Below are 59,153 nucleotides of genomic sequence, written 5' to 3'. Positions count from 1 at the left end.
TGAACCAGATTGTGGATGGCTCATAACCAAGAGATTATGATTTGTAATCTTTCAATTTATCTATGACGGTGTAATCTCCTATATAAGGAACCTCTATGTTATGAATAAAGATAGACTTTTTCATTACTTTTATAACAAAAACAAACTTAAAACAAGAGACTTTTACTCTGAGTTTGCGTATAAGCGCTCTAGAGACCGATCAAACATACAACATAAATCTAATAAAACGGGCAGTAAAACCTACCTAAGTTCACTAGAGTAACCACCTATGTCAAGAAAACCTATGTGAGTCGCAATTCATTTAGTAAAAGACGAAAATAAAGCCTAAGGTTCCTAATTGCATACACTAAGTTTCTTCCCCCTTTCTTCTCTGGTCTGGCCTTGTTTATATACACCTCCAAAATCGCCTGTATTTTCATTTTCCTGTTAATCCATTTCTTCCATTTTCTCCCATCTTTCTTTATTTGTCGAGATTTAAGTTTCTCTTTCGAAAATCTTTCATTATCATTATCATGTTTTCTTCCTTACTCCTCCCCAAACAAAGTAAACCATTGGTATACCTTGGTTTGTATGAATTTTAATCATGTCATAAGTCTGGTTTCAGCGTATATATTATTGTTTTGGAGTCATTTTAGGGTCTTTGCATGTTCATGTATACTTTGGAGAATTTTGGAGATTCTGGAGTAATTTAAAATGCATAACTGTCCAGATGTGTCAGAGGTTTAGCACCGGATGGAGGTCTTCCCACCATTAGATGAAGCTCATAATTTTACACAAGAATGAGAACTAAGTTAGCTTTTAAATTCCGCCAGTTTAGAGGTCGATCCATTGGTTAGATCAAAATTTATCCGCATATTACTGAAGAGTGTCCGTCTGATGCGCGAGAGAACTCTTAATATTATGGACCCCGGGACGGTCGCACTGCTCGCCCTCATATATGAGCCAGCCCTGTTTATCGTGTATGACTTCCAATCTAAAAGGACATATTTAACATTTGTTTTTATTAAAAGTATATATAAATAAAATTCATAAATTTATACATTTTTAGTTATGATAATTTGAAAGCATAATGTGTAAATCTGGAAACCTTAAAATGATATGCATTTAAACATAATCAGTGAGAAATTTTTCGTGGAACTAAAACCTATTAGAATCAATCATTTCAGAAATTGTTAAGCCTATTAAAAGTATATTTTTTTGAAAATTAGAAGATTGTAATCAAACACACGTAGTATATTTTTAAAGGCTAAAACTGAGTAAAAAGGTTTTTCGAAACTAAAATTTATAAATAGTTATGCATGATCTAACATGTCACACAAAAGGTTAATTTTTTGTTATCAATTGAGAATGCCATGATTAAATATTTGAATATATTAGTTTAGTAAATGAGTTGGTTTGAAAAGTTTTGGGAAATTGTCAACCTAAGCCGAAAATAAACCAAAATATTTGAATATATTAGTTTAGTGAATGAGTTGATTAAACTAAACTAAGCCGAAAATAAAGAGCATGTAAAATGTTTGGCATTTTCGGCTTAGTTTGGCAATTTCCCAAAATGGAAGTTCGGATAGTTCTGTTCAAAACCATTCCTACAGAACTAGATTGAAATTAATGTTCGGTTCGATTTGGTTTGGTTTGAAAGTGAAAAATTAGGTTTGGTTTAGTCTAAGATACTGATACAGCATAGGTGGGACTTCGCAACCATTCGACGTGACCTATGTATGTATGTCTTTTTGAAACTTAATATTCAATCGTGTCTAACAAGTAACCTAGTTTACAAATAAGTCAATGGCTAAAGCGGTTTATTAACCACTGTTAAAATTCTAAAAGAGCAATTTAGTTTACACTCTTACTAGCTAGTTACACAGTACCACAAAGACACAAATGGCGACGTCACTCAGCCCAAACTAGCTTGAATATATTCTTACTAGCAGTTGCAGAAATCACACTGTTGCTCCTGTTTCTCAACATCTCTTCTTGTGCTGACACATTCCCGTCCTTCAAAAACACAGATTGATTGTTTTCTAGTTCAAAATATGTGTTTAAAAAAGATCTCATGCAAGGAAAAAAAAAAAAAAAGAAGAAGAAGAAGAAGCTTACTAGTTGAGAATAGGAAGAAGCAAGAGATACAAGTGTTGGGTACATGTCAAGAACAGCTATGGCTATTTCCTCAGTTACCTGCGGAACCTGCACCAAGAAAAGCTTAAAACCAATCCACAATACTTTACTCAAAAGACTTGAACAATAAAGATACTTATTATCAGCATACCTGCATAAGCTGAATGGCAAACACATCGCTGATCGTCATTTTATCAAGATCTTGACACCTTTTCACAAAACCATCAAAACAAGGATACGACGCCGCTTTGTTCTGGCCATCATCATCATTCACCAGCGACTTGTAGTACTGGTGTATTGATTTAGTGAGATGACCATATTTTCTCAGCGTCTCACCAAGCCCGCTTGTCCTCAACACATCAAACCCCTCCAGAATCTCCGTTGTGAAACAACTACACAAGCATATATATATATACAAGTTTGGTTCCATCTCTCAGAGATTAAATGCATAAACCAATCAAAAAAGAAACTCTTACGCTGTTTTGATGCTTTCTGCTGCATCAGACTGGTTTGGATCCCCTTCCACGACGTATATCAGCTTCTTGAATCCAGATCTCTGATAAGCGCACACACCAATTTTAAAAGAAGAAAATAAGTATCAAGGAAACGTTGAGTAAGTAGAATACTCATCACACACCTGAAGTCTAAGCTTTTGGTCTCTATAGCGATTGTCTCTGATTGAGGAGCGCAAATCATCAATGTTCTTCCTCTCAACAATGAAGTCCAGAACATACTCAGTACCAAGGCACTTGTGCCTGGCGATCCAGATACAGTCCCCTACTGGTAATCTTCTAACCTACAGATTCAACAACCATCATTCCAGTTAGTTTGTGTTAAGTATGATGATATTTGTCCATGAAAAACAAAGGATAACCTCAATCTTGATCTTGAATTCAGAGCATATGTAATCAACTATTTTCCTGGATCGTGATCTGTGAATAAGAACACTTTGATAAGTAATTCATAAGAAAGCTCAAATCAAAAGAAATGAGCAGAGAGGAAAGATTAGATGCTCCACGTACCCCTTAGTGGCAAACTGTTCCCGGTCATCGAGTATCAAGATCACTTGATAAGCTTCCTCAAATGCTTCTCCAAATGTAAGAGGAGGAAGGCATGGGATATTAGTAGCTGAAGGCAGCTTTGTAACCATGAAACATATAAATGCTCATTAATAAATCTACTTACTGCTGATCTCAAGTAATAAAGCTAAAATTGCAAATGGTTACATACAGAAGATGAGCAGGTTTGCGTTGGACCAGATGGTTTTAAGGTGTATCCATCATTGCTAGAGCGGGACTTCTTAGCCTGAGTTCCCTCCAGATCAACTTGACCTGTTCATTTTCAGGTAAGACTTCATAAAAAGGAAACATCCAACCTTCAACAGACACCGCAATAAGGAACATATGATTGCTAAAGACCCTACAATTTTGCGGTCTAGAAGGTCCTGGTGAATATTTCCTTCTGTTTCGAGAGTCCGGACAGGGATTATAAACTTCTGCTTGACGAAGATGGCACATTACAGATAACCAGAGAGTTGATGGATCTTTGTCCTGAGATCCATCTGAAACTTCTCTGAATGCAACAACGACTTGTTCCTTAGAATACCCAAACGGTGTAAACTATACAAGAAAAAGACAAAAAATTAACAAAACTGTATAAGAAAGAAAACTGAAGATTTAAGATACCATTTTGAAGGAGTACCTTTTCAAGAATATCACTAGGAATGGCTGTTTGTTGTTCTCTAATGGTACAAGAGGAGATGAAATTTTCATTAGCTGTTTCATTATCATCATCTGATAAGATGTCAAGTGTAGGTAATCCAGATCGTGTGATACAATCATTTGCTACTTCCCGACCTTCATCTGTCAGCATGTACCTATGAGAAAGAAAAACAATAACACATCCTATGTTACAAGGTAAATGTCAACTTATCTACATATAGTACTAGTCAAAAGCCACAAAGACATAAATAAATATATATATATATATATATATATATATATATATATATATATATAGTTTTAAAAGGTGAGTATTTATTTTACTTTGCAGGGTTGCTAGATTTGACCACTAAACCCTTGTGTATAAGAGTAGTCATGCAGCTCCATCCACTATACCACTCCCTCTTAGAGTTTCCAAGTCCTGCTTTCCCTTTTCCTTTCTCTGGACTAGTGACATGGAAGAATAGATCAGAGAGAAATGATATCTAGTTACAGACTCGAAACAACATATCCAAAAGGTTAGGAAGGAGCCTGATTCATTACCCAACAGGAGCGTGTGAGAGCCCACTTGCTTCAGCAGCATCAATAAGCTCTGCTTTGCGCATGAACTCCTTTCCATTCGCTGTCTCTCTGGTATAACCAAAAGAACAAAACAGTCCTGAAGAAGGGTTTACAGAGAGGGGAAAGCAACAACACATTGAGAGTATCTGAAGTAAGTAACCTGTGCAACGTTATTAGTAATGCATAAGACACAGAGTTTCTTTGCGGAGTGTACCGTTTTTTTGCCTTAGCCTTGTTCCCTGAAACCATAAGTTTAAAACCTTACATTTGATGTCTCATAATGAACAAGTGTGGTGTTTGGATACAGTTAACACCATTTACCAGCACAGTTTTCAGGTAAATCTTCTTGTTCAGAAGTTTCAGCTCCATTATCAAAATATCCTTTCGTCATCTTAAGCATCCACTTGCCAAAGCCCCTACACCAACCAAAACCCAAGAATCAAACTGTGAATTAAAACAAACCCAAAACACTGCAATGCAATTGATTGAGTGATGGGATCATTCAGCGACTAAGAGAGTAATAAGACTCCACATTCAATGTTACTCAAAAACCCTAATCGCTCAAGAAACATACTTTATGTGGGATAAGTCTTTGAGTGTGGTAATGGGATCCTTGGAGTCGCACACATTTCGATACGCCTTGATAAATGTCCTCTCCAGGTTCTCGGACAGACCCTTGGGCTTATCTGCGTACTCTCGCTTCTTCTGCAACACATGATCCGCTAATCCTTGGTTCTCTGGGCAGAGCACCCTTCTCTCCTCATCCATCACTACCCCCACTCCAGAGAAATCTTTATCACACCCTCATCAAACGCGCTCCTTGTATAGCAGCAGAAGATGTTCGTTACAGTGAAAGGGGGAAACTTTTCTCTTAAAGGCTCCAACTTTCGTTTGCCGGAGATGTGGAATTAGCGGTTTTACGATTGAAACCGATCGGTTTAGATATTCCTGATCAAACCGGTTTTCGAATCAACTTTAGTAACTGACTCCGAATCCTCTTTCTGGGAAAGAGGGTTTTAGCCAAAGCCTACAACAGACTGAAAGACGTTTCTACCCCTCCTGGCTCCCTTTATAAAATCAAAACGTCTTCTTCATTTTTCTTGCGACGACGGCTAGTTTTAGGGTTTCGAATTCCTTTCAATCAAATCAGGATTTTCAGCAAGCTGCGAAACAAATATCGATTTTTTTGTAATTTATTCCCGCGAGATGATTATATATCCACTCATCTGCTTACTGAAGTTCTCGAATTTTCAATTTTTGGGTTAGATACGTCTTCTTGATTTCTTCTTCTATTTTTAAATTCGTATTGTCTAATGGAGAAGGGAGAGAAGAAGAAAATGGGAAGAGCTAATGCCATTTTTAGAGAGCCTTCTCTTACATTGAATTTTTTTTTTAAAACTAGGGCACTGTGGAGGCAATCTCTGTTCTCAAGTTCATGAGCAGTCATGTGTCTGTTTACGCTGCTGCCTATAATCAACTTTACTAATTTTAATTTCCTAACCGGTTCTCAACATAGGAAAGCTATTCCGTATCATCAATTAAACCGGTGGGCCATGACATAGCCCATAAAGGACTACTCAAATCGTAAACAGTTGTATGAAAAATCCCTTTAAATTGAAGGGTTTTCTTTTGAATATGCTGTTCTTTTTCCTGTCAATCAATATACTAATATCAATTTTACAACAAAATATAAGATGAAAATTGTAATCTAAACAAAAAAGGGGAAATATAATTAAGAGGCTCTATAATTAAATTATCGAAAATATTTATCTTTTATTCTGAGTAATAATGACGTCAGATTCATTGATAGTTAACAACTTAACATGACAGTATATCACATTTCAAACAACTTTAAACCAACAATGCGCCAATGTTTTGGCATTTCCATCAATCATTGATATACTGATTTACAGTTTTAAACTTTTAATAGATATACGTTGACACTGAAAATATAGGCTCTCACTCACATATAATCTTCAAAAAGATAAAATAATCGAAAAATAGTTTTACACATGTTATAAGCTTTAAATTCGAATGCCAAAAACATAGAAAAATAATAAAAACTGGTGAAACTTTTCTCTTCGATTCTTTATATATTAATTCTTAAAATATATCCTCACAATGCCAATAATTTTTTTTTAATAAGATAATGCCAAATAGATTCATCTTATCAATAGTAACATGCATAATCTCTATCTAGTAACAAATGAAGTTGAAGTTGAGAACATATATTGATTAAAAAATAAATAGAACTAAAACAACTTAATCATAAACATATCAGCAAATCAGAACGTACTTATATACAAATTCAAGAAATGAAGTTGCGAGAATGTTCCATCAACTAAGCAATCACGAGTAGTTCGAAATTAAGCCTACCCCAATGTGTATCCCACCAAAACCCAATAACATCACCCGTCTTGAAAGGTCTTCCCCCGAGAACGGAAGGCAATCCACATAGCTTGAAGTTTCCATGCTCATCTTTCTTCATTGCCACACCTCTTGTAACTTTAGAATGGTGCTCATAGAGATGCACCATCTCGAACGAGTCAGGTTTTAGCAATCCTTTGCAACGTTTGCTACCCCACAGAGGAAAGATCTTGGCTTCTACTAACTCTTTCGGGATCGTTATCGTATTGCTCGAATCTGTGTCTGATGCTGTCAACGTTATAATGATGTTCCACTGGCTGACTGGATTGAAAATCTCGTTATTTTTCCTTTTTGAACTGGCTTTCGACGTCTTGTTATTTTTCCTTTCCATGATTAAACACACAAAGATATATGAGTGTTTTGTGTCAGCGATATATGTAATTTAGGTTTGTATTTTAGGGAACTTGTTTCTGTATTATGGGTATATATAATAACAACAATAAGTTGTGGTGCGTGGGTGATTGTAATTAAGAAATTGACTGTAAAATAGATTCTGTTTTTTCTCATTAATATCGTTACTCATGCGAAATTAAATTGAACATGTTATCATTTAGCTAAAATAACACGAATTTGTTTAATATCTCATCATATTGTGGCTAGAATCACACAATGCTTCAAAGTACGTAACCTTTTGTAGTGTTTCTAAAACCATAAAATGTTGGAAAAATAGATAGAGTTTCTTCGGGATGGTTCGTGTGGTATAAAACCATACACTAAGTTTATAATCCGTTGTATTTCATCCGTAAGATCTTTATTTTATTAGTATACAAATATTTAATAAATTTAACATTATTTACCAGCAGTTCATAAACAAATTTGAGCCGTACTCTAAATTAAACAGAGAAAGCAAAATTGAGCGAACTCTTCGGTTTAATTTTTTTATATAAAAATTTGATTAATTTGGTATAATTGAAGGATATATTTGTTTAGAAAATATTTTTATAAAGAAAATATTGCTTAACCGATCAGTTTACCAGAGAAGCGAAACCAAGTGATTTTGCGTCAACCGGTTCTGACTATTTTGTAGAATTCGTGACATACCTGAGGCCGGTTATAGTTGTGTTTGTTGTTAATTAGGCTGATGCATGAAAACCTCATGATTGTGAGTAGAGAATTACATGGAAAAGTTTTTTCCATTTCCTTATCAGTTTGGTGTGAGTCTGTCGAAACATTGGAGTAATTGCCTGCAGGAGTTGCTGAAGATATGGTTGCTACGCTTCTTGTTAGAAACATATGTTGGCTCTGTGACACTGTTTTATGCCGCAAGGACATGGTATCTGACATGTCTCCATGGGGTTTAAGTCTCGTATCTGGCACACACTTTCTTTATGTTTTGTCGGGCTGAGGATTAGTAGAATTTATATGTTATATAGGTTATTATCTTGCTCAGACAAATAAACATTGAACTTGATTCTTACGTTTAGACACCAAGAAATCAGAAAGGATACTTAAGTTTGCTTAACTGGTATGAGATCATATGATAACAGAAAATAGAATTAGTTCTGAAGATAGTAAAGTCTCATATTCCCCTCAAAACGACGACGCTTTGAGAACCAGCATTCTTCTGAATCTTTGAGATCTTCTTCAGAATATCAGCAAAAGCGTTCTTGTCCTGTAAAGATCCACAAAAAAAGATTGATTCTCTCCATAGTTAAGCTCAGATATCATACTCTTAGAATAGAGTTTTCTAGCAAAAATATTACCTCTCTGGTCTTAAGTCTTGGCTTGAACCCGTTGACAAGGTCCTGTGTAGTGACTTGCTTCTTCTCCATCAGAACAGCGCGGATTTCGTCTTCGGTCACAGGTCCCGTAGCAGAAGCTGGAGTTGGTTCAGCTTTCACGGCTGTTGCGTTGGATCTTGAAACCGAGTTGCTTTTCTCTTCCTTCACATGACAAGACAAAAGTAAATACACTCCAAAACGTAAAAACAGAAGCAAGTGTGACTTACATTTTCAGCCTTCACTTTCTTCTGAGCAGAGCTGCTGCTGGTGCTAGGCTTTTTAGAATCGACATCATTCAGTTTTCTCTTTCCCTTGGATGGTTTTGCAGAAGATGAAGGTTGTGCTGGCTGTTTTGGAGGAGGACTGCTCTCAATATGTACTTCTTTGGTCGCATCCTTCTGTTTCGAAATACTGAAGTTTGTCTCCTCATCGTCGTCTTCATCTTCGTCAGATTCATTCAAACCATTAGACTTACCAAGCAACTTCTTCAACTCTTTACCAGATGTGCTCAACTCTCCCTCCTCTTCTTCATCCTGTAAATAAAAAAAGTTGGGACATCACAGAACCAACAATTCAATTCAAGTGTTTACTAAACCAAAGACAGACCTGCGTTATTTCAGGAGGAGCAGGCATCTCAGGTGCCAGAAGATCTTCACGTTCCTCAGGATCAATATCAACAGCCTCATCATCATCAGTGAAAATATCTTCATGCTCCCAATCATCCCCTAAATAAACCAAACACACATTAGGAAAATTAATTTACAGACAAATTTGAAAAAAATTACAACAGACCTTTCTCAATGTCATCATCATCATCCATGTCAAGATCACCACCCCTTGGACCTTCTTCATCATCATCATTACTCTTTTTATTAAGACCGAGTCTACTCTTCCGTGAAGCCTCTTCCTCCTCGTCTTCCTCTCCTCTGTCAGAGACATTACCTTCTTCTTCTTCCTCGCCTCCTGATGACTTCTTACGACCCCTGCCACTGCTTCCACCCGCCTCTTTGTCACTCTCACCGCCTTTCATCATCCACCTCTGATACCCATCAGCCGTTTTTCTACGGTTATCCATCTTCTCCTCCGCTTCTTCCAGTGTAAGTTGCTTATACTGTGCAACCTTGTTGAAGTTATACCTAACATAATACAAAAATGTCTCAGAATCTACCATTTTAGAGTTTACATAATAACGTTAAGAAACATACCAAGAACCAGCGGGAATAGCGACAAACTCCTTGTTCTGCATCACTAAGAGATAGTAAGTTGCAGACTGGGAGCCTTCAAGTTGCCCCTGGTACTGAAACTGACCAGTCTCATCTTCCAAGATCCAAGGCTTCTTCTTTAACTTCTCCTACAAAATCCCACAAGCATTGTCTTAAAATGATTTGTAACAACAACACGATCATGATGATCCGATTCAGTTACCCGTTGTGCGTCTGTGAACTGACGACCTTGTGGTATGTCTTTACGAAGAGACCATTTATTCTCATCAGAGCCCTTCTTTAAATTGGGAAGACCAGAGGCAAACCTACCAATGAAGTAGTTCTTGTCCGTGGGTGTAGCCGCACGGACGTTATACTCCTACAAAAAAGAAACACCCCCATTTGATTTTTTTTTTGTCTTCATCTCTCTCTCAAAGCGATTATGAAACTGAAAGAATCAAAAACCCGAATCAATCTGGTGAGGACGGTTCCACAGTCGAGACACTTGGCTTTGTTCTCAGCCATGGTTTTGCCACACTTTAGACACAACGTCATGTGCCTGCACGAGCTTCCGTAGAGATCGGACCGTGATCCACAGCCCATGCACGCCGGCTTTAGGATTAAACAGTGCGACATTTTTGATCCGATCCAAGGAGTTGTTTTCTTGCCTTTCTGTACACGTCAATCAATACACAGAAAATCGAATTTATTTAGGGTTTCTTGATTTCAAAATCCAAAAATAACGGAAAGATAACAGAAGGAATCGACGATGATTTCGATGTGTTTAATCGAATCGCGAGGGTTCTCTGTTACCTTCGGGTCCGAGATTGCAATTAGAATTTGTGTTTCAGAGAAAGGAGAAAGATTTTGTCTCTCTGGAGAATACAAGAAGAGGGGATACAACCATCTTATATAGGGATTCAGATCCGTCATGCAAAATGACTTATGTGCCCTCTAACAGATAAACAAATTCTGTATAATTAGATTTCCTTTTTATAATATTTGGTACTACCTTATTTTTCATGATCTAAAGCATTTTATTGGTAGTTTTTTTTCTTCAAAATATACTCACTCACTCACTACAAAATTAAAATAATTACAAAAGAAGAAACAAAACAAAAGCTGTAAAAATGGTTCTCATTTGAAATAAATAAATAAATATGAAACATATCTACACTTGTCTTTATTTTTATTTAGTTAATTAATTAAAGTTTTATAAAAGTATTGAAATACTATATTAATTTCGATTTAACTTTGTTAATGGATCTGATTTAACTTCGATTTTTATTCAGCGTTTAGTTAAATAATTAAATCTAACACTACAAAAAGCAAAATATACCGAGCAGGGAGCATGTCCACGTAGGATGGGAAATTCCAGCCAATCAGGTTCATGTGATTGGACACGTCGGACGGGGCCTCACGGTTTTCTTTCGTCTAAAGTCGACCAATATATCTTGTGGGCTTCGTGATTACGATTTGGGCTTTATGGGATTGCCATTTGGACTTCAGGGCATTTCGTGTTTGCGACACAAAACACTAAGTAGAACCGAACCGTCGAATGATGACGATTCTCCTCACCCTTATCACTTCGTTTTCTCTGATCGAAGAGCAACGAACCCTAGAATCAATCGATCCAATTCTACACAATCAATACTTTCGTTTCGATCAATCAATACCTCTTTAATGATTTCGTTTCACCTCCCTCTTTTCCTCCTCCTTTATATGCTGATCGCTCTTCTTCGTACTAAACAAAACCCTAGAACCACTCAAATCTCAAGCCATGGCGATGAAACGAAATGGGAAGTCTCATGTCTCTTCTGACTCTGACGAAAAAGTTATGTTCTTCAAAGATGTCTCTCTAGGTCCCCATGAAACCCAGTTGCGCTTCCGACTCATCCATTTCTGGGAGGCTCGGAACCCGGTGAAGAAGACCCTTATTGGCCTGTAAATGCTCCTCATCGACGAGCAGGTTCGTCAATTCTCTAAAAATTGTTTCTAGATCGTGAGATCTGTGTTTTCCGATAATTTTTGACGTTTCATTAAACTTTGAAGACGAAGCTATGGTTAATTAGTTATGTTAATAAAACATAAAACTTAGATTTTTGATGTTTTGTTATACGATTGGTTAGTTAGCTAGTAGGGTTTGGTATCGTATTTGTTTAAATTATGAGGTTTAATTCTCATTTCGTGGTTTATTATTCTTTTCCGACGATAGGGAACTGTCATTCAAGGATTCATCCCACCAGGACATATTAAGAAATACTTGCCTGAGATGAAACAAGGATCATTTTACAAACTCATCAACTTCTACGGATCGAAAAACAAACCGATGTATCGGGTTACTGATCATATCGCAACCGTGTCTTTCACATGGAACTCTGAGATGTCGGTTCTTCTCGACATTCCAATCCCTTTTGATGAAGACTGTTTCAGGTTTCATTCATATGAAGATTTTGAGGCTAACTGTGATCTCAAAGGTGACCTCTACGGTAAGCATACTAATTTTACAAATCATAACTCAGTTACATTGCTTTATGTTTTGATGTAGTTTTAGTCTATCTTTCTGTTTGGTAAAGAAATCTAGAATTTTGTTGGGTTAAGTAATCACTACAAGAAAACACATGCTTAACTAGGAAAAACAATCCTCGTAAATTTACGTCGATTTTACGAGAAACTTACGTGGAAAAATAATGTCATCGTTATTTCCTCGTAAAGTAACGACAAAAGCGTTTCGTCGTAAAATCAATGTAATTTGATGTGTCTTTTACGAGGAAATACTATTTCCTCATAAATACGACGTAAACTTCGCGTGTTATTTACGAGGAAATAATTTACGTGTATTTAGCGAGGAAATTTTGAATCCACCAACTTTGTAGGTGTTACACGTTTTTTCTTTTTGCCACCTAATTAATTTTCGTCGTAAATTCATAGGAAAATTACAACTACTAGATTCGAAATTTCCTATAAATATGGATGCTTGAACATTATTTTAAACACACCAACAACAAAAAACGTGAAAGAAAAAAAAATGGCTGGCTCCGGGACTATTTACGAGTTGCGGAAGTGGATGTATATGCATAGAGATGCTAACGGGAGAGTGACGAAAGAATACCTTGCGGGCCTGGAGACATTTATGCATCAAGTAGATTCAACACCACTCGCCCAAGAAAGTGGTAAGATGTTATGTCCTTGTCGGAAATGCAACAATTCGAAACTGGCAAACCGTGAAAATGTTTGGAAGCATTTAATAAATAGAGGTTTCACGCCAAATTACTATATCTGGTTTCAACATGGAGAAGGTTTTAATTATGATCAGAATGAAGCTAGTAGTAGTAATAGCAATTTTCAGGAAAAAGAACCGGTTGATCATCATTTGCATAATGAATATAGTTACCATCAGGAGGAGATGGTAGATTATGATAGGGTTCATGATATGGTAGCTGATGCATTCGTAGCTCATGATGAAGATGAAGAACCTAATATAGATGCAAAAAAGTTTTACGAAATGTTAAACGCGGCGAATCAACCACTTTACAGTTTTATAACGGTCTAATTTGCAAAATAATATATGACTAACAATGTGTTTAATTGTTTTTGAAATATAAAAGGCATTGGAGCATTTTTCAGGGATCTGAGCACACGCACTCTTAAAGAAGAAGTTGTGGAACAACTTCAGGAGAACATTCCCATCTTGTTGTGTAACTTGGAAAAGATATTTCCTCCCGGATTTTTTGACGCCATGGAGCATCTAGTTGTCCACCTCCCATATGAGGCATTGCTTCGTGGACCTGTACATTACGGATGTATGTATCAGTATGAGCGAGCCATGAAATATTTGAAGGGAAAAGCAAAGAACCTCGCCAAAGTTGAAGGTTCTATAATTGCTGGAAGTTTGACGGAAGAAGTTTCTCATTTCACATCGTACTACTTTGCGTCAAAAGGACGTACCCGGAGAAGAGCTCCAAGAAGATATGATGATGGTGGTGTTGCGCCAACATATGCAGTTGCTGGTGTTCCATAGATCTTTAGCCAGATTGGGCGACTCGGTGGGAAGTCTAAAGAGGTTTGGTGGTCGAGTGACCAAGACGCTCATAGTGCACACACCTATATTCTACTCAATTGCGAGGATCCATTGATGCGTTATTTTGAAAGGTAACATATATTGACACTTCGAAACACATATAAGTATAATTAATTATATAATTGCGAGAGATTCATTCCTATAAAATGTGATTTTACAGCCTATTTGTTCCTCAAGTCGAAGAATCATTTCCTGCTATATCCACAAGTGACGTAGACAAAAGGAAAGATCAACACTTCATTAAGTGATTGTTGAATCAAGTATTAACTCAAACTATTTTTTCATACATGATCTGTATTTCAACATTCTCTTTATTTTTGCAGGTTGATTATGACGACGATGCAGATTATCCTAAGTGGTTACACGAAGTAATTCAATCTCCACTTGTAAAGGTCACCACATCACAGATGTATTTCACACGAGGCTATACTTTTAACACATATGAGTATGGTAGACAGCGGACGACCAGTAACTATGGAATATGTGTGAAAGGGGAAATAGATTTATACGGGATCTTGACGGAGATTATTGAAGTCGAATTTCCAGGGATATTGAAGCTGAAATGCGTCCTCTTCAAATGTAAATGGTTCGACCCCGTCGTCAACAGAGGTGTTCGGTCTAACAAATTCGGTGTAGTTGATGTCAACGGTGGACGAAGGTACAACAAATTCGAGCCTTTCATCTTAGCTTCACAAGCAGACCAAGTTAGCTTCCTTCCATACCCTCGGATGAGAGATTCGGGTATAAATTGGTTAGCAGTGATCAAAATTACACCTCGAGGACGAATCATCAGTGGAGAAGAACCACCATTGCAAGAAGAACAGATAAATGAAGTCGAGGAACCTGAATAAGAAATTGATGACATCCTTCTCATTGATCCGCATAATCACGAGTACAAAGATCTTACCGATGATGCCACAGACGAAGCTGTTGAAGATGATGATGTTTCTAGTGATGACGAGAATGTCGATGTATCTGATTGATGTATTTGATTTTGTGTAGGGTGTTTTATGAATAAGATGTGGGAGTTTGTTTTATGAATAAGTTAATGTGGGAGTTTGTTTTATGAATAAGGTAATGTGGGAGTTTGGAATATATGAAGTAGAAAATAAGGAATATGGGGTTTGGGGTTTCGGGTTTCGGATTTTAGGGATTTAAATATAAAACTCATTAATTCCTCGTAAATCGACGTCGAACTTACGACGCAGGCCTCATTAATTCCACGTAAGAGAGAATCGTCGTAAAGGACTAGTAAGAAGACGAGGAAATAACGATGAAATAAAAAATAAAGAAAGCGACCCCCGTTAAATCCACGTAGGACGAAATCGTCGTAAACACCTCGTAAAATAAATAAAGAAAACGGGCCTCGTTAATTCCACGTAGGACGAAATCGTCGTAAATACCTCGTAATGTAAAAACTAGAAAAAAAAAGAAAAAGAAGAAAAATATCAGATTCACATGTGGCAAGACTTCCAGCAATTATAATACGTAAGTCTCGCCCACATGAATTCTAATATCTTCTTCTCTTCCTTTTTTTTTTCAAATATTTATAATTTGAATAGGATTTTGCTGAGGAGTATGATTTGGGAGTTTGTGTGTGGTTTGAGAATGAGAGTTGTGGGTATATTTATAGGAAAGCGCGGCTCGTTAATACCTCGTATATAAAAACGCGGGCCTTTGTAATTCCTCGCTATTTCCTCGTAGAATTGCTCGCTATTTCGTCGTAACGTTACGAGGAATTTGCAACGATAATAAAATCTTCGTTAATACCTCGTATATAAAAACGCGGGCCTTTGTAATTCCTCGCTATTTCCTCGTAGAATTGCTCGCTATTTCGTCGTAACGTTACGAGGAATTTGCAACGATAATAAAATCTTCGTTAATACCTCGTATATAAAAATGCGGGCTTTTGTAATTCCTCGCTATTTCCTCGTAGTATAAAACGCGGGCATTTGTAAGTGCTCGCTATTTCGTCGTAAACTTACGAGGAAATTGCAACGATATGTAATCTTATATATACCCCCGAGCGCTCACTTTTTCTTTCCTCTCTACTTCCTCTCCACTTCCTCTCCATTTCGTGGCAATGGTAAGCCTCTCTAATTCCTCTCTAATTTGGTTAGTTTAGGATAGATTAGGTGGTTAGTATAGGGAATTTAGATAGGTTTACGGATTTTATGTTATTTAGTGTTGATTAGGTGGATAATGTTGGGAAATATACTGTTGATGTTAATTTTAAAAATTAATTTTTTTTCCCAGGTTCGAAATGGCAGACTTACTGCTCATTACAGAGAGATGTTCGGTGAGCCGGGTAGTCGTTTAGACCCGTCTTCTTCAGCTCCCGGTTCTTCAGGTCAAGAGACTGTCCCCGAGATTCAGTACACTCAGAGAGTCTCTGGGTCTACTTCTTCTAGTGCACCATCGGCTCCTCATGTGCCTTCCCCGATGGCTCATCCGACGATGCCTCCTCCTGTGCCTCCTCCGATGGCACCTCCGATGCCCGCCGATATTCATCCCGATTTGATGGTGCCTCCGAGTGCTCCTTACTCGCAGTACACTGTAGAGGACATTCTCCGTCTGCCAGGCAGAGAAGGTTTACCAGTCATCGACCTCGACCGACCGGACGGAACTTTGTGGCATGTTGCATTAATTTTTTTTTTAATTCGTTTAAAATTCTTTTATAACATTAAAAAATAATTTATATTTTAAATTTGTATTTTCCAGGTGGGGGGTTGACGGATGTCTTGCATAGGATGTAACCGAGACGATCAAAAGTTACTTCTCCATGGCACATCCGAACTGGAGCAAGACGCCTCACTACGTCAGAAAGATGTGGTTCAAAATTTACGCTGTAAGTTTCTATTAATTAATTATATATACTTTAATTTTTTCATGATTTATATATATACTTTCTAAAAAAATAATTGTTAATTTATTTTTTCCAACAGCAAAAAATATAATTGGGCCTTGGGGATCACTGGGAGGGTGAGGAAGAAGTTTAACGCGAAGGCGAAAGTTCGCTTGTTGGACACGGTCTCCAACTGGAAGGGTGACTGGATCGTGACGGAGTATGAGCGTGGCAAACCCGCTGAGCTCACCACGGATGTGTGGGATGGCCTCATCCGTTATTGGCGTCTTCCTGATTCCATTAAAATCGCCCAGTCTTGCTCTAACTCCCGTAACACGGTCGATGAGCACGGAAAAGGGCCGATGCTTCACACTACGGGCCAAAAACCCCACGCCGGTGTCCGTTTGGAAATGGTAATTAAATATTTTATTAAATAATTTTTTTAATATATATATTTTTAGTCTAACTTTCTTAAATGTTTTTTAGGCCAAAGAGACGGGACATCTCCCGTCTCTTATGGAACTTTACGAGAGGACCCACAAGAACAAGGCGAACGTATTTGTAGATGGCAAGTTCGAGCAAATCTACAACGACGTGGTTGCTCGGGTTGAAGACCGCCAGACCCAGATGACCCAGCAGTCTACCGACGGATTACCCGTCACCTTATCCACACTTGAAGTGGATAAGATTTACGAGGAGGTAAATTTTCTAAAATTTTAATTTTTTATTATTCATTTAATTTAACTTTAAATTTTTACTAACAATATTTATTTTTTGTTTTTAAGGTTGTCCCTAAAAAAAAGGGACGGGCGTTGGGGATTGGTTCCGTCAACGAAGTTCCGAGAGCGACATCGTCTTATGGTCAGCGACGGGATGATGAAGTCACTGAGCTGCGTAACGAGTTGGCCGCGACAAAATCTGCGTTCACAGCTCGTGTGGGTGGACTCGAGGGCTTCTTGGACTTTATAGCGGCCACAAATCCGGAATGGGAGACCATGTTGAGGAACATGCGACGACAAAATCTCATTCCAGGCGAGGGACCATCCGACGACACACATGCCGAGGAGGATGTAGACAGGAGGAGTGATGAATTCCTCTTGGCGATGCACGACTCTTAGTTCTTTTTTTTTCCGTGGTTGTATTATAAATTCAAAACTTATTTATATATAAAATATTTGCGTATTTATTTATTTTTTAAATTTTAATTTTATTCATAAATTAAATAATTTTAAATATTTTTTAATTATATTTTTAAATTTGTTAAATAATAAAATGAAGTAGATTTGTAGCTAATCTACGACTTATTTACGTTGAACATTTACGAGGAAATCACGAGAAATGTTAAACGAGTATTTTACGAGGAAATACTTTCAAGGTATTTACGTGAAAATTACGAGGAAAACATTTCAAGGTAATTACGTGAATTTTACAAGGAAATACTTTCGAGATATGTACGTGTCGTTTAAGAGGAAATGCTTTCGTGGTATTTACGAGGAATGGTAGCGACATTCTTACGTGGATTGTCTACGTGGTCTTTACGACGATTTGTTTTCTTCGTTTTTACGACGAAATGGTTTCCTCGCTATTTTACGATAAATTAGCGAGGAAATATGCGTTACGACGAACGTATAACGACTAAACCTGTTTCCTCGCTAATTCCTTGTAAACCCTCTTTTACGACGAACTCACGAGAAAAACCGTTGTCGTTAAACTTACGTTTTCTTGTAGTGAATTATTTCAAGTATTTCGTTTCTATAGTTTTACATTAGCCATCTAAATTACACTCTTTATGATAAATGTTATAGATGTTGTTGGCCACATGAAGCTGGTCGATGGACAGACTCTTATCGAGCGTCCCACCCTTGATGAAGTAAAGATCACTACCACTCGGCACATTATGGTTCATGTGCAATCACATGAGTAAGTGTGTTCTTTTATTTTCAATACACCATCTCTCTTTAGTTCCTAAATCCCTAAGAGATTATTTTTGCAAAGGACCTGTCATGAAGCTCTACCTTTGGGACCAGGCTGCAACAGACTTCTGCAAGAAGTTTAAGTCCTATGAAAACACTCCCACAGTACTTTTGGTCACAGCTGTTAACACTAAACGTCTCGGAGGTAATCATTTATCTCTTTAGACTCACGTTTTCACTGATAATTGTGACATGTTTTCCTAAGACGTTTACGTATTTGTCATTGGTTGCTAATTGTTCAATCAATCATTTAACTCTTTGGTCTCACGTTTTCACTAATCATTGTGTCATGTTCTAGCTTATTAAACATTCTAAAAACGTTTTCTTCTTTGACATTGGCTGCTAATTTTACACTAAATCATTTTTAATGCTTCTTCCGTTATTGTATAGGTACCCTTGCAGTGACCTCTATGTCCCCCACACGGGTTTTCATGGACTATGATGTCCAACCAACCATTGATTACTTCACCTGGTATGTACCCCCATCTATACAAGTTCATGTTAATCACACAGTTACACAAATTGAAGTGATTGACTGAAGCAATGCTTTTTATTTTTTGTTAGGCTCGGCTCAAACCCAGAGATTGCTAAGCAGGTTAGTGCAGAGGTGGTCACTAAGCGTGAGATGCTGACTATAGCAGATATATTCTCTTACATGACTCAGGAAAGCTAAATATTTCTTACTCATTTTGAAACGCTTAGATATTTATATCAAATGCTTTTGAACTGTTGCAGGATGCCTTTTTTGAGTGCACTGCTACGATTGATGATGTTGTTCATGGATCTGCTTGGTAATATTGCATGCACTGAGTGCCATAGTAAGGCTACCAAAGGCGCAAACTCATTGATTTGTACGAAGACAAGATGTGTGAAGGTTAACACAGCTGGAGTTGCACAATATGTTCTCTGGCCTCAATATTCAATTACACTTTCTCTTATATTAGTTTTGGATTATTAACTTCTCATTCTTTCATAACAGGTACCGTGCAAAGATTTATGTATATGACAGCAATGAACAAGCTTTTATTGTCCTGCTTGGTGATGCTGGTCGTGATTTGACTGGGAGGCACGCCTCTGAGTTAGTTAGCAGCTACTTTGAGGTAAATGTCTATCAGTTTATACTCTCAACTGATTTAAACTCACACTATTGTACTTGAATGCAAGGCTAATGAAAACAAAGGACCTGACCATGAGGTGCCTGTCCCGGAAGCTTTAATCAACACAATCGGACAGACACATAAGTTTTGTGTGAAAGTTACATACCATAACTTTTCTGGCAACCCCCGAGCTATAACTGTCACCAAGATCCTCCCTCTAGACACACCACCACCCACAGAAGCCTCTCTTGGTAACGACATTGCTGCAACGTCCGAGGAAACAATGCAGACTGGAAATGACGTGTGTGAGCCTTCAAAAAGCTGTGGAGATTCTGCATATGAGGAGAGTAAGAGGACGTTTGACAGTGTTGATCCAGAGAAAGTCAAACGGCCAAGGTGTGAGAATTGAAGCTTCAGATCATTGATGTTTAAGTCTTTGCTTTGCAGTTGCGTTGGTTTTTTTAAAGTTTGCTTCAGTTTAAGTACTATTTTGGTTTCTATAAAGACATTGCTTTGTTTCTTCCATTTCAGACTTTGTCTTTTAATCAATTGAACTCTCTTTTTTATGTAGAGTTTCCCTTTCTTTTAAGTCAATTAGTTTAATGTTTTGAATTCAATGGGTTCTTAGACATTATCTTTTTTTCCTGTTTGCAAAATTTTAATGATTAGAGTTTCTATGTTTTAGAAAGCATCTCATTATATTAAAAAAGAGGCTTTTATAATGAAATAGATGTTTCGAGAGTGTATCATTAGGCATTAACTCTGCTACCAACACTCTCTTCTCCTTCTGCGCACAAATCCAAAACACCATATACTAGAGACGAACACGAAGAATAGCAAATCCAAACGGTTTGGCCTCAGAAGATAATTCGCTGGATTTGAATATCTACATAGCCCATATCCACTTATCGATCTCCCTCTCGCCGTTTCACACACACAACAGAAAATTCCTTGACTATATCCAATATTCGAATCCTCTGAAAATTCCATATTCCATAAGATCCCATATTTATGTAAAATCTTCATCTGAAAATGAAAGTAATATATTTCATTAAACCAGCAATTACAATCATTAACTATATCCTTTCAAAGGGAAAGAAAAATGCATAAGAAAATCAAACTCTTCCAAAAACTCATCCTTCTCTTGCGTAAAAAATAAGAAGACTTAAGAAAAATCCAAGAACTCATCTGTCTCTTCTATACGTCCAAGCAACATACCCGTACACACGCGTTGTCTCCTACCGTCTGGAATAAGTTGGTTGTAAGGATCGCTGTTTCAACGGAATGGATAGCCCCCTCCCCCAATGACCAACCCATAGAAGTTACAGGTAAATACCTAATCTCCTGCCTATTTCTCTCGGGAAATAAAAAATTAGAAGCATCCAGCAACCGTGGTTTTTTTTTTTGGGGTTACAGTTTCTTTGTAGCCAAAGAATAGGAATATCCAATCCAAATTTAACCATAAATTAGTTTTAGTTTGCAATTCTACTCATTCACCATATAAAGTTGCAAAGCTACTTCTAACTCAAAATCTTTCATATAAGAATTTCCCAAAAACTTTACTTAAGAATGGAGGCGAATGGAGGCAGCTGCACCATCACAGTTCAAAAGGAAACAAAAAATTTTACTTAAGAAAAAAGAAGTTAAAACTCTATATGAGAATATAACCTTATGCTAGAGGCATTTCCTGCTTTAACAGTGCCTCCATTCTCCTTGAAACTCGGACGGAGTTTTCTCAGTTTTGCAGCATCAAATTGAGATATTAAGACATAGTACATGTAGCAAAGCATACTAATTTAGTTCTCGATTATTGTTAACATATAAAAATAGTATGCAATAGGTGAGTAACAAGAGAAAGACAAGTTCACGTTCACTGGAGAACATAGGCATGTGGTTATTAACCAAAACAAACTGCCAAAAAAAATTTAATTTGTTTCGGTGTAGAGGGTCCGGTTCAATTCGGCAACTAAACAAAAATTAGGTTTTTACTTAATCGGTTAGTTTGGTTTTTTAAAAAGACTGGGAGAACATATATCAGGGCACTTATGTATATATAATCTATATAGCGAGAAGGACACATAACTCACCTTCCCAATATTTAAAAGGATATATGAATATTTAAAAATAGTTTAAAATTTTAGAGTAGATATTTAATATAGTTTTTGTTAATTAAAAATATTTATATTATTTAAATTTTATACATGTTTTTTAAAGACTAAATAAACCATGCTATTTTTATAATTATTTATGTTTTTTCCTTACGTTGGATTTATAAGTGATGAACTAGATTTTGATCCGCGCTTTCAAAGCGCGGGTTTATTTTTTATTTTTTTAATTTACAAATATTTAGTAAATGTCATATTTTCATATATTTGTGTTTTATTTTATAAAAGACTTAAACTTTTTATCTTTATTTATCGTATTTCATTTTAAATGACTATTTATGTTTAAAAAATTAAACTTTATTTCTTTAATGAATTAAGTTGGTATAACTCTGATAAATTAATTTTATTATGTGGTTAATATTTTAATAAAAAAAATTATATACTTTTAATAAAGATTTATACTTTTCAATGAAAAAATCAATTTTTTTATGAATGCTTAAATTATATTAAGAAAAGAAAAAAAATAATTAAGAATAGTTGAAAAAAAATTATTTGAACTTGGACTCAATGGCCCAAAGGAAAAAAAAAATGTGAGAATTGGATTTGATTTATTAATCGGCCCAAATGGCCCAAGAGAAATCTGATGTGGGCTGGATCCAAAAAAAATGACCCAATATAGATGTGTTATTAATATTACTTGATTGCCCTTAATGAAACATGCAATGTCAGTAAAGAAAATGGCAGGTTAAGGTAAAAAAGACAATAGGATTCTGCTTTAATAGTATAGATATAAGTGAGAAGTTATTAGTTTTTTTATAAGTTGTTATTGAGATATGAAGTAAATTGTGGGCTAAAATCATATTATTATGTTTAACATTTATTTTGTTTCAAGTTTTAAGTATTGGGTTAAAAATACAAATAATTAGAATTTAACTAAATAGTAAAATTGACCAATGATAAATTATAGGGTAAGTGAATCTAAACAACCATTTTTAATATATTTTGTATATATAAAAATAAATTTAAATGATATTAACATAAATTGTTTTTTTTTGGAAATTATACTTGGGCAAAAATCATATTAACCTAAATATATAACATATTTTAGTATAGATATCTATTAAATGGAAATTATTAATCGTATGGCTTTACGATTTTATGCATATTTTATAACAAAAATTGTAAGCTCGTGATAAAAAAAATAATGTGAGACTTTTAATAATTTTAATAACTCATAACAGCTCTTGAAGATTCACTGCAAATCATCAATGAAATTTGTAATAATTTTTTTTAAATATTTTTATAGGGTATATAATTTAATATATATTTTTTTTTTGAATATCTATTAAATGAAAATTTTCACTCATATGTTTTACGATTATTTATATTTTTTACAATACAATTTAAAAACACTTGGTCACAAATTTTAATGTGAGAATTTGAATAATATTTGTATTTTATAGTCATTTTCTAAAATTCAAATAATAAAATATACGAAAATGTTACATTTTATTATATGGTCGATATGATATGTTTATTTTTATCTGATTTGCCGTACACATTTTCTCTTAATTCTTTATTCACCACACATTGTATTACTTTCATGTTCACCGTACAAACATTTCAGCCGGACATACATTCAAAAGGAAACGAGGTCATCCCCGTGGATCACGTACAAAATCAAAAGGTATGTCCTGAGTCTCAGAAATATTTCATTTTCAAATTAAAAAGTTTTGTTGGCTATTACTAAAACGGTGTATATTTTCAGTTCATCTGATCAATGATCGACCAACATTCAAGCAAAAATATTACGACTGTAAGTTTATATGGATTATAATACCTTGCTTTTTACAATCTTTACTCATTAAACTATCTGAGTTTTATATTTAATCAAATAGGTGGCTGTGATGATTGTGACTCATATGGTACGTAACGATATTCCATTATCTACCCCTAAGTTATCTATACTATTAAAGCAGAATCTTTATTAGGATTCTGCCCTTACCTTTTAGAATTATTTACAATGCTATGCCATTTCCTTATTTGAAAATTTTAATTATTTTTGTTACTTATTAATCAACCAATCAGCTGCTCAAATTTTAAATTATTCAGAAATCCCACACAAAACGGAAGCCCATCGAATCAAGTTACGATGACAAATTCAAGGCCCATAGAATCTATACATTTGGAACTCATTAATATTAACTATACTAAATCTATACGACAAAAAAACTATACGACAAAGAGTTTTTTTTTTGGAGTCAAATTGCTTATGCCTAATACATTATATAATGTTCACTTAACATCAAGAAGAATAAAAAATTTATGGGTACCACCCTCTCTTCCTAGATGAAAAGTTACAGACATTGTTAGTCTCACGTGAATGATCTGTTCCATCAATTATCACTCAAAACTCAAACATTTGGCTTAGAAAATTTATTATTCTGTCTGATTGTTCAGAATTTTGCCATCCAGGGCTCATCCCGGCTGCACGTGCCAATCAGTAACGTGAATCTTTACGAACCGGTGCGATCGTCAGTGTTAATCGGTCGACGAATATACAAGATTACGCCCCATCTTTTTGTCATCCGTTTCATCCCCACAACCACTATTGATGAGGTCTGACCATTGCTCTTGTCATTAACCTTTAGAAGTTCATGCTCCAGAAATCCGGCCATCTCAAGGCTCTAGAAAACATAAACTTAGAACTTGATACACTAAAAATGAATCATTACTATTGTCAAGTTTAACAGTTTTAATTGTAATATTTGAGATTCAATCCACAGAACCAGTTTACACTTTATCCTTATGAGTTCTGTATCAAGCTAAGAACAATAATGAGTTTTGATTTCAATGATGACATAAGAAACAAGTAACAAGAGGTTGTATTCGATTTAAACAAGAAGCTAGCCTAGGGTAATTCATTGAGTGCTGATACTGAGCCAAACAATTATTCAAGCGCAATAGGAAACCATCTAGAACTCGGATCACTCCACTGGATCAGCCCACTGTCGTGGTGCTGCTCCCTTTGCGAATCGATCTTGCTGCCTAAGCTTTCGCTTGGAACAAGATACGATGGCAAGCCTTAGAGATCAAGTCCGATAAGTTCACTTAACACCCTAATATCTACTTTCGCTGATTAGGGTTACTAAGCTCATTCATATCATGTCAAGTCATCTCCTACACGGTTAGCGAGGTGATTAAACTTAAGTTCAAACATTAACTGATCAGATTAATGCAAGCAATAAGAGCTATATAAATGAAGACACAAGAGAATCGCTTATCTATGTTTAGCTCGTATAATCAACACCGTAATACCCTAGGCGAGCTGGCCGACTACTCGATCATAATGCAAGATTTTAAAGACAACATTTCTGAATAATACTGCATATAATAAAACAAGAAACAAGGGTTCAGGATAATCTTCTCTAGGTGAGAGATGAAGCCTTCCCCCGTACAAGTTGCAATCGCCAAATACAAGTCTCAGTCTCTTGCAAAAACTAGCGTAGAAAGTAAAAATAGATAGGGTAGTGTTTTTATATGGAGGTGTCGATAATCTCCAAGGAGGAATAGGGTAGCTAGGGCAAACTCCCGAAATAATCTTGGAGGTTTCCTTATTTGTCGGGAACAGTCTCTCGGCTGTTCTGCTGTGGGAACAATCTTCGGGCTGCTCTGACTGGCTGTTCCGCGTGAAACGCTCCAGAATGGCATCTTTCTTCATGCATCCTCTCTTCCATTCTTCTGCCTACTCCGTACCTGAAATAATCACAAAAGGACTAGACAGATTCGATAGAAGACTGAAAGACCTCAAGAAACACATATACTATGATGTTGAAAACACCATATATCAGAACTCTTTGTAAGATTTGTGAAGAAAAAAGTGATGAATACTCAAGAACAAGAGAGAGAGAGAGAGTGAGTGAGATTTTCTAGACAAGAAAGAGAGAAGGAGGATTTTATTTCTTTAAGTCTTTATTACACATACAATGACATATATATGGACCTAGGAGAGATATATGAATGGGATGGAAATAGGCTCCACCAGAATTCAAATATGTTGTGTTCACACCTTCCAAATGTTCTCAACGGTCATCTCAGATTATACTATCTAATACCAAGTTGTCTTCGTACTAAACTATCCATTAGTATAGTATGTAGTATAGTATGGTGCGACCTTCTCAAATATCTTCTTCTCTTTAGTTCTTCATTCCAATACTCCCCCTCAAGCTTGACCATATGGATGGATCGAGCTTGGAAACCATGAAGAACTCCCTCATTAAAAAACTTAGTATGCAAAATCCAGTGGAAAAAAACATACCAAGGAAAAAGAGTAGAGCCTTCATGGTTAAGAGGACTATGGCCGAGAGATGTCTATGAGTCCAAGCTTGGAAAGAATGGACTCACACAACTTTGTACTTGTGGCTTTGGTGAAGATGTCTGCTAGCTGATCTTCACTCCTAGTGTAGCAAGCAGAGCCGGACCTGAGATTTTCGGGGCCCTATTTGAAATAAAGATGAACTTATCGTAGCTTTGATAATAAAAAGCAACATCGAAAAAACTATAAAACAAGAAAAAATCTCTGGTTTTCTTATGAACTTGCTTTCTTTTACAGAGTAAAGAGAAGAGGAGAAGTTGAAAAGACTATCTCTCGTAAGTTTCCTCTAGTGAGTTAAGAATGATGTTTTTTACTTATTTAAATTTATTATAATATTTACGATTATTTAAATAAAAATAAAGTACAGAAAGTCGTATAACTTACCGTAAGTTACTTGCGCTAATGTTAATAACTTATATTTTTTTATTTGGTACAGTACAAACCAAAACTTTTTTTTTAGTTTGACTTTGCACATAAAATTAATATATTAACATTACATATCTACAAAGGGAAAAATTAGAAATGGGGGCCCCAATAGGTGGTGGGGGCCCTCCACGGATGTTTCGTGAGACTCTGCCCAAGTCCGGCTCTGGTAGCAAGGTAGGATAACTCCTTGTACCACCATTTGCCTCACTTTATGGCAATCCACCTCTATATGTTTAGTCCTTTCATGGAACACTGAGTTCGAAGCTATGTGAATGGCTGCCTAGTTGTCACAATGCACTGTGATTGGTGTAGTAATATCTATGCCTAAGTCTTTTAGAAGCCCTTTTATCCAAACCAATTTTTTTGTGAGCTTCCTCATTGCTCGATACTCTGCTTCAGCGCTTGAACATGAGACCACCTTCTGCTTCTTGCTTTCTCGAGTGACAAGATTGCCTCCAATGAAAGTACAATAGCATGTAGTTGACTTCCTATCCTTTCTATCTCCTGCCCAATCAGCATCACAATATCCAACCACTTCAGTGTTCCCATTGCATCTCATCTAAACTCCTTGGCCTGGAGTCGAATAATCCTTTATACCATATTCCAATGATGAACCTTTGGCACTTGCATGTGCTGGCTCACCTGGTTCACAGCAAAGTAAATATCAGGTTTAGTAATGGTTAATTATATGAGCTTAACAACTAGTCTTCTGTATTGTTTTGGATCATCAAATTGAGTGTCTTCATACTCCCCCTCATGCAAGATCTTGTAGCCATCTTCCAATGGTGTCTTAGCTGGTTTCTCTCCAAGAATACATGTTCCATTCAAGAGATCAAGTGTGTATTTTCTTTGGGATAAGAAGAGCCCTTCTTTAGAGCGGCATACTTCAGTTCCAAGAAAATACTTTAGTTCACTTAGATCCTTAATCTCAAATACAGATTTCAAGTAAGCTTTGGTTTTTAGTATACCTTCTTTGTCATTTCCTGTGATGATGATATCATCAACATACACAAGGATGACTACTATACCTTGTTGGCTGGTGAGAGTAAATAGAGTGTGGTCTGCCTCAGATCGCCTAAACCCTCTCCTATTCAAGGTAGTGCTCAACTTGTGGTACCAAGCTCTTGGTGATTGTTTCAGCTCATAAATTACATTCTTTAGTCTTAGAACATTTCCTGGCTTAACCAAATGCTTTAAACCAGGAGGTGGACACATGTAGACTTCATCCTCTAGATCCCATTGAAGGAATGCATTCTTCACATCCATTTGCCATAGATCTCATGGACTTCCTCTTCAACATGTTCAACCTCTTGGGTAGGTGGTCCATTTGCTTCTTCCCTTGGCTTTGGTTGGCTGATACCAAGATTATCCTCAATTTTTTCCTTATCCGAGGTAGTATGAGAAAGGTCTCTAAGGTTTTCCCAACTCTTCTCATCATAATACCCCTTGGATTCCACAAACTTCACATCTCTTGACACCATAACCTTTCTTAACTCTGGTGCATAGCACTTGTACCCTTCCTGGTTGGCTGAATACCGTATGAACATTGCCTTGACACTTTTGGCTTCTAATTTGTTTCTTTGTTTTCCTGGAATCAAGACCAAACAAAGGCACCCAAACACACGCAAATGATCAATAGATGGTTTAGTCTTGGTTAATACCTCAAATGGAGAGCTATCATGAATAACTCTGGTTGGTATTCGGTTGATAAGATAACATGATGAGTATGGAACATCATGCTTCTTGCAACCTCCATGAGATGTCGGTTCTTCCTTTCATCTACTCCATTTTGTTGTGGTGTATAAGGGCAACTAGTTTGATGAATTATTCCATGTTTTGGTAGATGATTCTTGAATGTGTGGCTTGTGTATTCCCCACCATTATCAGACCTAAAGATTTTAATATTTGCGCTGTAATGGTTAGTAACATAGCTTTGAAAGTTCATAAAGGCTTCTAGCACCATATCTTTAGATTGAATTAAGGTCAGCCATGTATACTTGGATTTTTCATCTATAAAAGTGAAAAAATACTTATGGTTCTCTCTAGAAGCACAAGGAGCAGTCCACACATCTGAATGAACCAAATCAAAACAATGTTCATAGATAGTTAATGACTTAGGAAAAACAGATTTGAAATGTTTGCCTAGGATACAAGCTTCACAACTATCATTTGTAAAAAAAATCTTAGGCAACATCAACCTTAAGGCACGAGAGTGAGGGTGACCTAATCTAGAATGTCATAAAACATTAGAAGCTAAAACAGAAGTAGAAGTAAAAGTCGCATGAAAATCTGATCTAAGCTTGGTGTCTTCAAGCAAATAAAAGTCTCTTTTGCTCACACCATTTCCAATCATCTTACTTGTCTCAATATTCTGAAAAAAAACCTTATGAGGACTAAAAATATCATGACAGTTAAGATCAGTAGTAGCCTTTTTAACTGAGAGCAAGTTAGATGTAAATGTAGGCATGTAAAGAGCTTTAGACTTTTTATCAAATAGTTTCAGATTGCCTATGCCCTCAATGGGTATTCTATCACCATCAGCTATCACAAAACTTCCTAAGGAAGGTTGAACATCACTAATTAGTTTAACATCCCTAATCATATGGTGAGAAACTCCTAAATCAATGATCAATGGCCTAGCCGTTTGTGATGAACAATGAAGAGATTTTAAGGCATTATAAACGTTACTACTAATGTTACCATAATTTTCATTGAGAGCTTTTATGAGAGCCTCAATGTCTGACTTGCGGATGAATGCATCATCCTGAGGTGGCTGAGAGGTGGTTCCAGCAACGTGTGCAGTAGAACTCATGGCTCTTCCTTCACCTTGTTGCTGCATTGGTTAAGCCATTTGCTGGACATTTTGGTGAACAGCTTCATGTGCTCTAGTTTGGTTAAACCTTGATGGTGGCCTAAGGTGAGGGTGAAGGATCCAACATTGGTTCTTCATGTGGCCAACATTCTTGCAATGCTCACAATTCACTCCCTTCTTCCTAACATCTGATCGAAAGTGCGCCTTGTTGGCGTATGCCATCTCAGCTGAGGTCTTCTTTTCCTCCAAATAGAGCAAATGACCCTTGTTCCGTTTTGATTTGGGAATACACCTCCTCTAGGCTTGGTAACTTCTCAGCTCTCAAGATATGCTTGATAAGATCATTGTAAGCCGGATTGAGAGTGAGAGAAGTAGTCCAAATACTTTGTCTTGATCACGCCTCTCATTCAGGATGGTCGGATCTATTGTACTCGGCCTCAACATCTCTAGCTCTTCCCAAAGAGCTATAAACTTCCCAAAGTGTGCTGTGAAGTCTGCATCTTCTTGGTTCAGGCTGTTGATGGCCTTTTTCACCTCGAAGACCCTACTGAGGTTGGATATGTTTCCATAAACCTTTTGCAAAGTATCCCATAACTCCTTTGCTGTGTCACAGAAGGAGTAAGCCTCCATTATGGGGCCATCAAGTGAGCTATGGATAATAGACAACACCATGAGGTATTCTTGAATCCATTTGCCTTCATCTACTACCACAATCTATTTGCCGTCTTCTCCTTGGCTGGTTCATCTTGGTGCTTCATTTTCTTTGACATGTGACCATAGACCTCTTCCACCAAGGGCATTCTTGGTCATTCTTGACCACAGAAGGTAGTTTACACCCTTAAGAGTGATTGGAATGGCCACTGGCTTGCTTTGCTCCAATATTGGATAATAGAGTGCTTCTTGAGAACTTGAGAATTTGAGAGATTTAAACCGTGAGAATTAAAGAAAAAAAAAGAGTAAAGTAGTTTTGCGGAAGAGAAAAGAGGTTAGGAGAAAGCTCTGATACCATGTAAGGTTTGTGAAGAACAAAGTGATGAACACTCAGGAACAAGAAAGAGAGTGAGTGAAATTTTGTAGACAAGAGAGAAGGAATATTTTATTTCTTTAAGTCTTTATTACACATACATTGACATATATATATAGACCTAAGAGAGAGATATGGATGGGATGGAAATAGGCTCTACCCGAATTCGAATCTGTTGTGTTCACATTTTCTTCCAAATGTTCTCAACGGTCATCTCAGACTATACTATCTAATACTAAGTTGTCTTCATACTAAACTATCCATTAGTATAGTATGTAGTTTAGTATGGTGCGACCTTCTCAAATATCTTCTTCTCTTTGGTTCTTCATTCCAATACTCCTGATATAGTTTTATATTTCCCTTTTCAAAACTAAAGTCATGAATCCCTTACATTCAAATTAGCTATTGATTTGCAACACTTTTTGGAAACTTTCAGATTTTGTTGGCCAAATACGGTTCCCTGCAAGGGCTCTGATCTCAACAACGTCGCAGTTGTGGTTCGTTTTCTCATTGACATGTAAAACCTCTGCAAACCCTTAAATATTCTTCATGCATATCTCCATTTGCTCATCCTTTGAAATAACTTATATAATCTACTACAACAGTATGGTCGTGGTGCACTTGTCTTTATGGGACTAAGCTGTGCAATTTTTAAGGGACATTTGAACTAAACCGGTGTAATCGAAAGCAATAGAAGTCGATGAAGCAAGCCCGCCAAGCTTTGGAGGCAAAGAGAAGAACCGTAAAAGCCCCCGTGAGTGCTAGCTTCTGCCTTTTGATAATTATTTTCCTATGTTTTTTCTTCTCTGAACTTTGGTTTTGTCTTCAATTATCTACAATCTATCGCCCACTGGGTGAAGAAATAAATCGTAACCTTTACTTCATGCATAATAGGTTCAAAGCCGCTTGAGTGTGGCCAGATCTTCTGAAGCTTTATATATTTTTTAATTTCCTATAAGTAGCCATAGTAGAGGCTTAAACTCGAACAAGGTTTGAATACTGCCGGTTAATATATTCGTTGAATTTGTCGATGTTATTTCCCTTCAATAGTTAATACATATACTCTTAAACGCAAAATCTCTAAAGAATCAAAACCACTTGAGTGTGATAACAACTCTTAGTTGATAACTGCAGCCTTGGAAATAAATATGTAACTTGATTACAGAAAATCCACACTTCATCCTCCGGCCAATAGTTATAATCAAAGTTATAATCAAAGTTCAAAACAAACACTTCCTTGGATAATAATATTTTCCAACACAAATAAATCTGACCATCGTAATTACCAAAATCAACATTATAATGAGCCAGTTTCAAGGCTTCTCATCGCGCCACGTCAACATTTTGTGGACTTCACCTTAAAAAAATGTCAAACACATGGTTCGAACCCGGGTTATTGACATATTAACACAGACATTTATACCACAAATGATGTGCCGTGGGGTAGCGCACCGGGCAAAACAGGCATGCATGGCTTGATCATGGAAAACAGTAAAGATATATGTTCATTGTTTGACTCATATCTTCCAAAACAAGAGGCTTCTACGCATGAAATCACTTGGAGAATGTTCCCAACTCAATTACGGAGCTCCTTGAAGAAGAATCAGATCAAACGGAGTTCATATGTGATAGTTATGCTATTTACAAATCAGGTGATCTTCAGTTCTCGCGAATTCAGACCACCCGAGAAGCTCGAAATAGCTAACCTTCTTTCTGATGAACCAACGGTCAATTCAATCATGACAAAGGTTATTATTCATGTTCTAAATGTTCAAGAAAGCATTGGGCTTGATGGTTTCAAAAAGATTTAAAAACTAACTTGTTTGGGCCAAATGGAGAAACCGATAAATATTGGCTAAGGGAAAAGATGGATTTCGACCAGGCCTCAAAGGGACATGTCTTGACCCATATCAGGAGTATATTCTTCACCTTTCAAAGTCCTGGTCGTGGCTATATGAAGAGGTAGTCCAAGTTTCAGTCAAAAACTTTATTTAGTCAAGTCTTTGTTTCTATTTCCAATGTCTTGTTTTTAGCACATTTTTCTTTGGATCTCTACAACTTGTAATCCTATAAATAAGGCCTTAAAGCCACGAAATAAAACAGATTGTTTGTCCTTTTTTATGAGTTTCTCTCATTGTTCTTTGTTTAGAACACTTCTTAGTTTCTTGGTGAGGTTATCTCCAAGTTTCGATCCTTCTTTTGTTGGACCGGTGCGTCACATCCGGCAACGATCGAAGTCTGGTAGTATCTTTGGGCTATTCCGCAACCCTTAGTGTCACCCCTCGATCCATCAGTTCTCAATCCTCTCGGATCTGAGTTAATATCAACCTTACCGAAAGAGTGATCCCGTTTTGGGCGTATCAAAGTGGTATCAGAGCCACTCTTCCGGTAACTCTATTATCATTCCATCTTCTCATCTCTCCATCTTCTTCAAACACTTCTTCTTCTACCTTTCTTGAATCCGGGCCCCTCATTACCATCCATTTATAAAAAAAAAAAAAAAAGATTTACGATTTGATTCAAAAAAAAAAAAAAAAAAAAATAGAAAAAGTTCAAAGTTTGTTTTGTGGATTGGTGGTGGAAGAGAAAGCCTGCTGGCTGAGGAGAAATCCAGCCTTTGAAGTGGTTAAAATGGATTTCAAAAATCAAAAATCTCTTATCTATCTATCTTGAGAAAAACCCTTTGTTCGCTTTGGATCTACCCATTGGGATTCTTGATTTGTTCCCTTAGAACCTTGAGGAGACTCTTGAGTGACCACTAAAATCTTAGAGAAACACTTGTGTGGGTGAGATCAAACACTTGAGAGTGTGAGGATTATTTTATCTGTAAACCCTTTTGTGTTAAGTAATTTTTCAGGATAAAGATGTTTGGTCTTCACAAGGGAAATAGCAAGAAGAAATTCCAGTGAGAGGCTAACTTTAAATCTTCATCTCAAAATTCATTGAATCTTTTTGATGATTTTGTTCCTGTGCAGGAAAGACTAGCCCAAAGAAGACCACATAAGATGCCGAACAGGAGGTGCAAAGAGCAGTTCAAAACGTCCAAAGGCGAAGCTGATCCAAAAATGAAACATTTTCAGTTTGATGTCCAACAATTTTGTGATAAATTTGTGAAGGGTGTGGACAAAGCCCTCAAGGACGTCAGCAAGAGCCAAAAGAAGAGCACACCCACACGTGCCCCAGTAGCTGAGCCATCAATTTTCATCAGTGGAAAACCCAAAGGTAAATCTGAAAACAACCTTGAAAATCTAAAAGATTTTTCAGATTCTTTACCAATTTTTGATAAGTATGATGAAGAGCTAATGGAAATTTGGATCACTTGTGAGGATGAATGTGATCTTCCTTCTCCAAAACCTGATCTTATGTTTGATATTGATAATGAAGAGACTAATGGACTAACCTGTTTTGAACCGGAGCATCCGAGTAGTCTTGTTCTAGTTTCACAGGTTTTTGAGGAAGAACCATTGAACTACCAACATCAAGGACCACGTCTTGAGACTAGGAGACCCTTGGACAATGATCTTAGTCCCATCTTTGATGAAGAAGACGAGCTTGATCCAATATTTGATGAGGAAGCACCAAGCACATCATCCATAATCATAGAGAAACATCTTTGCTTTGATCCAGGCACAACTTCTACGCCTTTGCCTAAAAAGCACTGTGAGAAATTTTATTTACTTAATTCTCTGCCTGAAATGTTTGTTAAGATCAGTTCTCCTGTTGTAAATCGTTTTGGTTTTGACAAAGTTAAAGAATTTTGTGTTTCAAATTCTGTTTTTGATAACATGATTCATTCTTCTGAGAAATTTGAACTTGACGGAATTCTTGATCAAAAACGTTTTCAAAATGGCAATGACATCCATTTTGGATTTGTTTTGAGTCTTTATCAGTTTTTGAAACATAGCAAAAGTTTTGATCATCTTGAAAAGTCATTTGAGCTTGATTTGCAACAGTCTGATTTTTGTGCTAGAAAATCGTTTGATTCATCTGTCTTCAAAGAAAATGACTTTAATCTGAGCCCTTATAGACATGAACTGATCACTGGTAATTTATTTGCATCCACTTGTGCCTTGGACGAATTTTTGGTTAAAAAGTTGCTGAAACAAAAATCACATAGAGCTGAAACCGATTTTATTTTTGATTATGTTTTGAAGCTTGATAACTTGTGTGTTGAAACTGATAAACCTTGGCATAATTTGAAACCAATGTTTGAAAATTGTGTTGTCTTGAGCTTTGATGTCATCTTGGTTTACAACACATTCTTTGATGATTATCCTAAGAGTTTGGATCATGTTCTTGATGTCCTAAGGATAGAGAAACTCTTTGATTATTTCTCTCGCAGATTTGATGTGGTATTCCTAGTTGTTTTGAAAGTACAGGATAAGTATGATCCGTTCCCAAGGAGAGAAAACACTGGTGAACGCCAAAGTTCTTATGTATCAGGGACATGGAACTGGAAGTACTTGAGGAAAACAAGTCCAAAACTCCAAGGAACTTTCTGTCCATACTTTTCCTTCATTGAATTTTATATGATTTTAAAATTCGTTTTCTCTTATTCATTTCCTTTTGATAAATGTGAAATGGATTTGAGGTAAAATCCTTTTCAAGAGGGAGAGAATTATGTGCCGTGGGGTAGCGCACCGGGCAAAACAAGCATGCATGGCTTGATCATGGAAAGCAGTAAAGATATATGTTCATTGTTTGACTCATATCTTCCAAACCACGAGGCTTCTACGCATGAAATCACTTGGAGAATGTTCTCAACTCAATTACGGAGCTCCTTGAAGAAGAATCAGATCAAACGGAGTTCATATGTGATAGTTATGCTATTTACAAATCAGGTGATCTTCAGTTCTCGCGAATTCAGACCACCCGAGAAGCTCGAAATGGCTAACCTTCTTTCTGATGAACCAACGGTCAATTCAATCATGAAAAAGGTTATTATTCATGTTCTAAATGTTCAAGAAAGCATTGGGCTTGATGGTTTCAAAAAGATTCAAAAACTAACTTGTTTGGGCCAAATGGAGAAACCGATAAATATTGGCTAAGGGAAAAGATGGATTTCGACCAGGCCTCAAAGGGACATGTCTTGGCCCATATCAGGAGTATATTCTTCACCTTTCAAAGTCCTGGTCGTGGCTATATGAAGAGGTAGTCCAAGTTTCAGTCAAAGACTTTATTTAGTCAAGTCTTTGTTTCTATTTCCAATGTCTTGTTTTTAGCACATTTTTCTTTGGATCTCTACAACTTGTAATCCTATAAATAAGGCCTTAGAGCCACGAAATAAAACAGATTGTTTTTCATTTTTTATGAGTTTCTCTCATTGTTCTTTGTTTAGAACACTTCTTAGTTTCTTGGTGAGGTTATCTCCAAGTTTCGATCCTTCTTTTGTTGGACCGGTGCGTCACATCCGGCAACGATCGAAGTCTGGTAGTATCTTTGGGCTATTCCGTAACCCTTAGTGTCACCCCTCGATCCATCAGTTCTCAATCCTCTCGGATCTGAGTTCATATCAACCTTACCGAAAGAGTGATCCCGTTTTGGGCGTATCAACTAGACTAAAAAATACTTTGTACATTGATGGCCGAAACTAATATATATTTATGAAGGTTGTTTTAATAATGTCCCACAAATAAATAAAATGATTTACAAATCACGCTTTCTATTATTTACTGATTGATTTGTGGGCTTATTTTTTAAATTCGCTAGCCCATCTATTACATGAGCTTATACATTTGATTAAAGCCTAAACCCATCTTAATAAACCATAAAACTGGCCCTAAAAAGCCTGCAAGTCGTCAGCTCTTCGTCTTCGACTGAGACCTAAGGTTTTCCCAATCCTGCGCCTCCCCTCCAATACACAGGCGCTAATGTCTAAACTTCTCCAATCAAATCCATGAAATTCTTAGTCTCCCTCTATCTCTTCATCTCCCCCTCTTTACACACACCATCAAAAACGCTAGCGTCTCATAACTGATACGAACGGCTTCGCTTTATATAGGTCATGCTAGATCCAGGAGTCCAACCTCTCATATCTACCAGCACTGTTTTTTTTTCAATTGTTGAGCATGTCTGTCTCTGATGCTATTGTCGTCCTCCCCACCACCTTTAACGCTCTCCGCCTTTGTCGGTCTTCTCAAGTTTGTTGTTGGCCGTCTCCTCAGCTACTGGGATCCCCGTAACATCAATAAAAATGGTGAATTTATAGGAATCACCCTCCTTTTGCTAGAAGAAAAGGTATCGTCATCTTCACTCTAACATGAATGATTTCTTCCTTCCATATTTCATAAAAACTAAAACTATTGGTCTACGTATTTAACTCTTCTTACTGACAATCTTTACGGACGGCAGCGATCGTAGATGATAGGTTTGAAGTTGGAAGATGGACAGAGGTTCGATCATCTCTAGGCTCTTGCAAACACAAACTTAGAACCCCCGGTATAGTTTTATATATCACAGTCAAATTTCTCCAACGCCGTACATTCATATTAGCTACTGATTTTTTTTCTTTTTGACATCTATTAGCTTCTGATTCTTAATTCCATTTGTTAACTTTCAGATGTTGTTGGCCAAAAACGTTTTCTGCTAGGCATTGACCTCAAAAACGCCTCAACAACGACTCGGCTTATGGTATGTTTTAATCTCATTGACCCAAGCCCGCTTTCACATAGTTCTCATGTTTTTATCCATTTGCTCCTGCTTTAAGAAAACTTATATAATCTCATACACCAGTATGGTGGTTGTGTACTTTCTTTGTGTGACTGACGATGATTCGGCCCCTTTAGGGGTCTTATGAACTTAGATGAGATAACCCAGTTTGTCATGGTGGTCACCACGGTCAATCCAAAAAATATTTAGGGATAGTCATCTATTTTTTCTCAAGAAACATGTTGATGCTAAACAATTTCTGCTGAATATAGTACTTTCATGCATATATCTAATAGAATAACATCATCTAATATAACACACACGTACAATTGTGTTTCAGACTGCCAGCAGCAACAAAACTCCAGACATGGATTCCCAATCTATACTACCAGCAGCAACTGTTGGCTACACGGTTCATGTGCCCAGGAGAGCCGAAGAAGTTGATGAAGCAATGCCAAGCTTTGAAAACGAAGAAAAGAGGCACGTGAGTGATTGTTTCAAGTCCCTCAAACCGTCATCCCCACTTAGCTTATGTGTCAATGAAATAACCATTTTCGTATGTTTTTTCCTACTTTCAACTTTGGTTGTCTTTAATTATCTGTAAACTATCTCCCACCAGGAGAAGAGATACTTGGTTTTTAAATAAATGGGAACATTGATGGGTCTTTGCATTTCGTGATAATAAGCATGTCTTTTGCTTCATGCATGAGAACATGTTCAGATAGTTACATGACATCGACGTTAAACAATGCAACAAAGAAACCAACTAAAATTCAATAGCCACCAAAACAAAACAAAAACCCCAGAAAAAGTGACACAAGCACACCATCATATGTTCCTCGGTGGGAATTGAGATGCATACAACTAAATACAAAAAATATATATGTATCAACTGGTCTTCGTTCACAAAGTGTCCTACACGTAATCAACAACAAACAGCTGCCTCCCTACTAATTCCACCACCTCCGACCCTCTGCTTTGCCAAATAACTGCACACACCAATACAAGTGTAAGAACAACATAACTAACAATGATAACACTAAGTAAAACTGAACAACAACAGCATACACAAATAACGCAAGCGCGGGACTCGGCCTCTAGTAAATTTAAATTTCACAACTTAATCAGCAACTTTTGTTTACAAAATCACCAACTAAATACAGTGAATTAAATAAACTGAAAAGTATTTATGTTACCGTGAGTTCAAAGAAACAGTACAACGAATAAATCAACTGACCAGCAGTGACACATTTATAACCAGGGGTAGCTGTAGTTTTGTATACAACTGTTGTACCGTGTGGTTTGTTTGTTTGATACATGACCTGAATCCAACAGTTGTAATCAATACTATTAAAAGAAAAAGAATCCTAAAAAATCTATCTATGAAAGTTATTTGGACCCTTTCATTTTTTTCACCTACACTATAAAACCAAATATCGTAACATGCTTTTATTATAGCAACAACTTAAAACTTATTACATTTTAATAAATAACCCACGATTTTTAACAATTATTATAACGACAATTGTTATCCTTTTACATTTTATCAATCCACATTATTTAAATCACACGAATATACAAGATATCTTGAATTTTAAAGCATTTAATTTAAACCCTTGACTTTTGAAAATTTAATTTAAAATATATCAGATGTTTCATATGTTAGTTTAGTTATATCAACATCCTTTAATATTTCTGCATTATATCAAAGAAAATAAAATGTTTCGAAACATAGGGTTCATGTTTGGGTCTGCGGGTATGGGTTCTTCGAATTCTAAACGTTTGACATAACTATATTTTAAAATCTACAATTTGGTTCCGGATTCGTTCGGTCTCATAATTCAAATATCTGTAAAATAAATTTAATTTTTGAATACATAACAGGTTCGGATTGGTTTGGGTATTAGAATCCAAAAGAAACACAAAGTACCCAAAACACAAAAAAAATTTGAAACACAAAAATATCTGAAATCCAAACAAATACATGAAAAATATTCATATACTCAAAAGATCCATAATTTTACCCGTAAACCTAATACGAAGAACCGAAAACACCCAAAATTTTACCAACCCAAAATATATTTTTCTAAAATTGAAATTTTACCCATAACCCCAAACTATAACCGAAAACCCGAACCAGAAACTTAAATATATCTGTAATGAAGAAAATATATATGAAATACCCAAACATACCTAATATACACAAATCATTCTAGGTACTTTGGGTACCCGATCGATAGGACCCAAACTAGAACAGAGATTCACGGTCCAAAAAAAATATTGAATAGGTACTTTGCCCATGACTCAGATCCGAACTACACCTGTATTTTCGGGTTGGTTTCATATTTAGTTTTTCAGGTCCGACAAACTGTCGAATCGTATGAAAAAAGTTAGATAAAAATGTACAGATAAAATCTGAAATAATGATGTATAACAATCTCAAAACATTAATTCATATAAATTTTTTTTATAATCCAAAAAAACCGCGCGGGTCAGTTGAGTAACTAAGGCTCTGAATGGTAACAGCGGGTTGAGTGGTGAGGGACAAGCGGATTGGTTAGTGCGGTGCGGTTTAAGTGTGGTTTGTGTTAGAAAAACGCATACTGCGGGACAAGTGCGGTTTGTCTAAAATAAGCGATTTAAAATAAAGTATGAATGGTGACATGTATGATAAATAATGTAACTGCGGGATACATATAATATTTTTATATTTTACAAACTAAAATATCAGTGATAATAATATAATTTTTAAAAATACAAATTTTATTTAAAAGTTATTTTATATATCTCAAATATGAAATTCAATATACTATTATTAAAATTTATAACCAATTATTTTATTTAAAAAATTATAATTGCGCTAGTTGTCTTTAGACAAAATTAATTAAGATATCTGAATATATATATATATATTTTTTTTTTGTCATCAACATAAATAGAGTCATGAAGACTTTGCAAACCAAGCTTTAAGAAAGAATTTATAATCCTTATTTTTTTTACCATAGCTCTTTTAAAACAAATATGTAAAAAAAATTCCAAAGCTTGTTTCCCCTTTTTGTTGCTCACCCAAAATAGGTGTGAGAAGACATTACACAATCATGTGTAAATATTACATAGAAAAATATAATATATTTTTTATTTGTTTTAAAAATTAGATTCGATTAAGTAAACACATGTACAGTACATAGACCACACCTTTTTTCCTTCTACTGCGTTTGATGTGCGTTCCACTTCCCGCACTCTTGCTTTATGTATTATTACATATTTTATATTTATTTTTTATATACAATTTATCAACTCAAAATTGTGTTGAATGGAAACACATATTTGGACCGCTACGTGCGTATTGGTGATCCGCAGTTAACATTCAAAGCCTAAAAAGATAATGCATATCTTTGTGGAAAGAAAAGAATAACACACCCGTTTCAAACCAACAATAAAAGCTAGAGGAACACAAATCCATAGCATTAAAAACCAAATCATCATGATAATAAAATCAAACTGTAAACCACAATCGTAAATTATTTTTTTGACATCAGCACCATCATAATTGGAAAAAACGGCAGCAAGTAGAAAATAAATTGCACTGATAACAACAACAAAAGAAACATTTTGTAGAAAGATAGTTTTGTCTGAACGGAATGTGAACTTCTCAAACCCTAACGGAACCATATATGATTGGTAGGATTTGAACTGGTAACTGGATTGGCACTGCTTGCGCTAACGTTTGTTGCCGGAGTGGTGGATGATTCGCCAGGGACCTGCTGGTGGTGGTGGTAGTGATGGTGGTGATGGTTATCATTCATGAACGGAAAGCCCATTTGCTCAGCCGCGTAACTCATTTGCTCGGGACGGTTCATCATCATCTCGGTAAACCCCTGTTGTTGATTCTGACTATGACTCAGGTTCAGATTCAGAGGCTGCTCATAGGGTCCAACATGTGGAGCTGCATGGTGACGAAACATCTGATGTTGTTGCTGATGATGATAAGGCTGAATCGTATCGGTTGTAGTCGGCACAATAGCCAACGTTCCAGCGGCTTCAGAAGGAGCCGCTGCAGCATCGTTGGAGGTTTCACCAAGCTCCATACCACCACCAGAACTCCCCAAAATCTCGATCCTGCGGTTAACATCTTTAAGATATTGATCAATCATATAACCCAAATCATTAAGATCCATAATGTTCAGATTAAACATCCCCATGTTTCCGACCAAACACTGGAACATGACTTCAGTCATCTCCATCTCCCTATTGTCTTTCCTCTGCTTCTTCAGATTTTCGGAGGCTTTGGCTATTCTTTGTCTGAGAAAGGCTTCTTGATCCACCATTTTCTTGTTCTGGTCCATCTCCGGCAACTTCCGGAAGTCTGAGATGATTCTTTGCACGCCGGAGTTTGATGGCCATACCTCAGGATTGGTGTCGTAGGGGCTGTAGATGATGGCACATGCGTTGATACCGCATAGTGTTGAAAGCTCGTTTACTTTCTTGATCAAACCTTTCTTTCTTTTTTTAAAGGTTGCTTTTCGTGAGGAATCATTGGCAATGAAAGCAAGTTTCACCTTCTTCCTTGTCATGATGGATTTTTTTCTTTGTTTTTGTTTGTTTGTTTTGTGTGTATATTAAATTGGGGATGTCTTGGTGTTATATAGTGAGTGATAGAGGAGTACAAACGATTTCTTCTTTTAATTGGAGATTTTTTTCAACTATTAGCTGGTCAACAAATACAAAATATTAATTACAGCCATAAAATCGTGAATCTATTTAATATAAAAATTATCTTGACAAAAAGCTATATAATAATACTCCATGTTAATTTTATTACATTTTACGTCAATACATTTCATGTCCAAAATAATACATCAACTACTTTCTTTTTCTATGTTAACTCATCAACTATTATCGAGCTATCAGCTTTAAAAAACTTTCCTTGAGTTTTTTTTTTAAACAAGCATACAAAAGGCAGTACTTGCAAAGTTGCAATTCAAGGAGAATGCCATATTCTATGGAATAATATTTTAGAGTTTTTTCTAGAAAGTCTGAACTTTGGAGCCAAAACAAAGAATTCCTTGCAGAAAAAAAATCCCAATTAGAAACAGGAAGCTGTTATATATTTTAATGATATTTTGTTTCTATTTGTAATTGGAAACAGGCAAATGTCGCTACTGTTTAATAATATTAAAAATATAATTTTGGAAAAATCAGAAATTAGCAAAATTAAATGTGCAATTCAATCAATTACAATAGTATGGTTAGTTTCGCAATTGCAATGTACTTATTTCAAGTTTGATGATATTTTCTAGTTTTGATTTTAGTCAGTTATGAGTTATATTTTAACCAGTACATAATTTATGCAAGACTAGACGTTACATATTTGTTATGATTTTTATTTTAGAATATTCACCCTGTATACATATTTTATTACACAAAAAATTTTAATTTCTCAGAACTTATTACTGGATAGTAGAAAATAATTCTATAAGATTTTATTGCATTGCATGTCTTAGTAGCAATCTATAAATACATGTATCTAATTATCGATTGACAAAATATAGAATCTGTTTTTTAAAATACAATACAAAATTCATGATTCAGATTTACCAAAAGATAATATTAGATAATAAAAATAAATGCTATTTGAATAGATCTTATTACATTGTATTTCTTGTAAAATACATAAATGCATGAAACTATCAATTATTTGACCAAATAGAGATTATGTCTTTAAAAGTATACTATTAGGTTCTGAATTCAAGATTTACCAGTATTTCTTTCACTAAATGCATTTTCTTACTAATTTGGCTATACTACTAAACGAGACCATGCTGCAAATATTGATCTAATAACACATTTCCGTTAATATTTTGTATAAATATTCACTAAATGCATATTGTTTAATAATATATAGATACAAAATATATAAATAAAACCTCTAATAATAATTAGACTCTAAATGAAATTACAAAAACTCTACACTTACCATCTAATTAGAGGTTTATATGTTTAGGTATAATATATATATATACAAAAGGATGAGATTTAATTATGACTATGATTTTTAAAGAATAATCTTGACAATGCTTTAGTTGAAATTTACTTTATAATTCACAATAACGTATATTAAGGCATTTTCACATCTTCTTAATCTGAAATGGCTGGGGACTATACAAATGTGCGGCAAACCCATGTAAAAGGATCCCTGATCGGTTTTATACCCAATTCATAACTAAAAAGTTTTTCAGACCCTTTCTTAATTGGAGATAAAACTCCAGAAATTAGAAATAATTTTATTATCATTTTTATATTAAATATTTTGATTTATAAAAAAAATCAAAGATTCAATGTATAGATCCACGGGTCCATGTTCATGGATTAACGAAAACGTGTCTTTGATGATTCACAGGGGGTTCCACGTGCCTCATGCTACTCGGGTGGTGTATTTGTATCTGGTAGAGTAGGCGGTACGCGAGACAGCACCATTTCGAGTTCTCGACGTCCCCATGCACCCTAGCTAGAAACCTAATTGTTTCTTTTATGGGGCGTGGCTCCTACCACGAGTGTTATATGACGATGTGAGTTGTGAATGCTCATGATTATTACCATGATATTTCGACATATCTTTTTAAATAAGACGATGAAGGGAATTTGAACATATCTGGCTGCACCCGGTTTTTGCTATGATTCGCATTAGTTCTGAAGCCGAACCGAATAATGGTAACTTTTGGAGATTTAGGTGGAACTTCCCAGTGGGCGCAGCTAGAGGTTTTTGGTAAGAGTAGTGGTAGGAGTTCTTGAAGCTCAATTTCCTACTGCCGGTGGTGGTTGGAGGATTGAGTTTCTTCGACTGAGGTTTGTAAAGTTGTCCGGAGATGGCATCAATCATTTGGAGCAGCGTTAGCAGGCAAGCCAATTTCTACTGCAGCGTGGTCTCATATTTCATCAAATGTGTCATCTCCATTTGGCAATGCATTCATTTGGCCAACCTCTAGCTTCTGCTATGCTTCTTAGACCATCTTCAACGCAGGCCTTTAAGTTGGCTCTTGGGCCGAAAATATATTAAAAAAATGAAAAAGAAGAAGAAAGAGTGAAACTTGCCTCTTCCGGAAGGTGTAGAAGGCCCGACTCTTGGAAGGCACGTGTCACGCGATGAAGGCAAGAGGAGAGATTACGCGTCTCACGCGTTCAATTCATTCTCCGCCTCTCTCTATCTATCTCTCTCTCTCTCTCTCTCTCTCTCTCTCTCTCTCTCTCTCTCTCTCTCTCTCTCTCTCTCTCTCTCTCTTGAAACCTCTCTTCGACGAAGGCGTTTTCTTCGTCTCTTCGGTGACTCCTCTCGGCGACGTCTGTTCTGTGGCTTCCAGCGGCAACGTATCTGTCGGTGGCTCACGTCGGCGACTTCTCTCTCGGTGGTTATCCTCGACGCGACGAAGCTCTGTCTCGGTTGTTCTCCTGAAATCGAAAGGTAAGCGATTGTTCATGCATGTCTTAGATTATCCATATTCTTGCTCTGATCGGTTGTTTCTTTGTGTAGTTTGTTGGTTGTCGGCAAATCTGTCTCGCGGTGGATTTTGTGGTCGAAGATTTCCCTCGGTCTCTCACCTCAAATCGAAAGGTAAACAAGTTCTGATGCAGTGTTATGCATGTGACGTATGATTGAATATCTTGTTCTGAACTGAATTTCAAAATTTTTATGTGTTTGATTCGAGTATGTTCTGTTTTAAGAACGATGGATCAAATATGATTAGTTAGTTAGTTTGTTTCAATTAAGACTGAGCTGTAGTGTTGATTTGCTAAGTGGTTTGAATTGTGGTCTAATAAATTTATTAAACTTGATTTGTCTGTTGTTTTGCTTTCTGCTAGCTGAATCAATTTTGTTTCTGTTTTTTAGTTGTCAGTAAGCGGATCAAGGTTCAGCGAGCATAGTAGCATGGATCAAAGGTTGAGAGCACAAATAAGGTTAGTGTTACTCTACCTTTCTGGTCGTGGATGAATTGGTGTAGTTTAGTCTGTGGTTAGAATTAAATCGAGTGTAATTAATGTGGTGGTTAGAGTTAGATAATGGTGTGATAAACAGAAGTGATGGCTATCTAGAAAATGGTTGGGTGATAAATAGGAGTGAAGTCTCTCTCGTTTTTGTTTGTTGGTTGACATGAATGCATATTCTATTCCTTCTTTGCCATCTATAAACACACATTCCTCCTTCACTTTTTTATCATCTCCTTCATCCTTCTTCTTAACTTCTTCTCTCTATGGATTCTCAAAGCCAATCTTCTAGCTTTTTAGAATTACTTAACAGTCAAGTACCCAACAATGAAAACCCATCTCGGTTACTGAGTTTTTCACATAGTCCAACCGTTGAGGAATCTTCTTCACGTGCACAAACCGGTGAGGAGAAAAACAAGCAAAGGTGCAAGTGGACAACAGCTGAAGACCTGGTCCTCATAAGTTCATGGCTGAATACCTCCAAGGATCCAGTAGTTGGAAATGAGCAAAAGTCAGGAACCTTTTGGAAGAGGATTGCCACTTATTATAATGCAAGTCCGAAAGTGGTTGGTTTCCCTAAGAGAGAGGTTAGCCACTGTAAGCAAAGGTGGGGAAAGATAAATGAAGGTGTCTGCAAGTTTGTGGGGTCTTATGACGCTGCATCTAAACAGAGGAGCAGTGGCCATAATGAAGATGATGTTTTGAAGGCTGCACATCAAATTTTCACCAATGATTACAAGCTTAAGTTCTCATTGGAGCATGCCTGGCGGGAGCTTAGGAATGATCAGAAATGGTGTGGGATTTATGGAAGTAGTCAACAAAGCTCTGGTTCAAAAAGAAAGAGGGTGGGGGAACAACCATCTTTTCAGTCATCAGCATCTATGCCGAGTGTCAATGCAGATGATGAATCAACAGCTAGTCCTATTGGCGTTAAGGCAGCAAAGGCCAACAAGGGTAAAAGGTCAGTGGGAGAAGGAGAGAAGATTGTGGAAGGGTTTCAGCAAATGTGGGAGCTAAAGCAGAAGGACACTCAAGAACAGTTTGCTCTCGAAAATATGAAGGATAAGGTTAACAAGACCAAACTGCTTAACAGTTTGCTCTCGAGAACAGAGCCACTTAATGAAATAGAAGTGGCTCTTAAGAACAAACTGATGACCGAAATGTTCTTCTTTCTCTCTTAAACCCCAAACGAAACAACCAAGCTTTGTTACCAAGCAAGCTTTGTTACCAAACGCAAGCCACAAACCATCTTCCCGTGTATAATCCCCTTCGAGATTACCAACCCAAACCCAAATCACATATTATCTTCTTACCAAATCACATTTTTTCTTTCTTACCAAATCACATTCCCTCTCCTAACCAAACATGGCATCTTCTTCAGAAAACAATTATGAAGATTCACTTGATGATTACTTTGATCAATATTTTAATCAAGCCTTTGAGGATTTATCCATTCTTCATCAACAAGAACTTAGGAAAAAAAAAAAACGAGCCTATATCGAAAGACATCGTGAAGAAGGGCACATTCGTTTATGGAATGATTATTTCAGTAAAACTCCAACATATCCTGAAAATTTCTTCCGACGACGATTTAGAATGAACAAGCGATTGTTCATGCATATTGTTGATCGGTTCTCCAATGAGGTTGAATTCTTTCAACAAACGCAAGATGCGCTCGGAAGGAATAGTCTCTCCCCACTTCAGAAGTGTACAGCAGCGATTCGTGTCTTGGCCTATGGTACTGCAGCTGATGCTGTTGACGAATACCTCCGACTCGGTGAAACTACTACTCGGTCATGTGTCGAACATTTTGTGGAAGGCATAATATATTTATTCGGGGAGGAGTATCTAAGAAGACCAACACCGGATGATCTTCAACGTCTACTTAATGTTGCTGAGGCTCGTGGATTTCCCGGGATGATAGGATGCATCGATTGTATGCATTGGGAGTGGAAGAATTGTCCCACCGCTTGGAAAGGACAATATGCACGTGGCTCGGGAAAACCAACAATCGTTTTGGAGGCGGTTGCTTCGTATGATCTATGGATATGGCATGCGTTTTTTGGACCTCCAGGTACCTTAAATGATATCAATGTTCTTGATCGTTCACCTATTTTTGATGACATAATTAATGGTCAAGCTCCGCAAGTCACCTTCTATGTCAATGAAAGAGAGTATCACATGGCTTACTATCTCACCGACGGTATTTATCCGAAATGGGCAACTTTTATCCAATCAATTTCAAGTCCACAACAGCCGAAAGAGGTTTTATTTGCTAAACAACAAGAAGCTCTCCGAAAAGATGTCGAGCGTGCTTTTGGCGTCTTGCAAGCTCGCTTTGCCATAGTTAAAAATCCGGCACTTTTTTTGGGATAAAATCAAAATTGGGAAGATTATGAGAGCATGTATCATACTCCATAACATGATAGTAGAAGACGAACGAGATGGATACACTCTAAATAATCTTTCAGAGTTCCAGCAAGAAGAAAACACCGGAAGTTCACGTGTCGATCTCGATTATGATAGGGAAATACCTTCAAATCTCGGGAATATCATGGATGCTCGAACTAGAATTCGTGATCAACCAATGCATAAACAACTGAAAAATGATTTGGTTGAACATCTATGGAATAAATTCGGATGTGGTTAAGACAACAATTGAGTTTGGATGTTTCTTTAAAATTTTACTACTCTTTGTTTTAATGCTTTTTTAATAAATGTTTCAAATATTTTGTTTTATTAAATTTTATTTAATAAATCATTTTATGTTTAATAATTTTTAATTTAAGAACCCAAATTTAAGAACTTTACCATTGGAACCACAATATTAAGTCTCTCTTAACAGTTACCTCTTAACTATCATTAATTATTAAATAATTGTTAAGAGCCAAAGTTAACCTCTTAGGGTTGAAGATGGTCTTAGTTCTATGAGTTAAGATTGCTTGATTGTTCTTTAGGTCTCTAGATGTTGCTTTTTCTTCTTCTTCCCTATGTTGTTTAGATTTTTTTTTTCCTTTCTCTGCTACTAGTGTCTTTTTGTAAATTTTGTAAAATACTAAAAATGGTATAAAATTTTAACATTTTTACCAAAAACTTTTAATAGAAGAAAGTTCAAATAAGGTGATACAATTGGATTTTGGTGGGACAAGTGCAATGTTAGACTTAATTTCACACTGTTGATCATGCATTTTCCATCATATTTGATGTTACATCCGCATTTTGTTTTTTTATGGATTGGTCGACTCTAATAACCGTTTTTATATTTCTTTTAGTTTAACTGATAAATAATTTATTAGAATTCTGATACTACCATAGAAAACTTTATTGAAAAGATCAAAACAATTATGTATATATATTTAGAATTTTCAGAGAGGTTTGTTTAATTTCTATTATTTAATGTACTAAATATTTCACAACACATATTCATAGTATGTTATAATGGATGTCACCAGCATTCCAGTCCCAATCTTACTAGCTGGCGGTGGACACTACGGATGTATTAGCGTACGCAAACAAAACGATCGGAACAAGTCATCGACAACTCAACTCCGTGAAGACGTTGCTTATTGACGTTGTACCTTTCTCAGATTGGGACATGCTTCCAGTGAAAGCAGGAGCGTTAGGTAAAGGAATGGTGATAGTCTCACTGCCTAGCCAGACTATTACCGAGCTCATGGTTGGTCTGTTCCCTGCATTCTCTTGAACACACAACAAACCAATCTGAATCAACTTAATGATCTCGTTACTCGGATTCTCTACCAAGAAAGGATCAATTATAATCTCAGGCTTTCCTTCAACCCATCTCTTCCATGCCTGAACCAAAAAGATATATGTTACGTTTGAAGATAAGAGAAAATGGAGAAAATATTGATACAATGTGAAAGAAGCTTACATAAGCTGCAAGTCCTTCCCCTTTGAAGCTATTGTTTTTTCCACCGCTTATCATCTCTAGAAGCACAACCCCGAAGCTATATACATCAGATTTAGCTGAGATTTGCCCGTGATTCAGGTATTCAGGAGCCATATATCCACTACATATATGCAAATTAATTCATTTATGTAATATATATGTCTTTAATGTTGAGTGACGCTTGAAGTCAAACAAAAAAATATTAATTGGTATATTTTTACCGGGTTCCAGCTATTCGTCTTGTTTCAGCTCGAGTCTCATCAGCTTCGAACAACCTTGCGGTCCCGAAGTCTGCAACTTTAGGGTTCATCTCCGCATCTAAAAGGATGTTGCTTGCTTTCAAGTCTCGGTGAATAATCTTTAGCTGAGAATCTTCATGAAGATAAAGAAGACCTCGAGCTATGCCTTCTATAATTTTGAATCTCACCTCCCATGTAAGAAGTGAACGCTTCTCTTCGTCTGTATAGCTCAAAGAATCATTTTATTGCCAAAAGTTTCTAAAATTATATAAAACTTTCCTTTTTTAACTTGTATAAAACTTGCAGCTCTCTTTGGAAGCCTTACCGAAGATAAAATGATCAAGACTTGAGTTGGGGACAAACTCGTAGATAAGAATCTCTTCATCTCCTTCATTACAGAACCCAAGAAGCTTAACTAGATTCCTATGTTGGAGTCTTGTCAAGAGTGAAACCTCATTCTTAAACTCTAAGTCTCCTTGCCCTGAACCTTTTGTTAATCTCTTCACAGCTATCTCTTGGCCATTTGGTAATGTCCCCTTATGGACCGTACCAAATCCACCTTGACCAAGCTTACGTTCAGACGAAAAGTCATTGGTTGCCATTAAGATTGAACCAAGATCAAACCGTAGCATAGGTTGGCCATTAGAATCAGAGTACTCTGCAGTACCAACTAGAAAATAATAATAATAATAATAATAATAAGTCTTATTGTCTATATAATAAGGTTGATTGAAACAAGCTACAGGTAGGTACCATTGCATCCGTTGTATGAGTTTTTCCTCCGGGCATAGAATTTTATGAGACCAATAAATACCAACAGATTAATGAGACTAGGAACCACAATTATCGCAATAGTTCCGCTATACCTAATGCTTCTTCCTGCAAATTATTCACCCATTTCAGTATGAGAACCTCATTTTACAAATTATGAGTCTATGACCAGTGGCAGTGCTAGAAATTTTTTTAACTGGGGTCGTAATATATAAATTTAATACTACTTTTTAACTAAATATTATAGTAATTTTAGAAAGAAAAAAATACACTAAAAATTGGTTTCCCTAATTTTAGGGGGGTTCACATGACCCCCCAAGTCTCTTAATGCCTCCGGCCTTGTCTATGACGATGCTCTAGTTAAGTGTTTTTTAATGTCTAGAGGTTCTAGATCCGAATACCCATACATCTTCTAGGACGAGACCCATACATAAATCTTTTCAAAAGAGTTAACTTTTCCCAACGACAATTAAACCCATGACCCCTTAAATCTATACTAGGTAATTAAAAAAGTTTTAGCCACTATGCTTACTCGTAGGTCTAGTTAAGCCTTTAACTCAGTTGTTTTACCTTTCTTGTCTGTTATAAAGGTTCCATTTGCCTGAGCCTGTGGTCCAGGAGGTGCAGGAACCCTTGTTACATTATCAAAAGCACCATGGAAAGCATACAGATCCCACCTGAAAACACAGCTCGGGCGACTAACCTCGCCTCCTTGTCTTCCCCAAAACTGTTTCTTAAAATATGTCGCACACTTTTCCAAACATATCTTGCACTCGCGGGAAGTTATGTCGGGCGTGCATTGCATCAGCATGTATACATTTGGAAACTCCGTGAACTCGGCTTCTACAGCACTATAGTACTTGAGCATGGAGGAAGTTTCAGCTTCTGCGGCATCCTCGATGGTCCGATTAACCGTTGCTTCCCACTGTTGTCTGAAAAGCGTCATGTCCTTGGATGGCTCGATAGTAAGTGCATTTGGATATATAACAGCAGGTACAAGCTGGAAGTTCTTGAAAGTTGAGTGGTTTGAGGAACGTACAAGACAATTAACATGGTCTCCATCGTCATTGTCCCACTTGAACGAATCCATTCGGTTTGGACAACCAGTTTGTATCTCCTGAGTCACCTTTTCGACACAGCTGATACAATCTTGCTGCTCGTAGCCTCTTTTGCAGAGGACAAGAGCGTGGACTGAGTTAGGACTTTTGCCGAGCGAGGCGTTGTAGAATCCGCCGTTGGCGACGACTTTTGAAGCAAGAGTGGAGAAGAGATTGTCACGATTCTGAAAGTAGCTGCTGTTACCGTTGATGAAGCTTCCGCTACACGTGACGGCGTTAGCGACGTCGAGGTTTTGAAGGACAATAAGAAGAGAAGAAGAGAGGAAGATTATCAAAACAGGGTTGAGACCCATTATTTAAGATGATGATAATAATTAAAGAAATTTTGTTGTAGAAGATGTATTTCTTTCTCGTATTACCTTGTTATTGTTAAGAAGTAATCGACTTAAGAGCTTTGTTATATTTATAGGTGAGATCAGAGAACGTTGCTTGACGGGCAAAGACTGAGAAAATGTGTATTGGTTGATTTACAAAGATGGAAAACAGCCACCTAAGTTACTTTAGAATTATACGGAGTTCTTTTTTTGTCAAACCATTATTACTATTAGAAGCTGTTATAATATATGAAAGTATTTTACGTTAGGAACCGAAAGAAAATTGAATGTAAGCAAATGTTTTCGCAAAATGTAAACAAGCAAAGTTATAAAGAAATTTGCATGAATTCTCATAGCAAAAACTGCATATTTAACTGCATGTAATTCGGATGAACAGCATAATCTAATACATAATAGACCATTGCAAAGTAAAAGATAGACCTGGGCGTTCAGTTTTTTCTTCTGATCGATTTCTGTTAGGTTAATTCGGGTTTTGAGCTTTACATTTTTTAACTTCTAGTAACTAAACATGAACCACACCAAAATTGGTTAAGATTGCTTTGATTATCTTTCCGTTCAGTTTGGTACGGATCTTTTTGTCAAAACCTAAAAATATCTAAAAGTTTTTTTTTGTCTAAAAATATCTAAAAGTTTGGGTACAATTCAATTATGATTAATGTTTTTGTATATTCTAAACTATCAAAATACCCAAAAATACTCAAATTACCCATATAATAAATATTTGAATTACGTAATGTTTTATATACTTTGTTCTGTAAAAATCTTTTTATTTAAAGCCAAACTAAAGATTTTAATAATAAGAAACCGTTCAAAGATTCTTGCCGTAGCTGCATTTTTTTTGTCTTCAGCAGCAGAAACCGTTCAATGAAGGTTTTGGACGTGTCTTTAGGATATAGAATTATCGAAAGTCTCTTACTTGCTCCATACGTCACTGTTTCTAACAATTTTTTTTTCTTTAAGAATTATGGGGATGATACAAGTTTTTACCATCAGACTAATTCCTGTATATTGATATAAGCATTAAGTAACCTTTTTTTTAGAAAGTGCGTTAGCTTATTCACCAAGTTATTTAATAGATCTAAAACATATATTATTTTGATTGGCCAAATTAAAATATTTAAGTAATTTCAGCTTTAAGATTTTCCAAAAAATTCCACATGAAAAATAAATAACAATAGCAAATGCCTATATTTTTATGTACTTAATGTTTACTCGTCAAGATTCTTTACAAATGAATATTTATTTATTTAAAACCAAACTAAAGGTTTTGATAATAAGACGTCTTCTCAGATTTTTTTTTTTTCTGTTTTAAAGAAAAAATGTCAATTAAACCCTTAAATATTAAGATTTGGTTAAAAACCACTAACTTTTTCTTCTCTCCAAACAAACCTCAAAGTATAAATTGACTGAATCATATAAATTTCCAAAAAGTAATGTGAACAAAAATTATTAAAATTAATCTTAATCTATTAAAATAAAAATCACAGTTATTTAATGAGGTTATAAAATCGAGTTTTCATTAAAATTTATCAATTAGATGTATTTTTCTATCTACCTAGTAATATCCCAACAATAAATAGAATTCGAGTGAAAATGAATAATATCTGACAATAATTTCCATTGAAAATTATATTAGTCTTAATTTCTCATTAACTATAATTTTGTCTTTTTACACTCTCTGCTAACTATATAGATAGCCTGCTTCATCAAACCTGAGACATTATCATATAAAAGCTAAACTATTAAACCAACTAAATAAATTAGACTGTACATGTAATTGAACTGGATCTTGCAATTGGCAAAACTTTATACTCTTGCCACTATTCCAGCATTAAATAAATCCAATACATGTTATTTGTAGTATACAAGTCATATGTTTCATTACCATCATAACAGACATATTATGAAAGTGTGAAACTATACCACTAAATCGACCAAATTACATTACACCTTACACATAATTTAACCGGTAATGTAATTTGCCTAAGCTTTATGAGTGTTATTTGTGCATAAACATTTGCAATACATAAATACGAATATGCAGTATAATTATTAGCATCTGACAAATAATTTTGGTTTACAGTAATATTGTAGCTGGAGAACCGGGGCGTCTAGCTCTGGTGGTAAAGGGCTCACAGCTGTGAGTACCGCCACCTGGGTTCGATTTCCGGCCACTGCGGATTTCACATTCGGGCCGCAGCGACACAGATTAGTTCCTTGGGCCTAGGAAGCCGTTGGGAAAACTGTGTATAATCAAAAAAAAATATTGTAGCTGGAGACTTTGTAAAGGTTGTTGATGCACAAATCACTATCTTCACCCTCAATGTAAATTGTTCTAATACCTTTTATGTATTATGAAGAATTATGTCAATAAATTCGTTCTCACCAAAAGCAGAATGTAAATTGTTTTAATACCTTTCATGTAGCAATATTAAGCACCTATTTTAAACCGTGTGTTGTTTATCTAAGAAAATGTAACAAATCCGGTCTAAAATAAAGGAGGTTTTGGTTGAAAGAGTCGTGAGTCTGAGTCAATTTCTGTTAATAAATAATGTCCTAGTCTAGTGGAAGTCTAATTCTATTTCTGTGTAACTTTTGTAGGATTTCTGTTTTCGTAAGGCTACTTATAATAATCGAGTTCTCACAGTTTCCATTCTCTAGGTAACGAAAGAGCTTACTTACAACACTGAGTATCTTTGATCAAAAACATGGCTAGCTAAGACCTCAGAAGATTCTCAAGGTTAGTTCTCTCAAATTATAATGTAACCAAAAACTCAATATCAAAATCCACGCACATGAATTTCATTCTTAAAAATGTTTTCTTTAAAAAAAAAAAGTTGAAGGTTATGAATCGAATAACCCCTTGTTAACATTTAGTAAGAGTATTTCGGTAAATGATTTGAAGTGAGTTCTCAATGCTTTATAAAAATTCATGTGTAAGTTCTAAAACATGTGCTATGCCTTGAATTTTGTTTCTAATACATCCAACTACAATGAAATATTAAAAAAATATTAGTAAATAAACACTGATACGATTGCTAAATATGTAGTAAAATCTGCAAAGCTTAGATTTAGATTATGTTGAAACTGATTGAATAGACCCTCTAGATTGAATATTTTAAAATAAAATAAGTGAAATAACGTTTATAATGCTTAGATAACAAATAATGTTTGGTTTAAACTTATTATTTCAAGACTTACTTCATATGTATCTCTTTTTTTGGTCAACTTCCTTCATATTTATTCAAATGACATAAGTCTAACAAAGGATATAAGTAGAAATGTAGAATCACGACATAACTGTGTAATGATAACGTTTGCTTTCTCAATAACATGGAGAGACCATGTTCTTGCATATGAAGAATAAAAAACATAACTCTGTATGTGATTACACAAACAAAGGAATACATGACAACATTTCAAAACGAAAAACAGATACAAATCCAGATGATCATCCAACATGAATCAACAAAACTAAGTCTTTTAACTTAAAATAAAGTTTCTGGATTCAATAATCAGCAAAAAGAAAAAAACTCACAAGTAATTTCCCAGCCATGGAAGCTCCTTGTTGTCTTTCAATGCAAAAGCAACATCATCACTTGGAAAGTTCAGCTGCAGCTTCTGCAACCTATGCCTCTCTCCAGGCTCACAGAGAATGATTCTGCATTCACCAAGCTCGCAACCCACTTTGAGAAGAACGTCCCAACCAGGAAAAGCTTCTCCATTGGTTCCGCAAAGAGACGACACAGTCGTCGCCACTCTATCAAACGTTGTCTCAGCCATTCCTGTCTTGTAAAGCTCATGAACCATAGCCGTCAAGTAGATCTTACTCAGTTTCGAAACGCTCTTCATAACTTGAATGTGAGGTGCTTGAAACATCTCTTGGATCGCCGCTTCAACATCTGACATAACCACCAGCTGGTTCTTTGCAGATGTGTTGTCCTTTAGACGGTAATCCGCCACTTCAGCTGCACGCCTGCATATCTCGAGGGCACGTCTTGCATCTCCTGAGATCGCAGCTACTTTCCTCGAAGCAAACTCAATGGCTTGCTTCTCGAAAGCGTCGATCCCTTTCAGCCTTGTGGAGATGATTTCTTGTAGCTGAGTGTGGTTATAAGGACCGAAGCATAGTCTCTGTATACCCATTCGGCTTGAGATCCGAGGAAGCAGCTTCTCCGGAAGATCCATAGTGTTGGCTATCCCCAACACAATCAGCTTGGAGTTAGGCTTGGTGGGCCAATCCAAAATGTTGTATAGAACAGACTGGTTTCTAGTAACCAGAAGATCAAGCTCGTCGATGAGAAGTATGCAAGGCTTCTCGTCCTCTTTCCCAATACGTTTCCCTTCTGAAAATCTCTCATTCAGAGAGTGTAAAGCTTTCTTCCAACCAACGCGATGACCACTCAATGCTTCGTAGATCACAGTGTAAATCTTCTCAGGCGAAGCCAGTTTGAGACCGTTGATCTCCACGAAGCAATACGGGCTTACGATCCCTGCTTCAACCTCAGCCTTCAGATTCTTCATAACAGATAGCACACTAACAGTCTTCCCTGTCCCGGGAACACCGTGAATGTACATACACCTTCCTAAACACTGATCATCCGAGATGGAACCTTTTATAAACGCAGTGATCTCTTCCATCTCCTTGTTCCTACAAGGAAGAGACTTAGGCCTTGTCGCCAACAACAAAGTAGCTTTCGCTTTCTCCAACTCACTCTGCTTATGGCATCTCACATGCTCAGGAATCCTCTTCGCTCCGACCTTGTCGAGTCCAAAGAACCTTCCTTTAAGCGAATTAGCAGCTTTTGAACTCGCTAAACCTCTCTTACTCTTGGAATCACGCACACTTGCTTCATCTTCAACCTCCATCACTTCATCATCACTATCACCAACCTCTTCTTCTTCTTTCATCCACTCATGGTCATCACTCTCGCAATCTCCATCAGCCAATTCAGCCAAACGCTTGAAGCTATGCCAATGCACATCGTACTCATACTCACACAAAAACACATCATCACCATCGTTACTCGCCTTCGCAAACTCCTTAGGAGACTTGACAAAACAATGCCTAAGCACAGATCTCATCTCCACGTCAGCAAAATCATTCGTTAAATAAACCTCTCGTTTCAGATTATGCGGTTGACGCCCCGAAGCAGTCTCTTCAGGTATCATATACCAACGAGCACGAACCCAATACACACCGTCCGCTCCTCTCCATAGCTTCTCGATCCGAGCAGCCCATAGATCGCTCGAGAGAAGCTTCTCCCTCGCGGTTCTCGCCACCTTCTTCCCTTCCGGTGGCTTCGGAGCCTCGAGCGTGTGGCCTTGACAAAACTGACAGATCCAATCGCCTTCGGGGACTTCTTTCAACGGCGGCTTCAAGCATTTGAGATGGAACCCGCCTAAGCAATGGTCGCACTCGAGCATCACGTTGTTGCTACTTCCTGATTTGAAGCAGATCCGGCAATCTTCGAATTCGGCGTCGTCGTCGTCTTCTTCGTCTTCTTTTCTCTTAACGTAAACATCGTCGCCTATTTGGAACTCGACGGAATCGAATTCGACTTTGGTGTAGTAAACTCTCTTGTTGGAGCTTCTTTCGGCGGTTTTCCTCTTCTTCTCCGATCGAATCGGAGATACAGGAGAGAAGGAAACCTCGTCGACATTGGATTTGGATTTGCTCTTCTTCGGAGTTTGGAGATCATCGGTGGGTTGTTTTCTGGGCGCTCTCTCCCGCTTTCGGATGAGATTCATTTCTTCAATCGGAGGATTGAGATTCTCTTGGTCGTTGTCTCCGAGATCGATCTTGCGGGAGACATGGCGAGCGGATCTGCGGAGAGGAGTGAGAGTCTGTGGGGTTTGGGGAGTGAGATGCGATCGCGTTGCTGAAGAAGAAGAAGGAGATAGGTACGATTTGCGATAGATGCTGTTAGTTGGGGTTTTGTTTGGGGATTGGAAGGTTTTGGTTCTAGGAGTTGAAGCAGCCATTGATGCTCAGAGAGACAGAGCTAGGGTTTCTGGGTGAAGGAGGCGGAGGAGGGATGGAGGTAGAGAGAGAAAGGAGATGGTTTCTGGTGGGAGGAGGGTTTTAGTGAGAAGGATTTGGCGGGAAATGTTCCCTCGAAGAAGAAATGTTTTTTTTTTTTTAATTGCTTTTACGAAAGGATTTTAATTTGGAAAGGAAATGGTTAAAGATTCTTTCATGGCTAAATAATTTATTAGTAGGAGATTTACTTGTCTTTAATAGATTGCAAGATTCATGCAACTTTGATTTCGAGATTCTAATTGACTAATGACTAGTGTCTAAAAATAGGTTTTGTGTTTTATCAATCTGTTTAATACACATTAATTAAGAGGTAAATGTTATGAACCAAATTGTAGATGGCTCATAACCAAGAGATTATGATTTGTAATCTTTCCATTTATCTATGACAGTGTAATCTCATATATAAGGAACCTCTATGTTATGAATAAAAATAGATTTTTTCATTACTTTTATAACACGTTATCAGCACAAAACTCTAAATCCCTAAGCTAATACCCAAATCGAAAAACCCTAACCCTAGCCGGCGATCCGACGAACCCTAAACCCCGATCGCGTCTCTTGTTCCCGCATCTGTTCCAGCTCGCGTCTCTTGTTCCCGCATCTGTTCCAGCTCGCGTCTCCGATCAGCTTCAGCCCAAGGCGTTCCTGATCCTAGCTCAGACGTTCGCGACCCGAGAGCAGCTCCAACACGCGACATCTTCCTCGTTCACGACAGTATCAGACAGTTCGCGTCCGACGATCAAGGCGTTCCCGATCAAGCAACAAAGGACGTCCGCGACCCGATAGAAGCGACTCGATCCATTCCAGCTCGCGTCCCGTTCGTGTCCAGCTCGCGGCTCAACTCCTTTGGTGGTCCGATTCAACAATCATCTAAGGTTAAAAGGTAATTCAAAACCTAACAACCCATAATCGAACATGGATTGATTGATAAAGAATGAAACCCTAAGACCCTAATCTTTATGAATCAAAACCATAGGGTAATATATCAAAAATCCTAATTGAGTAAATCGAAGCTCTAAAAGTTCGATACCCCAAACCCTAAATCAAGTTCCTACATGATTAAAACCCCAAATCGGTTTTTACAAGTTAAAATCCGATAAACCCTAACCCTATATCTATAAATCCTAAATAATATAAGTATCATAATTAGTTATACTATAATTATCAAATCACATATTAAATCTGATTGAATCTGATGCTATGTTGCAAGAATTGTTTGACCGTTAAATTGAAAGATTTATTTTCTCATCATGCTTGGTTAATTGTTCATCTGATTTAAAATTGTTTATACCGACCAGCCTTTTAAAACATTGATTGAATCAGATAGGTTGCTAGCTTGCTTTGCTTATATAATCCGATAGGTTGATATATTGATTGAGGTTTACTTGTTTAAAATCCGAATGATCTGATTGCATGATTCTTGAGGTTTAATATCATCTGCTAAGATTGATAGTTTTGTAATCTGATCTGTTTTAAATAGAAATCCTAAATAATTCGTATAATAGGTTATATTGATCTGATTTGGATGTCTTTGAGAATTGAGAATCCGTATGCTAGGTTGATAGATTCATGATAAAATCTAATGTCTTGAGGTTTAAGATTGTATGCTAAGTTCGATTAATTG

At 36.5% G+C, this 59,153-nt stretch overlaps 8 protein-coding genes, 1 long non-coding RNA gene and 1 other non-coding gene across 10 annotated transcripts; 2 read left to right on the top strand and 8 right to left on the bottom strand.

The window, feature by feature from the left end:
- Positions 1–1,701: 1,701 nt before the first annotated feature.
- Positions 1,702–5,292, bottom strand: LOC106381584 (crossover junction endonuclease MUS81). Its single transcript, XM_013821500.3, has 15 exons — positions 4,972–5,292; positions 4,719–4,813; positions 4,558–4,636; positions 4,380–4,466; positions 4,161–4,283; positions 3,817–3,991; positions 3,539–3,734; positions 3,346–3,446; positions 3,138–3,253; positions 2,990–3,047; positions 2,753–2,911; positions 2,592–2,671; positions 2,267–2,507; positions 2,098–2,184; positions 1,702–1,995 (listed from the first exon to the last, which is right to left on the bottom strand). The coding sequence occupies exons 1-15, from the start codon at positions 5,163–5,165 to the stop codon at positions 1,891–1,893; spliced, it is 1,896 nt and encodes a 631-aa protein (XP_013676954.2). The 5' UTR covers positions 5,166–5,292; the 3' UTR covers positions 1,702–1,890.
- A 1,446-nt stretch (positions 5,293–6,738) lies between these two features.
- On the bottom strand, positions 6,739–7,155 carry LOC106378269 (putative B3 domain-containing protein At4g12617). The gene has a single exon (XM_013818425.1). The coding sequence runs from the start codon at positions 7,153–7,155 to the stop codon at positions 6,739–6,741; it is 417 nt and encodes a 138-aa protein (XP_013673879.1).
- Positions 7,156–8,170: 1,015 nt separating this feature from the next.
- LOC106381585 (transcription initiation factor IIF subunit alpha) lies at positions 8,171–10,695 on the bottom strand. Its single transcript, XM_048768316.1, has 9 exons — positions 10,561–10,695; positions 10,213–10,419; positions 9,971–10,126; positions 9,751–9,896; positions 9,338–9,681; positions 9,152–9,270; positions 8,773–9,078; positions 8,528–8,707; positions 8,171–8,436 (listed from the first exon to the last, which is right to left on the bottom strand). Exons 1-9 carry the CDS (start codon positions 10,678–10,680, stop codon positions 8,344–8,346), a joined length of 1,671 nt encoding a protein of 556 aa, XP_048624273.1. The 5' UTR covers positions 10,681–10,695; the 3' UTR covers positions 8,171–8,343.
- Positions 10,696–20,508: 9,813 nt separating this feature from the next.
- Positions 20,509–22,169, bottom strand: LOC111209908. The gene is made up of 3 exons (XM_022709956.2): positions 21,412–22,169; positions 20,962–21,091; positions 20,509–20,769 (listed from the first exon to the last, which is right to left on the bottom strand). The coding sequence occupies exons 1-3, from the start codon at positions 21,531–21,533 to the stop codon at positions 20,509–20,511; spliced, it is 513 nt and encodes a 170-aa protein (XP_022565677.1). The 5' UTR covers positions 21,534–22,169.
- Positions 20,961–24,649, top strand: LOC111209909. The gene is made up of 5 exons (XR_002661309.2): positions 20,961–21,071; positions 23,476–23,535; positions 23,617–23,664; positions 23,747–23,773; positions 24,324–24,649. It is a non-coding gene; the product is annotated as an uncharacterized LOC111209909 (long non-coding RNA).
- A 15,907-nt stretch (positions 24,650–40,556) lies between these two features.
- Positions 40,557–41,940, bottom strand: LOC106379571 (agamous-like MADS-box protein AGL80). Its single transcript, XM_013819499.3, has one exon. The coding sequence runs from the start codon at positions 41,705–41,707 to the stop codon at positions 40,793–40,795; it is 915 nt and encodes a 304-aa protein (XP_013674953.1). The 5' UTR covers positions 41,708–41,940; the 3' UTR covers positions 40,557–40,792.
- Positions 41,941–43,841: 1,901 nt separating this feature from the next.
- LOC111208854 (glutathione S-transferase T3-like) lies at positions 43,842–46,294 on the top strand. Its single transcript, XM_048767816.1, has 4 exons — positions 43,842–43,892; positions 44,662–44,742; positions 45,019–45,086; positions 45,427–46,294. Exons 1-4 carry the CDS (start codon positions 43,842–43,844, stop codon positions 46,292–46,294), a joined length of 1,068 nt encoding a protein of 355 aa, XP_048623773.1.
- A 2,271-nt stretch (positions 46,295–48,565) lies between these two features.
- LOC106379572 (putative cysteine-rich receptor-like protein kinase 39) lies at positions 48,566–54,596 on the bottom strand. Its single transcript, XM_013819500.3, has 6 exons — positions 50,604–54,596; positions 50,016–50,141; positions 49,588–49,932; positions 49,245–49,482; positions 49,006–49,144; positions 48,566–48,926 (listed from the first exon to the last, which is right to left on the bottom strand). The coding sequence occupies exons 1-6, from the start codon at positions 51,442–51,444 to the stop codon at positions 48,645–48,647; spliced, it is 1,971 nt and encodes a 656-aa protein (XP_013674954.1). The 5' UTR covers positions 51,445–54,596; the 3' UTR covers positions 48,566–48,644.
- Positions 54,597–54,791: 195 nt separating this feature from the next.
- On the bottom strand, positions 54,792–57,705 carry LOC106381587 (origin of replication complex subunit 1B). Its single transcript, XM_013821503.3, has one exon. The coding sequence runs from the start codon at positions 57,469–57,471 to the stop codon at positions 55,021–55,023; it is 2,451 nt and encodes an 816-aa protein (XP_013676957.1). The 5' UTR covers positions 57,472–57,705; the 3' UTR covers positions 54,792–55,020.
- On the bottom strand, positions 56,435–56,508 carry LOC125593742. The gene has a single exon (XR_007329636.1). It is a non-coding gene; the product is annotated as a small nucleolar RNA snoR28 (small nucleolar RNA).
- Positions 57,706–59,153: the final 1,448 nt, after the last annotated feature.

This window comes from Brassica napus, chromosome C9 (assembly GCF_020379485.1).
Source record: "Brassica napus cultivar Da-Ae chromosome C9, Da-Ae, whole genome shotgun sequence".
In the NCBI taxonomy this organism is placed as follows: domain Eukaryota; kingdom Viridiplantae; phylum Streptophyta; class Magnoliopsida; order Brassicales; family Brassicaceae; genus Brassica; species Brassica napus.
The sequence above is the reverse complement of the archived record's forward strand: the minus strand, read 5'-3'. Positions and strand labels throughout refer to the sequence as shown.

Coding starts and splice junctions, on each gene's coding strand:
- LOC106381587 (XM_013821503.3), bottom strand. CDS start 57,471: ATGGCTGCTTCAACTCCTAGAACCAAAACCTTCCAATCCCCAAACAAA.
- LOC106381584 (XM_013821500.3), bottom strand. CDS start 5,165: ATGGATGAGGAGAGAAGGGTGCTCTGCCCAGAGAACCAAGGATTAGCG. Junction 4,284..4,379: donor CTCTCACACGCTCCTGTTGG/GTAATGAATCAG, acceptor CCATGTCACTAG/TCCAGAGAAAGGAAAAGGGA. Junction 2,912..2,989: donor AATTCAAGATCAAGATTGAG/GTTATCCTTTGT, acceptor TTGAATCTGTAG/GTTAGAAGATTACCAGTAGG.
- LOC106381585 (XM_048768316.1), bottom strand. CDS start 10,680: ATGACGGATCTGAATCCCTATATAAGATGGTTGTATCCCCTCTTCTTG. Junction 10,420..10,560: donor TTGCAATCTCGGACCCGAAG/GTAACAGAGAAC, acceptor TGACGTGTACAG/AAAGGCAAGAAAACAACTCC. Junction 9,682..9,750: donor GCTATTCCCGCTGGTTCTTG/GTATGTTTCTTA, acceptor GTATTATGTTAG/GTATAACTTCAACAAGGTTG.
- LOC106379572 (XM_013819500.3), bottom strand. CDS start 51,444: ATGGGTCTCAACCCTGTTTTGATAATCTTCCTCTCTTCTTCTCTTCTT. Junction 49,483..49,587: donor TCTTGATCATTTTATCTTCG/GTAAGGCTTCCA, acceptor TGAGCTATACAG/ACGAAGAGAAGCGTTCACTT. Junction 49,145..49,244: donor AGACGAATAGCTGGAACCCG/GTAAAAATATAC, acceptor GCATATATGTAG/TGGATATATGGCTCCTGAAT.
- LOC111208854 (XM_048767816.1), top strand. CDS start 43,842: ATGGTAACTTTTGGAGATTTAGGTGGAACTTCCCAGTGGGCGCAGCTA. Junction 43,893..44,661: donor CCCAGTGGGCGCAGCTAGAG/GTTTTTGGTAAG, acceptor TTCTTTGTGTAG/TTTGTTGGTTGTCGGCAAAT. Junction 44,743..45,018: donor CTCTCACCTCAAATCGAAAG/GTAAACAAGTTC, acceptor TCTGTTTTTTAG/TTGTCAGTAAGCGGATCAAG.
- LOC111209908 (XM_022709956.2), bottom strand. CDS start 21,533: ATGCTTTGCTACATGTACTATGTCTTAATATCTCAATTTGATGCTGCA. Junction 21,092..21,411: donor GGAAATGCCTCTAGCATAAG/GTTATATTCTCA, acceptor CGAGAGAAATAG/GCAGGAGATTAGGTATTTAC. Junction 20,770..20,961: donor GAGACAACGCGTGTGTACGG/GTATGTTGCTTG, acceptor TTTCATTTTCAG/ATGAAGATTTTACATAAATA.
- LOC106379571 (XM_013819499.3), bottom strand. CDS start 41,707: ATGACAAGGAAGAAGGTGAAACTTGCTTTCATTGCCAATGATTCCTCA.
- LOC106378269 (XM_013818425.1), bottom strand. CDS start 7,155: ATGGAAAGGAAAAATAACAAGACGTCGAAAGCCAGTTCAAAAAGGAAA.